Genomic DNA, 72,089 nt, shown 5'->3' with positions numbered 1-72,089 from the left:
GCCCTTCTTCTCCCTCTTAAAAACAAACATTCTCAAAAAGATATCTCTTGGACCTGTCGCATTTGGCCCTTTCCTGTTTCGTCCTTCGTATTTCAACCCTCCTCATTGGAGTTTGTTCTCGTTTAGCCCTTCTCACTTGGCCCTTTTCAAAACAACCATTCTCAAAAAGGATCTCTCTTGCACCTGTCGCATTTGGCCCTTTCCCGTTTCGCCCTTCGCATTTCAACCCTTCTCAATGGAGTCCGTTCTTGTTTAGCCCTTCTCACTTGGCCCATCTCCAAACAACCATTCTCAAAAAGATCTTCTCTCCTGGACCTCTCGCATTTGGCCCTTTCCCGTTTTGTCCTTTGTATTTCAGCCCTCCTCATTGCAGTCCGTTCTCCTTTAGCCCTTCTCACTTGGCCCTTTTCAAAACAACCATTCCCAAAAAGATCTTCTATCTTGGACCTGTCGCATTTGGCCCTTTCCCATTTCGTCCTTCGCATTTCAACCCTCCTCATTGAAGTCCGTACTCGTTTGGCCCTTCTCACTTGGCCCTTTTCAAAACAACCATTCTCAAAAAGATCTCTCTTGAACCTGTCGCATTTGGCCCTTTTCCGTTTCGTCCTTCGGATTTCAACCCTCCTCATTGGAGTCCGTTCTCGTTTAGCGCTTCTCACTTGGCCCTTCTCAAAACAACAATTCTCAAAAAGATCTTCTCTCTTGGACCTGTCGCATTTGGCCCTTTCCCATTTTGTCCTTCGCATTTCAACCCTCCTCATTGGAGTCCGTTCTCGTTTAGCCCTTCTCCACTTGGCCCTTCTCAAAACAACTATTCTCAAAAATATCTCTCTTGGACCTGTCTTCTTCGGCCTTTTCCCCTTTCGCCCTTCGCATTTCAACCCTGCTCATTGGAGTCTGTTCTCGTTTAGCCCTTCTCAAAACAACCATTCTCAATATCTTCTCTCTTGGACCTGTCGCATTTGGCCCTTTCCCGTTTCGTCCTTCGCATTTCAACCAACCTCGCTCGAGCCCGTTCTCGTTTCGCCCTTCTCACTTGGCGCTTCTCAAAACAAGTATTCTCAAAAAGATCTTCGCTCTTGGACCTGTCGCATTTGGCCCTTTCCCGTTTCGTCCTTCGCATTTCAACCCTCCTCAATGGAGTCCGTTCTGGTTTAGCCCTTCTCACTTGGCCCTTCTCAAAACAACTATACTCAAAAAGATCTTCTCTCTTGGACCTGTCGCATTTAGCCCTTTAGCGTTTCGTCCTTCGCATTTCAACCCTCCTCATTGTAGTCCGCCTTCGTTTAGCCCTTCTCACTTGGCCTTCCTCAAAACAACCATACTCAAAAAGATCTTCTCTCTTGAACCTGTCGCATTTGGCCCTTTCCCGTTTCGTCCTTCGAATTTGAACCCTCCTCAATGGAGTCCGTTCTGGTTTAGCCCTTCTCACTTGGCCCTTCTCAAAACAACCATTCTCAAAAAGAGCTTCTCTTTTGGACCTGTCGCATTTGAACCTTTCCCGTTTGGTCCTTCGCATTTCAACCCTCCTCATTGGAGTCTGTTCTCGTTTAGCCCTTCCCACTCGGCCCTTCTCCAAACCACCATTCTCAAAAAGATCTTCTCTCTTGGACCTGTCGCGTTTGACCCTTTACCGTTTCGTCCTTCGGATTTCAACCCTCCTCATTGGAGTACGTTCTCGTTTAGCCCTTCTCACTCGGCCCTTCTCGAACCAACCATTCTGAAAAAGATCTTCTCTCTTGGACCTGTCGCGTTTGACCCTTTACCGTTTCGTCCTTCGGATTTCAACCCTCCTCATTGGAGTACGTTCTCGTTTAGCCCTTCTCACTTGGCCCTTCTCAAAACAACCATTCTCAAAAAGATCTTCTCTCTTGGTCCTGTCGTGTTTCACCCTTTACCGTTCCGCCCTACGCATTTCAACCCTCCTTATTGGAGTCTGTTCTCGTTTAGCCCTTCTCACTTGGCCCTTCTCAAAACAACCATTCTCAAAAAGATCTTCTCTCTTGGACCTGTCGCGTTTGACCCTTTACCGTTTCGTTCTTCGGATTTAAACTCTCCTCATTGGAGTCTGTTCTCGTTTAGCCCTTCTCACTTGGCCCTTCTCAAACCAACCATTCTGAAAAAGATCTTCTCTCTTGGACCTGTCGCGTTTGACCCTTTACCGTTTCGTCCTTCGGATTTCAACCCTCCTCATTGGAGTACGTTCTCGTTTAGCCCTTCTCACTTGGCCCTTCTCAAAACAACCATTCTCAAAAAGATCTTCTCTCTTGGACCTGTCGCGTTTGACCCTTTAACGTTCCGCCCTACGCATTTCAACCCTCCTCATAGGAGTCTGTTCTCGTTTAGCCCTTCTCACTTGGCCCTTCTCAAAACAACCATTCTCAAAAAGATCTTCTCTCTTGGACCTATCGCGTTTGACCCTTTACCGTTCCGTCCTTCGCATTTCAAGCCTCCTCATTGGAGTCCGTTCTCGTTTAGCCCTTCTCACTTGGCCTTCCTCAAAACAACCATACTCAAAAAGATCTTCTCTCTTGAACCTGTCGCGTTTGACCCTTTACCGTTTCGTCCTTCGGATTTTAACCCTCCTCATTGGAGTACGTTCTCGTTTAGCCCTTCTCACTTGGCCCTACTCAAAACAACCATTCTCAAAAAGATCTTCTCTATTGAACCTGTCGCGTTTGACGCTTTACCGTTCCGTCCTACGTATTTCAACCCTCCTCATTACAGTCCGTTCTCGTTTAGCCCTTCTCACTTGGCCCTTCTCAAAACAACCATTCTCAAAACGATCTTCTCTCTTGGACCTGTCGCATTTGACCCTTTACCGTTTCGTCCTTCGCATTTAAACCCTCCTTTTTGGAGTCCGTTCTCGTTTAGCTCTTCTCACTTGGCCCTTCTCAAAACAACCATTCTCAAAAAGAACTTCTCTCTTGGACCTGTCACATTTGGCATTTTCCCGTTTCGTCCTTCGGATTTCAACCCTCCTCACTGGAGTCCGTTCTCGTTTAGCCCTTCTCACTTCGCCCTTCTCAAAACAACCATTCTCAAAAAGATCTTCTCTCTTGGACCTGTCGCGTTTGACCCTTTATCGTTCCGTCCTTCGCATTTCAAGCCTCCTCATTGGAGTCCGATATCGTTTAACCCTTCTCCACTTGGCCCTTCTCAAAACAACCATTCTCAAAAATACCTTCTCTCTTGGACCTGTCGCATTTGGCAATTTCCCGTTTCGTCCTTCGCATTTCAACCCTTATTTTAGTCCGGTCTCGTTTAGCCCTTCTTGGCCCTCTTAAAAACAAACATTCTCAAAAAGATATCTCTTGAACCTTTCGCATTTGGCCCTTTCCTGTTTCGTCCTTCGTATTTCAACCCTCCTCATTGGAGTTTGTTCTCGTTTAGCCCTTCTCACTTGGCCCTTTTCAAAACAACCATTCTCAAAAAGGATCTCTCTTGTACCTATCGCATTTGGCCCTTTCCCGTTTCGTCCTTCGCATTTCAACCCTTCTCAATGGAGTCCGTTCTTGTTTAGCCCTTCTCACTTGGCCCATCTCCAAACAACCATTCTCAAAAAGATCTTCTCTCTTGGACCTCTCGCATTTGGCCCTTTCCCGTTTCGTCCTTCACATTTCAACCCTCCCCATTGGAGTCCGTTCTCGTTTAGCCCTTCTCAATTGGCCCTTCTCAAAACAGTCATTCTCAAAAAGATCTTCTCTTTTGGACCTGTCGCACTTGGCCCTTTCCCGTTTTGTCCTTTGCATTTCAGCCCTCCTCATTGCAGTCCGTTCTCCTTTAGCCCTTCTCACTTGGCCCTTTTCAAAACAACCATTCCCAAAAAGATCTTCTATCTTGGACCTGTCGCATTTGGCCCTTTCCCATTTCGTCCTTCGCATTTCAACCCTCCTCATTGAAGTCCGTACTCGTTTGGCCCTTCTCACTTGGCCCTTTTCAAAACAACCATTCTCAAAAAGATCTCTCTTGAACCTGTCGCATTTGGCCCTTTTCCGTTTCGTCCTACGCATTTCAACCCTCCTCATTGGAGTCCGTTCTCGTTTAGCCCTTCTCACTTGGCCCTTCTCAAAACAACCATTCTCAAAACGATCTTCTCTCTTGGACCTGTCGCATTTGGCCCTTTCCCATTTTGTCCTTTGCATTTCAACCCTCCTCATTGGAGTCCGTTCTCGTTTAGCCCTTCTCCACTTGGCCCTTCTCAAAACAACTATTCTCAAAAAGATCTCTCTTGGACCTGTCTTCTTCGGCCTTTTCCCCTTTCGCCCTTCGCATTTCAGCCCTGCTCATTGGAGTCTGTTCTCGTTTAGCCCTTCTCAAAACAACCATTCTCTATATCTTCTCTCTTGGACCTGTCGCATTTGGCCCTTTCCCGTTTCGTCCTTCGCATTTCAACCAACCTCGCTCGAGCCCGTTCTCGTTTCGCCCTTCTCGCTTGGCGCTTCTCAAAACAAGTATTCTCAAAAAGATCTTCCCTCTTGGACCTGTCGCATTTGGCCCTTTCCCGTTTCGTCCTTCGCATTTCAACCCTCCTCAATGGAGTCCATTCTGGTTTAGCCCTTCTCACTTGGCCCTTCTCAAAACAACCATACTCAAAAAGATATTCTCTCTTGGACCTGTCGCATTTAGCCCTTTAGCGTTTCGTCCTTCGCATTTCAACCCTCCTCATTGTAGTCCGCCTTCGTTTAGCCCTTCTCACTTGGCCTTCCTCAAAACAACCATACTCAAAAAGATCTTCTCTCTTGAACCTCTCGCATTTGGCCCTTTCCCGTTTCGTCCTTCGCATTTGAACCCTCCTCAATGGAGTCCGTTCTGGTTTAGCCCTTCTCACTTGGCCCTTCTCAAAACAACCATTCTCAAAAAGAGCTCCTCTTTTGGACCTGTCACATTTGAACCTTTCCCGTTTCGTCCTTCGCATTTCAACCCTCTTCATTGGAGTCCGTTCTCGTTTAGCCCTTCCCACTTGGCCCTTCTCAAAACAACCATTCTCAAAAAGATGTTCTCTCTTGGACCTGTCGCGTTTGACCCTTTACCGTTTCGTCCTTCGGATTTCAACCCTCCTCATTGGAGTACGTTCTCGTTTAGCCCTTCTCACTCGGCCCTCCTCAAACCAACCATTCTGAAAAAGATTTCTCTTGGACCTGTTGCGTTTGACCCTTTACTGTTTCGTCCTTCGGATTTCAACCCTCCTCATTGGAGTAAGTTCTCGTTTAGCCCTTCTCACTTGGCCCTTCTCAAAACAACCATTCTCAAAAAAATCTTCTCTCTTGGACCTGTCGTGTTTCACCCTTTACCGTTCCGCCCTACGCATTTCAACCCTCCTTATTGGAGTCTGTTCTCGTTTAGCCCTTCTCACTTAGCCCTTCTCAAAACAACCATTCTCAAAAAGATCTTCTCTCTTGGACCTGTCGCGTTTGACCCTTTACCGTTTCGTCCTTCGGATTTAAACTCTCCTCATTGGAGTCTGTTCTCGTTTAGCCCTTCTCACTTGGCCCTTCTTAAACCAACCATTCTGAAAAAGATCTTCTCTCTTGGACCTGTCGCGTTTGACCCTTTACCGTTTCGTCCTTCGGATTTCAACCCTCCTCATTGGAGTACGTTCTCGTTTAGTCTTCTCACTTGGCCCTTCTCAAAACAACCATTCTCAAAAAGGTCTTCTCTCTTGGACCTGTCGCGTTTGACCCTTTACCGTTCCGTCCTACGCATTTCAACCCTCCTCATAGGAGTCCGTTCTCGTTTAGCCCTTCTCACTTGGCCCTTCTCAAAACAACCATTCTCAAAACGATCTTCTCTCTTGGACCTGTCGCATTTGACCCTTTACCGTTTCGTCCTTCGCATTTAAACCCTCCTCTTTGGAGTCCGTTCTCGTTTAGCTCTTCTCACTTGGCCCTTCTCAAAACAACCATTCTCAAAAAGAACTTCTCTTTGGACCTGTCACATTTGGCATTTTCCCGTTTCGTCCTTCGGATTTCAACCCTCCTCACTGGAGTCCGTTCTCGTTTAGCCCTTCTCACTTCGCCCTTCTCAAAACAACCATTCTCAAAAAGATCTTCTCTCTTGGACCTGTCGCGTTTGACTCTTTACCGTTCCGTCCTTCGCATTTCAAGCCTCCTCATTGGAGTCCGTTCTCGTTTAGCCCTTCTCAAGACAACCATTCTCAAAAAGATCTTCTCTCTTGTACCTGTCGCATTTGGCCCTTTCCCGTTTTGTCCTTCGCATTTCAACCCTCCTCATTGGAGTAATGTTTGGAGGTAGGCTAGTCGGTGATGCATTGTAAACATAGAAATAAAACAGCGCAAACGAACACAAGGACAAGTAGAAGATGGGACACAGACACAGCGCTGACTCACGACTTACTTTCTTTCTCATCTTTTTAAAACATATCAACATAAGAAAACAAGAAATGAAAAATAAATGAAGAAGAATCCAGCATGTAGGACATCCTCTCTGTCATACGACATCTGGGGAATTTTTTACAGAAAGTATACATTATACACCATTCCAAAAAAAAAAAATAAAATTAAAAAAAAGAAGGGAGAAAATAGTAGGAAAGGATATAACTATACATCATTCCACCTCAGGTCTGAGCAAAGCCAAAAACCACAGCGCGAGCCCTAAAGCTCTGTGCGTACTTGGCTTTGCTCATACCTGAGGTGGAATGATGTATAGTTATATCTTCGCGTTTCGTTTGCGCTGTTTTATTTCTATGTTTACAATGCATCACCGACTAGCCCACCTCTAAACATTACTGCAGTTCCTTTCTTTTACATCGGGCCCTTTTATGTGTTCCTTCAATCTTCCACATCAAGACATCTTCTATGTAAATGCCATCGCTGTTTCTACGTGCAAAGCAAGGCAATATGGGTACGCTGCAAAAAAAGGCAATTACCCCCCTGAGGTATTAAGCCCTTTTGGATTAACGTCTCCTTCATCTGGACATGCCAAACGCGTATGCAATATTCTCCGCTCGGAATATTGGAGGCAAGTCAGACTTCTGCGTGAGTGCTTAAAAGTGTGGTGTTATAACAAGTGTACTAGCGAACACAACGCCAGGAGAAAACTCCGTGCGTGTCAATTGGAGTCTTCACGTATTACTGAGTTCTTATGGCTGCATCTACGTTCCACGTTCCCTAAGAAACACAAAGACCCTCCTCGTGCAGGGAATAGCGTTGTGTTTTTAGGTGATGCAACTGCACCTGCTTCTATCACACACATATTGAATAAGGGCCCAAAGTATGCTACTAAGCCCCTACTGAAGCCTCCGGAAATGCTCTCCCTTGTGAGACGGATAGCTGAGAAGACTGTTGCTGAGAAAAAAGACATGTGTATCCTAGACTGTGTAGAAAGCTTACGTAGGGACACCAGGAAATCTTTACATCGATTTCATTTCGGCCCTATTGTTTCTTTTTTCAAAGACTCTAGGTTAAAGCTGCTGGTTTCAGATAAGGAGGGAGGATTTATAGTTGTGCCAGAACATATATTTAAGTAAAAGTCTACACAAGCCGTGTCGAAAAATTTCAAACCTGTTCCAGATGTGGTCCTGGGCAAGGTGAAGACGCGTGCTGAGCAACTTTGTAAGCAGCTTGGTTTAGAAAGGCTCTGGAAGTCTGTCCAGGTGGCTCGTGGTCTCAATCTGGAGGTTTTCTTCTCTGTGAAGACCCATAAGGACACTATGCCGTTCAGGTCGATCGTTACACAGAGAGAGTCATGGCAGCTGCATGTCTCGAAGTATCTCCAGCATCACCTATCTTCTTCGAAGTTAACTCATCCTTTTTTAATTCGAAACTCTGAAGAATTGGTAGATTATCTAAGCAATGACAACCCTGGAACTTGTGATTTGGTTTCGATTGACGTGGAAGACCTTTTCTACTCTATTCCTCGTGGAGGTTTCATTGAAGCGGTTCAACTTTGCATTGAGTTAAATGGTTCTGTTGCCTTGCAGAATTCGACTGGTACTGCTGTGGAAAAGGTTTTGGATCTTCTCCGCTTTTACTTAAATTCTACTTCTATTTCTTTTTACGGCAACACGTTTCTGCAACAATCCGGGATCTGCATTGGGTCTAGTGTTGCTCCCATATTGAGTGACATCTACCTAGCAGGTTGTGATTGTGCTATCGCAGAAAAGTTAGATGATCGTTTTTTGAAAGTCTTCAGGTATGTTGACAATTACCTGGTGATGTTTAAACCTAAGCAGGGCTCACGAAGTGCTGACTTGGTCTCAGAGTTATTAGACACCTTTCGGGAGTGCTCTGGAGGTCTGCGGTTTACGAATGAGGTTCCAACTAAAAAAGCTTTGCAATTTTTGAATCTCAACATTTGTCTTGAAACGAGTCACCTGTGCTGGGCTTATGAGCCTAGAACAAAAAAAAAAAGTCCCTCCTTAGCTATGAATCTACGCACTCAAAAGTTGTAAAAAGAGCTATTGCAAAATCATGTTTGAGAGCTTCTTTATTGAAATCCTGTGTTCACAGAAGTTTCAACAGTTTTCTGGCTCAAGTCGATAGGTTAACAAAAGCGGGTTTCCCGAAACTTGTCGTAGTGGGGGTAGCGGAGTCACTTTTTAAATTATTCAGGAATCCCCTTAACATACTTGACAATGTTAGACAAAAGCCTGCCTCTCGACCGGTGGTAATACCATATTTGCACAGTTTTTCCCACAGGATCAAAAAAGTGGCATTTAAATACGAGGTTCCCATAGTCTTTTCAGCACCTTCCAAGTTATGTCGTTTGTGTGCGTCCATTGAGAGAGCAGGACTTCAGCGTGTAGGGTGTGGAATAAACCATCGCATCAAATATGTAGCTTGTGTTGTGGGGGTCGTTTATAAAATACCCTTTTCATGTGGTAAAGTGTATATTAGGCAGACGAGCAGATGTATTAATGTTCGAGCTCGGGAGCATTTTCTGTCTTTGAGGTCTCCACCTTCGGGTCACCTAACCATTCATTGTGATAGGTGTGGTTGTTCCCCTCGGTTAAGTGACATTGAAATTTTGGCTAAACATTCACAAAAATGGCAAGGGAAATTCATAAAGCGTTTTACATTCGACAACACGGTCCCGATCTATGCATCAGTTCAGAGTCAGTGACGTTATACAGTGAAGAGTTCGAGTTTCTTCGAAGTTTGGGCACGTTTGTTTAATACTTTCCTTCTGCTTCCATGGGAGTGATCCTATAACCACAGGCGCGTGCCTACATGCAGCTAGAAAAGGGTGCCGACATACCAAGAGGCCGCGTGCAAGACAGATACGCACAGAGCATTAGGGCTCGCGCTGTGGTTTTTGGCTTTGCTCAGACCTGAGGTGGAATGATGTATAGTTATATCTTTTCCTACTATTTACTTCCTTCTTTTTTTAATTTGTTTTTTTAGTAATGGTATCTAATGTATAGTTTCTGTAAAAAATTCCTCAGATAGAATATGACAGAGAGGATGTCCTACATGCTGGATTCTTCTTCTTTTATTTTTCATTTCTTGTTTTCTTATGTTGATATGTTTTAAAAAGATGAGAAAGAAAGTAAGTCGTGAGTCAGCGCTGTGTCTGTGTCCCTTCTTCTACTTCTCCTTGTGTTCGTTTGCGCTGTTTTATTTCTATGTTTACAACTCCTCATTGGAGTCCGTTCCCGTCTAGCCCTTCTCACTTGGCCTTCTCAAAACAACCATTCTCAAAAAGATCTTCTCTCTTGGACCTGTCGAATTTGGCCCTTCCCCGTTTCGTCCTTCGCATTTCAACCCTCCTCTTTGGAGTCCGTTCTCGTTTAGCCCTTCTCACTTGGCCCTTCTCAAAACAATCATTCTCAAAAAGATCTTCCCTCTTTGACTCGTCGCATTTGCCCCTCTCCCGTTTTGTCTTTCGCATGCCAAATCTCGTTTGGGCCCGTTCTCGTTTCACCCTTCTCACTTGGCCCTTTTCAAAACAACAAGTCTCAAAAATATCTCGCTTTGACCCCTCGGACTTGACTTTTTTGGATACCAAAATCGTTTTTTAGGGTAATATTAATAAATACATTGATATATTTTGTATGTGTGTGTGTGTGTGTGCCACGCTACAGGCATACGTTCTCTGCTAAGGATTTCAGCAGTGCGTCGAGGTCGTCGCGAAAACCTACTAGCTGACAATAAAACACACCAATTATTTATCGCAGCCAGATCATATAACGAAATGTCACGTTGTTCGAGGTCTCTCGACTTGGGACAATGCCAGCACTTCTATAATGCAGCGGTTCTCAATGGGGGTCTGTGAAGGCATCCTAGGGAACCGCGAAGCCCTGTCTGCACAGTCAAGCACGGCAATATTAATTGTCTTTCTTCACTTTGAGAAGAAACGTTCAAATTTTCGGGTGAGTACACCCGTGTGTATGTAAATGAGATGTCTACGTCACACTTGCAATTAGTTATATTCATTAATTAAATCATTATCATGATAATCTATAACTTTCCATTACCCTCACCCCGAGCGGGGTCCTCCATCATCCCCACCTTTCTACAAGGGGTCCCCGAAACATCAATGGTTGAAAACCACTGCTCTTATGTATGCTATTTCTGTTCAAACAAAGTTTCCAGACTAAATGTTCATCGCATTTTTTTCGTTTGCTTAGAGGAAGGAAAACAGGCGTCATTGTACGATTCTCAGAGCGTCCCCCTACACATAACATATATCTGATGGTATGTTGGGGGCCCAAGAAAGGTAAGGCTCATCAACCAAGCCGCAAAGGCATAACGACGTTAGAAGAATGCAAAGCTAATGCCATTTGGTCGTAGCGCGAAGGGGCGAAATGCGAATGGGTCCAGTTGCGAAAAATACAATTTGGATCTTATGAGAAGGCTCAAGCAAGGCCGACCAAATGAGAATCGGACGAAAGGCGCAAGGTCAAAATGCGAATGGGACGTTTTCAGGTAACGGGCAAAAGGAAAATGGGCGCAGCTGCGAAAAACACGATTCGGATGCTATGAGAAGGTTCAAACGAGGAGGACCAAATGAGGATGGGACGAAATGGGCGAGGCTCAAATGCGAATGGGACGTTTTGAGATACACCCATTTCCGCGAGTACGCATCAATATTTATGGCGAACTCCTCCAATGCCATAACAATCGCCCGTCACGCTGACCCTGAAGCATAATTGCGGAAGTCGACAGCAGCGCTGATTCGCGCGCTGTTTGCTTCACGCCGAGCGAGTGCGCGTAATGATGTCGCTATGGAATGGCGGGCTCAAGGTTTTTCCTTGATCGGCGTCTCGAGCCGACGCGTAGTCGCCTTCAAGTCCAGAGCTTCGAGAGATCAACGTGCCCACCTCTGTCAATAGCAAAGAAGAAACAACCAAAACGCCGTTTGCGATCATGGTAGCCGTGGTACCACATGGTTAAGTATATTGGTTGTGTGACGTGATCTACAGAAATTATTTTTAATATCCAGCTAAAGCTTTCAATCTAGAAACGAAAAATTGCTGCCTCGTTCACACGCTGAAGCTGTGCACACTAGCGAGTTCAAGCGCGTTTGAATCCGCGTAGATTAAAATACATTTGGGAAGGTTGGAAGTGCAGTAAATTCCAGTAATAGGTGCCTCGATTTTATGATTAAACGTTTACTTAATAATTGCTCTTGTTTCACTCAGATGAACCATTGAAGTGGAGCCCTTAAAGAAAAAAATATCTTCGAGTTTCAATCGAGTTTCTAATGGATTCTATAGAATACATTAGAATCTCGATTGAAACTCATTGATAATATTTGCAAAGTCTAGCTGTATCGCGCTCCATGCGTGAAGTTTTAAAGGCAACTGGCGTCACGCAGTCGTCGTGGGATTAAAGTGCGCGATGTTTCTCATCGTGTCAACCAGTGAATTTTAAGAGTGCTTTCTACTTCTCGCGGCAAATCTAAGAGCAGTGCGAAGAAAGACATTTTTAACTGTATGCGAGCTAAAGTAGTACAAAAATGACTCGAGTTCATTTGGTTAGTCGAATGTAGCTGGTGAATAAACTATTTAAGGGAAGCGATGACAGTCAAAGTAACAGACGTTTTTTACCACTAGTCTTGAACGAAATGAAACAAACTTAAATAATGGCAAAACTTTCTTTCTAGACATTCGATCTTTGCCGCCAGTCGATTTATGTGCACCGTGTATTGCATCCCGCTACTGTTCTGTTAAGTGTTGCAGATACTCGCCGCAGAAGGCGAGGGGCAGAGAGACATGGTCAGTGCCTCGTTCAAAGTTCGACAAACAAGGTAAGGGAATAAAGTTTGATACGAGTAAACGAGCCTGTTCCTTTCTCTGAAATGAATAAAGCGTAAATTAATAATTTATGATATACATATTTTTAATTAACCCTGTTTTATATGTTTCGAGCTTCGTACCCTTTTGTGATCTGCTAATTATAAACGAGCAAGGAACTGCAATTAAAGTATAATTTTAGGCATCTCAAAGAAAACGCACTTGACAGCTCAATCAAGCTGTACAATTGCTTTTTCCCAATCACTTTATTCTCGCTGCTTGCAACAGACTATCGCCCGTTTTCAGCTAAAATGTTGGCAATCAGCAAAAACTGCTTCCATGCACGCTGAAGGACGCCTGATGGTTGACACGTAGATGCAAATGAAGGCAAATTAAGCCAGCCGAAATTTTATATTCTCGAAAGGATCTTGGCAATGCGACCATCGGCGTCTTTATTCAAACTGATTCTTTTATTTATTTATTTATTTGGGGGGAAAGGGGGGGGGGGGGTGTCGGGAGGTTTGAAAAACAAAAAATGCGGCGAAACCTACTTAAATGCGATCTGTGCAGGTGAGTTATTCGGCCATGGAGACATACGGTAGCGGGTAACCGTCACAATTAGTAAACAAATTAAGTAGAGTATGTTGCTTAACTTTTAGATGATTAAAAGTAAGGATTTCATTGCAACAAGAGACTTGGCAAGCGCCATCGAAAACCGCAAAATCAGACTTTTTGAAAGACATGGAACAGAAATGAACTACGGTGAAGTTATAATATTGCCGCGCGCGCAGTAGGCAGTGCGACCGTTGCCCAACGGTTATCGTGCCTGCCTCCCACGCGCAGTGCCCGGGTTCGATTCCTGGGAGCGGCGCGTTTTTTGGTTATCCTTGCAATTAAGTGTTCTAGTAAGTTCGAGAATCCCGTTACATGTCAGAGGTGCGAATGTTCTCGTCGACGAACCTTCTAGGCCGACTGTTCCAGAAACCAACGCGTGTACATAAGGGGCTCCCCATGGCGATCGTGAGCCAGGGGAGGAAGTGGCCGAGTAGGCTAACGCGTCTCAGCTGGGAGCGTGGAGCGAAAGCTTGCGCTGGGAACCTCCTGGGTTCCATACCCCGCCGCCCCCGCCCGTTTTGATCTGGATGAGTTTCGTACCGGCACGCGTTCGTGTGATCACTACTCCGTGATGCACGTTGAAAAACCCAGGTTAGCGGTTGTACTGCACTGGCTAAATTTCTCATCTACAGCTAAGAGACCGATTACCCGTTCTGGCGTATCTCCATCAAGGATGTACAAACATACAGAGCAAAGCAATTTTCGATCCTGAACCAGTCTCGCCGCAGCGTTCGACTCTGCTGTTACGCCGACTTCGACGCCCTTCAGTTTCCTTTTTATTGTTGGGCACAAGTTCGCACCATTAAATGTTTCAGTTTCCCCCAGTTATTCTTTGTTTTGTTGGCTGTTCCTTCGTGACATTTTTGGCGCCGGCCCGCCTGCTGCTCCAACCATCGCTGCTTCTCTCCTGAATGCCAGCGGTGTCGACAACCTTCGGGAGATCGACCGTGAAGTCGTGCGAGAACTCCGCAAGATACTCCCCGCTGCAGATCGCCCGTCCTCACCGCCGCATGCCGAGGTCGTCCAAAAGGAAGTTCACCGGGCCTTTCAACCTGAGGTTCTGATCACCGCGACGACGCCAGAGGAACCGACTTTAAACTACACCGCCATGGCCCGACGACCGCCGCAAGCTAACCGCCAGGCCACGGCACCACCCCGACGAGACCGTCCTATTCCGCAGTATCCTTGACGCCAGGAAGGACAAGTCCAGGACGTTCGCCCGGAGCGACCCTTGCCTAGGAAGACCGACGTGTGGCGAATGGCCGACCAACGCCCGCTTTGTTACCACTGCGGGGAAGCCAACAACATCTACCGCGGCTGCCCCTACCGTCGACTTGGGCTGCGCGGCTTCCACCCGAGCGACCCACACCCACGCTACGGTGAGCGACCGCAGGAGATTGAAGAGTATCTTCGACGACCTCGGTCTCCTGCGCCTGTACCTCGCCGCGGGTCCCGGTCGCCGTCGCCAGGACGTGCAGCCTCGCCCATACAAAAATGGTCTATGGTCGTCTATGGAAAATCATAAGGCAGGCTATCACCCCCTATGACCTCTATGGTCGGCCTTATAAATCCATAAAGACAGCTACAGCCAGCTATAGAAAAACCTATGGCCCTGTGCCTAAAGACTGGGAACCAATAAAGTTTCTTTGCCCGCCTATACAAAATTCAATGGCCACAAGTCTGAAGATTGAGAACCAATAAATTGTCTTTCACCGTCTACAGAAAATTTTATGGCCGCTAGTGTAAAGACTGGTTACCAATAAATGTTCTTTACCCGCCTATAGAAAATTCGTTGGCCCCGAATTTAAAGGCTGGAAATTAATAAATTGTATTTATTCGTCTACAGAAAAAATTATGGCCCCGAGTCTAAAAACTAAGAACCAATGAATTTTCTTTCCACGCCAATAGAAAATCACTACCGGCGCTTACTTTTTTAGTAAAAACACTCCACGTTAGAAAATTAAATCAATATTAAATTTCTGTAATGCTGGTGACGAACCATGACCCAAGATATGTTCTCTGCTGTTGCAAGGAGTCGTGAAAAGCAGTAATATTGTTTCTTTGAAAAATCTATTAAAATACTTGTGCAACAATTAAAATTGATTATTACCCCCCAAAAGTGAAAATAAATTACATTGGCGCCGAACACTGCAATCAAGCAATAGCTTGATTGCAATCTTCAGCACCAGTGTACTGCAAGTCACCACTGAATTGTCAACGTTATTCATCAAACTTATAAAAAAAAATTAATAAATTTTAGTTAATTAGCCTAATGATCTTCATTTGCTTTTTTCAGGGTGTTGAATTAAGAGACAATTCAAATAATGTATTAAGTATGAGTAATATTTGCTGCGCCTCACCGTGTTTTTGCGACAAATGATGGGTCACCGGCAAAGTCGGATTCAAAACTTAGACTGCCATATATACAGCTAGTGGGAACATAGCATGTGTAGAGAGGGGTCCGGTGTCGCCGCGGTCCGGCGTCGCTGCGTTGTTGCTGTTGTGTGGGGTAGTGTTCTGCTTGTATTCTGTGTGTTCAGAGATGTATGACATCTACCATGTAGCGTTCACAAGTTGGGGGAACTTGAATTAAAATATTTTTTTAGAGTTTGCTGGCTAAAGAGAGCCATAAGGTAAGCCATAGAGAAGTCTTTAGCCAACCATTAGACAAGCTAAAGAGGGCTATGGCTGGACAGCGATAGGGCCATAGACAAAGCTGGAGACGCCCATAAAGGCGACCATAAAAAATGCTGAAGACAGCCATAGGAGATTCTTTAGCTAATTGGGCCAAATAGATAAAGCCGACTTTACAAAGATTTTTTTTTGCCGACCATAGGACATTTTTGTAAGGGCGCCGATGCACTGACCTTATCGTGAGAGCCTGTCGCCCATTTCTCGTTAGAAAACTAAGTGCGGCAACACCTGGAGGTGGCGTTGCCGAAGAAGACCAATGTAAAGAGCCTCCAAGAACGACGGAGCGCTCCCACTCTTCAGACACCACGTATCGCAACGACGGTCCCGCAACGGTGCCCAACAACCTAAACGTTGTTATCGACGGCCACGACGCATCAGCACTCGTGGACACCGGAGCAGACTACTCAGTCTTGAGTGGTAGGCTTTCTCGCTGCCTTAGAAAAGTGACGACGCCTTGGGATGGGCCGCAGATACGAACCGCTGGGGGACACCTCATCGCGCCTGTCGGAAGGTGCACTGCCCGTGTCGAAATTCCCGGCGAAACGTGTCCTGTGAAATTTGCCGTTCTACAAGACTGCTCCAGTGACGTTATTCTCGGCATGGACTTCTTGTGCGAATACGACGCCGTCATCTACCTGGGAGCAAACAGATTGACGCTACAGAAACCTGCCCTACCACTGGAGGAACCCAGAGCGACATCACCCGCGGTCCGAGTTCTCACCGATCATGTACACCTGCCGCCGCGATCGTCTGTTTTTTTACCCGTCAGGACCGATGAAGCTTCCTGCGACAAAGTGCTGCTTGAGGGCAGCGTACAGTTGCTTTTAGGAAGAGGAATCGGCGTCGCAAGAGGGGTAACGAATTTTCAGGACGGGTGTACCATGGTCCTCGTTACAGACTTTCGACAAGAGCCGCAACACGTTACGAAAGGTACCGCCGTGGGCCACATCGAGGAACTCAAGAACTCCGCCAAAATCGACGCGATTACTGAAGGGTCCCTTCCACCTGAGCAAGAAAGTACGTCGCCATCGTAGCTCGACATTGACCCTAAGCTTCCAGGCCCAAAACGACGGCAGCTAATTAACCTCCTCACCAAATACCGCGACTGCTTTGCGACGTCGTCGAAAATGCGCCAAACTGCCGTTGCGAAGCACCGAATCGTTACCGAGGACGACGCGCCCTGTGCATCGATAGCCGTACAGAGTCTCCGTTTATTTATTTATTTATTTCAGATACCCTCAGGGCCAAAGGCATTAGAGAGGGGAGTGGGTACAATGTATAAGTATAAAGTTAAAAAATGCAGTGGTTATTAGTACAGTAAATTGACTCTTATTTATACAATGTTAGCTATGGCGTTCTTGAACTGCTGGGGATCTTTGATTGTTGCTGTCGGGGCGGGAAGGCCATTCCACTCCACTGATGTGCGAGGAAAGAATGACTGAAAAAAAGCATTAGTTCTACACGATGGAATCCCGACTTTATGAACATGATCTAATCTAGATGAGATGTATTGGGGGGGTAAAATATGTTCGGCGCGCAAGGAGGGATGAAGAAACAGTTTGTGAAAGAGACAAAGACGAGAGATTTTGCGGCGGGATGTTAGGGATGGCAGATCAAGGTTAGATTTCATTGTACTGATGCTTGCAGTTCTATTATAGTTAGACAATATGAAACGAACAGAATTATTTTGAACCATTTCAAGTGAGTGTATCAAGTTTTCGTGGCTTGGATCCCAAACCGAAACGGAATATTCGAGTTTAGAGCGAATGAGGACCTTGTAGAGCAGTAGTTTTAGGGATGAAGGTGCTTTAGCAAAGTTACGTCGAAGATAACCCAGCATGCGGTTAGCGTTATTAATGACGTACGAGGTGTGAACGCTCCAAGTTAGGTTAGATGAAATGTGGACACCAAGGTGTTTATAAGAAGATACGGCGTCCAAAGGCACATTATTAAGAGAGTAGACGGGCGAGTTAATATTTTTTCTAGAGACACGCATAAGTTTACATTTGTTAATGTTTAGTTCCATGCACCATGTTTTGCACCATACAGAGATGGCGTTAAGGTCAGATTGAAGAGTGGTTATATCGTTATCACATAACATTTCTCGGAAAATTACACAGTCATCTGCAAACAAATGAATATGGGAAGAAACACAAGAAGAGAGGTCATTAATGTAGATAAGAAAAAGGAGAGGGCCAAGCACAGAGCCTTGGGGCACGCCGGAGTGGACGCCACTTGGGGGAGATGTGAGGCTGTTAGCTGAAACGAACTGAGAACGGTTAATGAGGAAGTATTCGAGCCATATAAGAAGTTTGGGATAGAGATTAAGCTGACTTAACTTAAGAAGTAAAAGCTTATGACACACCTTATCAAATGCTTTCGAAAAGTCTAAAAATATGCAGTCGGCGAGTGATGATCGGTCAAGAATGGCGTTTAGTTTATGAGTGAAAGATACCAATTGAGTTTCGCACAAATAAGTTTTACGGAAGCCGTGTTGTGAAGGTGTGAAAAATGAGTTCGATTCAAGAAAGTTAGCGAGGTTAGAAAACAGAATGTGCTCAAAAATTTTACACGGGATGCTTGTGAGCGAAATGGGTCGATAATTAAGGGGAGAATTCTTGTTACCTGATTTGTGGAGTGGAACAACCTTTCCCACCTTCCACTCAGCAGGGAGATAACCATCGTCAAGGGACTGTTGGAAAACTTTTGATAAAATGATAGAAGAATAAACACTGGTACTTTTTAAAAATTTTGGGTCAATTAAATCGCAACCAGGGGCAGAAGATTGTTTCAGTGATCTAATTACGCTTTCAACACCACTGGGATCAGTAATAACAGGAAACATTGCAAGGTAATCACATGAGTTTACATTAGGCAATGGGACGTCTGTAGTTACGGAAAAATTGCGTGAAAATATATCATTAATAACGATGGCACATTGATTAGAGGGAATGACATTACCATCACTGTTGACGAGGGTGATATCGTTATTATCTTTTGGGTTAATAACACGCCAAAACTTTTTTGTGTCAGTTGTTAGCATGACTGGCAAAGTATTTTGAAGATACTCTGCTTTAGCTTCTCTTATCGCTGTTACGTATTCCTCGGAAGCAAGCTGATATGCGGCCCAGCGCGCATCGTTTGAAGAAAGTTTAGCTGACCTGAACAGTCGTTTTTTTTTGTTAGATAGACGTTTAATGCGAACGTTAAACCACGGTGCGTTACTGTTAGAGATAATAGTGCGAGTAGGGATGTACTTATTCGTTAGAGCATTAACCTTGGTTACAAACATATCCCAGTTATTTTGTACGCTACGTTTATCAAAATCCTTCAAAAAAATATCAAGAAACACGGATAATTCAGAATTAAAGGCTTCAAAGTTCGCATTCCTGTAGTTTCGAATAGTTTTCACTTTTTTAATGGTTTTAGGTCGCGACAGGTTTATGTGTAGTGATAGCAGGGAATGATCGCTCAAGCCGGGTAAATAACTGATGTCAGATACAAGATCGGGCTGAGGTGTTAGTATGAGATCTAGGACGTTTGCGACAGATGAGGTCGTTCTGGTAGGTTGTTTCACGAGTTGTGTGAATGAAAAGACAGAGCACATTTCTAAAAATTCATTAGCTAAGGTGGAAAAGGGGGCCATACTGGGTGTCTCGCCATCCCATGTTATATTTGGAATATTGAAATCCCCAAACAAAAATAAAGGTAACGTGGGATAGCGAGTTCTGACAAGGTTGATTACATCGTGTAGATCGTTTACAAAACTAGACGAAATAGTGGGGGGGCGATAGCAAACACCGATGACAATTCTTTTGTGGCCCACTTCCATGATAGCCCACACAATCTCTAAGTCACTGGGGACATATATACACTGAGATGGAAATTCTTTAGATATCGCCAAAAGAACACCGCCTCCCTGACGGGTTATGCGGTCACAGCGATAAACAGAAAAACGATGTGCGTCTGGGAAAATTTCATGATCACGGAACTGAGAGTGCAGCCAGGTTTCAGTTAGCACTATTACGTCAGCACTACAGCTATCTACTGCAGAAGTTAAGGAATCACGCTTGTTAATAACGCTCCGAATGTTAGAAAAAAGTACCGAAACATTAGATAAAATTCGTCCACTGCCCCTCGCGTTTTCTTATCTCAGACCACGTGTCGGCAGACTGGGCTGTTGGTTATCAGGGGTATGATCTGACGCAAATCGTATCACGCTTTCAGTTGCAGTGTCATACGTGTACTGTCTCCTATTTATGACTAGTTTGTTATAGCGAAGCTGAAACGGTGGTGCTTCTGGCTGATTTTTAGCAAACTCAATTAGTTTTTTCCGAACGTAACGCGTAGCAGGAGAGAAATCTTCGCTAACATTGATGTTCTTTTCTTTCAATTTGGAGCGTGCGGAAAGTATGCTGTCTTTTATTTTGTAGCTTGAAAATTTAACTATGAGGGGGCGACATTTATTTTCCGAGTAGAACCCTAAACGATGAGCACGCTCAATTGCACCGCCCGAAAGGGTGTCAACAGTTCCCGCAAGAAATTTCCGCAATTGTTCTTCCGATTGTTGCCATGATTCACGAGAATCAGGAATTCCGTGAAATATAAGGTTGTCGCGCCGTGACCTGTCCTCCAGTTCGTCTAGCCGCGACTGTAAAGAGTCATGCTGGGTGGTCAAGACTTTCACGGAACCCAACACACCGGCCAAATCTGGATCTAAACTGTCAAGTTTTTTTGTTTTTTCTTCTAAGGTATCCAACCTTTGCTGGATGTGACCGATTTTAGTTTCTATGTTTTTCTGACCAGCCTTTATTGACTTTACGTCGGCGACCAATTCAGCCTGACTTTTTGCCGAATGAATAGAGCGGGCCTGAAGGTCTTTCAGAAGGTTAAAAATAACAGGCATCTGCTCGGAGGGCTCATCAGGTAGAGATTCAACCTCAAGAGCAGCCTCCGAACGAGTAAGAGGGCCCGGATTCGTCTCGACGTCGCCGGAGCGCAACAACAATAACACCATCGAAAAACAATCACAAGCAATATCACTCAGCTCTCCTGGGCTCGGGAGCAAAAGAAGGCAGCGATTGTCGCATTTTTTAGCGGAGAGTGAAAATTGTTTACACACCTGCGAAATGCAGAAACGCGGCATGAGAGCCATGTCGTCGTCACTGCTCCCGAGCCCACTGGAGTAGTGTTCGCGTGGCATGCTGTTTAAGTAGGGGAGGGGAACTGATGTCGCTGTTGCTGACGCCGTTGTGCCGAAGGTTGGGAGTATCCGAGACGGCCGATCCAAGGTGATGCTGCTGAAGAGGCACACGTGGCTGCTGATCTCAGACGATGACATCAGCGGAACCGAGATCCCGGTCGAAGCAGAAGCCAAGGGTAAAAACCAGAGCAGGAAAAACGCCAGGATTTCCTGCGAAATGCAGAAACGCGGCATGAGAGCCATGTCGTCGTCACTGCTCCCGAGCCCACTGGAGTAGTGTTCGCGTGGCATGCTGTTTAAGTAGGGGAGGGGAACTGATGTCGCTGTTGCTGACGCCGTTGTGCCGAAGGTTGGGAGTATCCGAGACGGCCGATCCAAGGTGATGCTGCTGAAGAGGCACACGTGGCTGCTGATCTCAGACGATGACATCAGCGGAACCGAGATCCCGGTCGAAGCAGAAGCCAAGGGTAAAAACCAGAGCAGGAAAAACGCCAGGATTTCCTGCGAAATGCAGAAACGCGGCATAAGAGCCATGTCGTCGTCACTGCTCCCGAGCCCACCCGTTAAAGAAAGGGAGCTAGGTGATCCAGGAGCAAGTCCAAGAGATGCTGAACGACGACATAATCGAGCCCTCAAGCCGTCCTTGGGCCTCTCCGGTCGTACTGGTTAAGAAGAAGGGCGGAACACTTAGGTTCTGCGTGGACTCCCGGCAGCTGAACGCGGTGACGAAGAAAGACGTCTACCCACTCCCCCGCATCGACGACACATTAGACCGGCTGCGCCACTCTCGATACTTTTCATCGATGGACCTGAAGAGCGGGCACTGGCAGATTGAAGTCGACGAACGGGACCGAGAGAAGACAGCTTTCGTCATGCCGGATGGGCTGTACGAGTTCAAGGTGATGCCCATCGGACTGTGCACGGCGCCAGCAACTTTCCAGCGTGTCATGGACACCGTACTGGCAGGACTGAAGTGGCAGAGCTGTCTCGTCTACCTCGATGACGTCGTAGTGTTTTCCATCGACTTCGACGAGAACTTGCGACGACTCCGAGCTGTTCTTCAAGCAATGCGAACCGCCAGACTCACCCTCAAGCCGTCAAAGTGTCGGTTCGCCTATGACGAACAGAAGTTCCTAGGCCACGTGGTTAGTAACGAAGGCGTTCGCCCAGACCCAGAGAAGACTCGCGCCGTCGTGTCATTTCCAGCGCCGACAGACAAGAAGGCCGTGCGAAGATTTCTTGGGCTTTGTGCCTACTATCGTTGCTTCGTTTGGGATTTCGCAAGGATTTCCGCACCGCTCACAAACCTATCGAAGGACGCCGAGAGGTTCAAATGGGCCGAGGAACAGCAGCAGGCATTCGACGAGCTGAAGCGACGACTCCAGACACCTCCGGTTCTTGGACATTTCGCTCAGGATGCGGACATCGAGCTTTACACTAAAGCAAGTGACGCAGGACTTAGCGCGGTACTGCTTCAAGTACAAGAAGGCACCGAGCAAGTCACGGCCTACGCAAGTCGGACACTGTGCAAGGCAGAGAGAAATTACTCCACGACTGAGAAAGAATGCCTTGCGGTCGTCTAGGCAATCACGAAGTTTCGTCCGTACTTGTACGGAAGCCCGTTCCGGATAGTCACGGACCACCACTCGCTCTGCTGGCCTGCGAACCTTAAGGACCCGTCAGGTCGCCTATCTCGATGGAGCCTCCGCCGACAAGAGTTCAACATGACTGTGGTTTACAAGTGAGGACGCAAGAACAGCGACGCTGACTGCCTGTCCACGGCCCCTGTCGAAACACCTTCCGGCAGCAGCGACGACGATGACGACGAGTGCTTCCTAGGGGCAGTGAACACCGAGGACATCGCACGACGTCAACGAGACGATCCGGAGCTGCGCGCCTTAGTCGAACACCTCGAAGGGCGCGGGAGTACCGTGCCACCTGTTTTCTCACGAGCCCTGCCGACCTTCGCCATTCGACAAGGTGTACTCTACAAAGAGAACTTCGGGGACAACAACTCGCCATGGCTGCTGGTAATCCCGACCGACCTCCGAGAGGAGATCTTTCAAGCATGTCACGACGACCCAACGTCCGGACACCTTGGATACAACCGGACACTGGCCCGTATTCGTGAAAAGTATTACTGGCCCAAGCGCCCCAAAACCGTCCATACCTACACCCGATCCTGCCACGAGTGCCAGCGACGCAAGAAACCGCCGACGAACCCGGCAGGTCTCGTGTAGCCAAATCCTACGCCAACTGCACCGTTCCAGCAGATCGGAATGGATCTAGTTCGTCCTTTTCCGCCGTCGACCCTGGGAAACCGTTGGATAATCGTGGTCACAGATTACCTCACGCGGTACGCAAAAACGAAAGCCCTTCCTTCGGGGACTGCGGTTGAAGTCGCTAAGTTGTTCCTAGAGTCCATTGTCCTCCGGCACGGCTCCCCCGAAGTTCTGATTACAGATCCCGGATGATCGTTCACGACACAGCTGACCCAAGAAATTCCCCGGCTCAGTCACTTCAGCCATCGTCGTACCTCAGCATACCACACGCAGACCAACGGGCTGGCGGATCGACTCAACGAGACAATCGCCGACATGATCTCTATGTACGTCGACGTAGAGCACAAGACGTGGGACGAGGTGTGGCCCTACGTCACATTCGCCTACAATACGGCGGTTCAAGAGTCCACTGGATTCACACCTTTCCAGCTGGTACATGATCGGAAGGTAACGACCATGCTGGACGCGATGCTGCCCCATGAGCCGGCTGACAATGAGAGCGACGACGCCTAGGTGGTTGCTCAACGAGCCCAAGAAGTCCGCCAGCTCGCCCGACTCCTGACCAGCAATGCGTCAACGCCGGCCGCTGCAACCTTCGTCGCAGGGACGTCCACTTCCAGCCCGGAGACAGGGTGTGGGTGTGGACGCCCATCCGTCGCCGCGGCCTCAGTGAGAAACTGCTGAAATGGTACTTTGGGCACTACAAAGCGCTTCGTCGACTCGGGGAGCTGAACCACGAGGTGATGACCGACGGGACAAGAACATCATCACGCCGCTCACCACGACCTGAAGTCGCCTACGTCGCGCGCCTGAAGCCGTACTACGCTCGATAGGACTGTGGACCTTATGTGTTCCAAATGGCTCTTTAGTTTACCGTTATTTTTATTAATTTTTTTGTTTCTGGTTTGTTTTGTGCTGCATCAGGGCGATGCACTTCTTAAAGGGGGGAGTAATGCCGCGCGCGCAGTAGGCAGCGCGACCGTGGCCCAACGGTTATCGTGCCTGCCTCCCACGCGAAGTGCCCGGGTTCAATTCCTGGGAGCGAGGCGTCTTTTGTTTATCCTTGAAATTTAGTGTTCTAGTGATTTCGAGAATCCTGTTATTTGTTCGAGGTACGAGTGTTCTCGTCACCGAACCTTCTAGGCCGACTGTTGCAGAAATCAACGCGTGTAGTACATAAGGGGCTCCGCATGGCGATCTTGAGTCAGTCTCGCCCCAGTGCTCGACTATGCTGTTGCGCCAACTTCGACGCCCACGACGCTCTCCTCTTATCTTCAGTTTCCTTTTTCATAGCACTTGCGACGACTCCGAGCTGTTCTTCAAGCCATACGGACCGCCGGACTCACCCTCAAGCCGTCAAAGTTTCGGTTCGCCTATGACGAACTGAAGTTTCTAGTTCACGTAGTTAGTAACGAAGGCGTTCGCCCAGACCCAGAGAAGACTCGCGCCGTCGCGTCATACCCAGCACCTCCACCAAAATGTCACAAAGGAACAGCCAAGAAAACAAAGAATAACTGGGGGAAGCTGAAACGTTTAATGGGGCGAACTTGTGCCCAAAAATAAAAAGGAAACTGCAGATAACAGGAGAGCGTCGCGGGCGTCGAAGTCGGCGTAACAGCAGAGTCGAACGCTGTGGCGAGACTGACTCAGGATCGCCATGCGGAGCCCCTCATGCATACGCGAGGTCTCTGGAACAGTCGGCCTAGAAGGTTCGGCGACGAGAACATTCGCACCCCCAACAAGCAACAGTATTCTCGAATTTACTGGAACACAAAATTGCAAGGATAAACAAAAGACGCGTCGCTTCCAGGAATCGAACCCGGGCACTTCGCGAGGGAGGCAGGCACGATAACCGTTGGGCCACGGCCGCACTGCCTACTGCGCGCGCGGCAATATTGCCACCGGGGCAGCAGAATCCAGACTGCCGGTGTCATAAAACGCCCACAAAGTTCTTTCCGTCTGTTATCATACGCGTTTTCTCTCTGCCAGTGTTACACCTGTTGCACAAGCGCCAAGTTTTGCACACCACTGCGCTTCTCATGCGCTTTTAGTTTAGTGATTTAGTAATTTTGTATGCCACTGAGCAAAGTTCTAATTGGAACGACATGTTTAGCTTCACAAACTATAACGTTATTGAACAAATTGGAATGAATATTTTTACCTTTTGTCACGATTATCAATCTCTGTCCGCCTGGCCGCATAACTCACCTGAACAAACAAATCTGTAAAGCAAAAACAAAAACAACAAACACACATAAACACACACAAACACACACACACACACTATGATTTGAATACCAAAATACGCACAAAAAATAATATGAAATCACTGAAGCCACAACCTCATTTATAGATGTGGCCATGGAGCTGAGCGCGTACCTTTTGCCACCATAAATTTTGCACAACTGTATTTGTTTTTATTGGCAAGAACAAGTAAAACTGACCACCAGCATGGTGCCGCGGCATCAAGAGGACATCGTATAAATTACGCGCACTAACGCCTCAAGCCCATTTTGAGCGGCACTCGAAACTAAGTTTCTCATCGTATTGCGCGGCATTAATCTCGCAGTTTGGCTAGGGGGATGAAGTTTGTATTGACAATCTCGAAAGATGAACTAAACTCGTTAAAAACACAATAAAAAACAAGAACCTGTTCGGAGAAACGTACGGCGGCATTTTGCAGACGGCGCGTGACGTCTTTGAATCCGGAGCGTAAGTTCGTCTTCTTCTTTTGCAGGGGTTTTGTTGGCGTCAGAACGCCGAGCTCTGATTGGTCTGATTGAAAGATAGTGGGTAGACTTCAAGGCTGCTCGCTTCGAGGTCTACCCACTATCCTTCTTATGGGAATTTCTCTCGACAGGCGTCGAAGTGTTGATGACGCGCCATAGGTCGCCGGCGCCGAGCTTAGAAGACGATCTTGCAAAAGGGTGGACTACGCTTCCTTCAGCGCAGTGCTCGTCTCTCTAATGCTAGTTTTTCAAAGTGATATTTTATGTTAGTAAAGTAAAGAAATTACTCAGGTTTTCCCATATTTTGTAGGGAAATGGTGGCCCGCCGTAGTCTCTCGTCTCTCAGCTGCAAAGTTATGGGCGTTATCGAAAAAAACAGTAACAAAAACTGTCACTTGTTACTTGCAAAAAAAAAAAAAAAACGCATTACCAATCATAAAGCCCACACACACGCAAACAAAACGCGTTATCGTTACTGATAAAAAGTAAGGCACGCTAGTTTTGCGTTACCGTTAAATTTTTTCCGATATTATTAAACAAGTTATTAAAGAAAAATCAATTTGAATAATGACATGTTTAGCAATAATTATTAATATTAATAAACAAGTCTTCACCAAGAAAGTCGTGAACGTAGAAAAATGTTTGAACAGCAGTAGAGGCGTTATTACACGACGTTTCGGGAAGAGACTTCCCTTCTTCAAGTGTGCAGAAAATACAGTTGCGAAGCGTTTTTAGAGAAACAAAAAGAGAGGAGGAACATTGGAAAAAGCGAAAGGAAAAAGTCATATATATATCTAATAGTACAAGTAAAAACACTTGAGCATGAAAAAACTACATTCCAACAAAACACACACAAACAAAAAAGAGAAGTAGTAGTTTTAAGGGAAACACGGTCGCGGCACTCGTTATTGAAACCAAGAAAATATATCACAGGTAACGGCCTCCGTCACGTTAGAGTTAGAGTTCCAGATCCAGAAAAATGTATGTTGTTATTTTTCTGTATGTTGTTATTTTTCTGGATCTAGATCTTTGTTTTTCCCTTTTCTTTTTTCCCACTCAACCGAGGTCGAGAGAAAGTAAGAAACGATAGAACCGACGCGCGGTGTGTGGGGTTGGTTTCGGTAGGTCCACTTGCTACGGAGGGAGCGCTTTGTGACCGGCATGTTTTGGGGTTTATTGGTTGCCATACGGTACTCGATGTAATAAAACACTATTTAAATACAAATACTCGTCGCTGCCATTTCGTCGGCTGTGTCAAGTTCCTCGGCAATCGCATGGACAGCAATCGTGTTTATGATACCAAGACTGGAAGGTAAGTATCAGTTGTCTAATTTTCAGTTTTTATTTGAAAATTATTTAAAATATGGGATTAAAATAGTCATAATATTCTCGGAGTTGCGAAAATCACCCAGCGTTCCGCATTTCTGCAGTAGCCGAGTTGTATGAACGAGATCTGAAATGGTTTAATGTCGTTATCGTCGCGTTCATGTCACTTCACGACAAAACTTGTCACAATCAAGGCATATCGCAATATTTATTTTTATAAACGTATTCAGAGGGTAAACTTCATGCGACCACTAACTCATCATAGCGTGTGGCGCGGACTCGGCTCCCATTCAGTGGTTTTTATATTTCATCCTTTTTCTTTTTATTGATAGCGGTAGAAAATGAACAATACGCTTAAAAAACCTCGCTTTCCACGCCGAGTGTTTAATTCCTGATTGTTCCCTGTGGTCATTTATAATGCCATGCCACAATTCTTATAATAATCCCACCCAACCGTGAATTTTATTTACCTTGTAGTGAACTATTTGTGAGAAAGCAAAGAACATATGTTAAGCTAGCTAACTATCTCTGCTAGCTTCCTATTTATTAGCTCAGTGAAACATGCAATGGGTGACAATCATGCATTTATTTTATGTTTTATTTTCTGATATAGCTAGCGAAACATTTTATTTTTTAATAGCGTTGAATTGTAATGTAATATCGGGTCTTTCTTGCAACATTTTTATGAGAGAGTTCATAAATTGGCTGGCCCGTTGATACTGACTCAATTTACCGGTTCCACCTTTATTGCGAGAGCGCATAATGACTATTGTCGGTGATTGGCATCCTGAAAAAGTTTATAAAGACAGCAACTCTGCTCAACCGAGCCTCAAAATAAAGCGACTTTGCTTAACCAAGTTCAGCGCAATTCACAAGCCGAGACCAGGCTGACCGTAAACTGGATGATTATTGCGTGAGGCTGTACCAACATCCTTTTCGTAAAAGAGGCGCAAATTGACAAGTATTGCATACTTTATAGCGCGCTCCAGTCATGCGTGCGAGGAAACGGGAAGAGGAACTGCCAGGAGCCTGGAAATCCTAGAACCACTTCATGTGGGATGTTTAGCTGCCACATAGAGTGGCTCTAGGCAATCCGAGCAACGAGTGAAACCGGCGAAATGGGACCTATTCAATATAGGGGCGCCCTATGCACCAAACACAGGGCATGCCTAAGCCCGATGGCGCCCGCTGCCTTATGATTTAGGTGCACAGCCATCTTGAAATCTTCATTTTAGTACTACAAACTACACATTGACGCCCCTGAGGGTGAAAATGGCTTGTCCCATAACCAACACCCTTGTTGGTGTAGGAAAACGCCCTGAGAGAAGGGCGTTATTCCTAACGCCCTTAAAGGAGGGCGTAATTCCGAACACTCTTAAGCTAGGGCGTGATTCCCCAGTGCACCTTTTTATTAGGGTGTTATGAATGCGCAGTACGCCCTCTAAATTAGGTGTGCCACCACCAGAAAGGAAAGCAAAATAGTGCATAAAGAAATGACTGCAAATGAGTCTAAACATGCTTGGTTCACTTCTTATTTTTCGATCAAGGTTCTACCAGGTTCTACTAAATTCTCTATAGACGATTGCAAGCAGGTCATCTGGCCGGAGTCATGTCTTCTTAGCTTATGCGGGAAAGTGCGTGCAATTACAAGCTTGCCAAAGTTCAAAGCTACGTTCAAGCGCACGTCATCAAATTGGCGAAGGCAAGACTGAAAGAAATAGTTCTCTTTTATCCTCGGAATTTCACCACGACCAAGACACTTCCCAACCAGTGGTGGTCTGTGTGCGTAAGGTCACGAACATTCCAACCGGATATTGTTTCATAGCCTCTTTATATTGCACACCCAAAAGCCCTAGTTAAATCTCCAATTTTACTTTTCTTGCGGCATTTATGGTTTCTAGCACTGGTGACGAAAGCAAAACTGACAGGCTTGCAAGGACGGAACGACCGGGAGTTGCTTGGGACGTAAGCGGCAGTTCCTGCTTGTAAACAGTAAAACGGTATATTGAGACGGAAACAGGACTACTATCAGAAACATACTTGCAGAGTACTTACGAATAAAAAAGCGATCTTATGTAATCCATGATAGATGCATAATCCGATTTGGGCAGCACAGAACAATCCACAAAGAGAATGTCGCGGATGAAGGTGGTCACTCACATTCAACGGAAGTGTCGCGGTCGTCGATGAGGAGCTCTCCGTCGTGATAGATGCGTATTCCGATTCGGGCAGCACAAAACAACGCAAACACAATGTCGAGGTTGAAGGCGATCGATCACATTCAACGGAAGTCTCGCGGCCGCCGATGAGCAGCTCTTTGTCGAAATGCGTCCAACAAACAGAGCACAATAATTCCATGGACTCCGACGAAATAAAGGACCATTACCGAAAAGTTGGTATGGATGCATTCCGGCCGTTCAGGACGAAAAATTACGGCTGCGACTGCAACGCACGAAAAACAGGAAAACACTGACGGTAGCCCTTTTTGGAAACTGGACTTACGTGGACCCTACAATTCACCATAACTTGGCATACGGCAAAAACTACGGCCCCAGTAGCCCATCACCGCGTCAGAGCGAGTCACGTGGCAAATTTTTGTCCAAGCGTTTTTGTCCTACGGAGAGCGATCACGTATTTCGCGCCACCCCTCTGATATGCTAGAAGTCGCCTTCGCACTTGCTCACAGCCACACGAAGACACAAAAGAAGGTGTGGAGGCTTATCAGAAGACGAGGTCAAAGGGTGTTGGACAAAGCAGCTAGTCTCCCTCCGCTGCTTTGTATTGCCACCTGCACTGCCCAGGGAAGGTCGCGAAATTGGACTCGTCTGGATTTGCTTTGCGTAGTACAACCTTGAGCGTCTCAAACTGCCACTCATGTTGAACCGCATGCTCTTGTGCGGACCGCGAGATCACAAAATGAATACAAAAAACAAATTTGAACGCCGTCGAAGCACAGCTCAAAGCTAAGACGCTGAGAATATGAAACAATAAGAGACTCGGCTTTACGTGTACCAAAAAAAAAACCGAAAAAAAGCGTCGGGACGCTAGATATTTTGGTGTCACCACGCAGATATAAAAGTCGCGTACCGTAGCGGGGGTGTCACGAATCCGGCATTTTCGATTGTCTTGTGACACTGTTTCTTCAGAACTACACGTAAAAATAAAATCTCATTATAGGTGCGAAATACCCGAAATGAGGGCGCCACAGTTTGTTCAAGTCTTCAGCGCATGAGGTCTTTCTCAGGATAAAAGTAAGCCGATTCCGTTTTGCTTATCCTTGTTTTGTTTTTTAGCGTCGGATTTTCGGTAGTCAAGAAATAGAAATACCTCGCCGGCACAGCCGATTCACCCAGGACACTCTTGACACTTAACCAAAAACGGCGCCCCGTACGGTGACAGGATGGCGTCGGCGCGACCCATCCCATTTTTCACAAACATTGCCTAGACCAAAGCGTATCGGCGCAGTCTATCCGATTTAATTCCATAACGGTGCAGTACTGTGTGCTGCCTGGGTTGTATATTTACGCGTCCTCGTTCACTTTTAGCGAGCGGAGATGATTTTGTTTTTTTAGAGCGCAGCTCTTAGGAGCCCGTTTCCGGCTTGAGCGGCGTCGCCGTCGCCGTAACCAAGGTCACCCCAAGGTCACGTGACCTCTCCCAGGGTCACGTGACCCCCGGAGGTCACGTGACCCCCCGAGGTCACGTGACTCCCCCCGAGGTCACGTGACCCCCCCTCCAGGAGGTCACGTGACCCCCCCTCCCCGAGGTCACATGACCCCCCGCCGAGGTCACGTGACCCCCCCCCCCCCCCCCGATGACGTCATCGTCACTGATGACGTCACCGGCATCCGCATCGTCATCATCACTCATGACGTCACCGACCTGCGCATCGTCATCGTCATCATCACTGATGACGTCATTAGTGACGTCACTGATGTCGTCACCGGCATCCGCATCGTCATCGTCACTGATGACGTCACCGGAATCCGCATCGTCATCGTCATCATTACTGGTGACGTCATCAGTGACGTCACTTATGACGTCACCGGTATCCGTATCGTCATCGTCACTGATGTCGTCATCAGTGACGTCACTGATGACATCATCGGCATTGTCATCGTCACGTGACGCCATGTCACGTGACCCCCCTCCGGTCAGTTGACCCCCCCAGTACTCTTCCCTCCTCCTCCTCAAGAGCTGCGCTCTAATTCGGCGCTACAGGGAGTTGTAAACGGCTTTCACTTTTTTAAATCAAAGTTGAAGTTCTATTACTGATGCACGCGCGACACGTAATTTTCGGCTCGTGTCGGAAGGAGAGTTCAATCGGAGTTGAAAAACTATTGTTTAGCACTTCCTAATCATACGTGATTTCGTGTGGCGATTATACTCGATGTTTGTACAGCCGTACATCAGCAACGTTTTTACCAAAGCAGTAAATATGAACGGCTATCAAATCATGGGTGTATTTGACAGCATCACCATTACACCCCTTTCACACAGTGTGAATGAAGGGCTTAAAATTCGCCCATACACTCCTTTACGCGATTTGAGGCACAATCGCTACAAGTGGGGCGTAAAAATGGCGTGTAAGGGGTGTAAAACGTCAGTACACCCTTTTTTACACCCACCGATATTCAGAAATCGTGTAAAAAGGGTCTAAAAAATGAGAGCCGTTTACAAATCCCTGTAATGCCGAATTGGAGCACAGCTCTTGAGGATGAGTAGGGAAGGGTACTAGGGGGGTCACGTGACCTCGGAGTGGTCACGTGACCTCGGGGTGGTCACGTGACCTCGGGGGGGGGGGTCACGTGACCTCGGGGGGTCACGTGACTTGGGGAGTTACGTGACTTGGGGAGTCACTTGACTTTGGGTGTCACGTGACCTTGGGGGTCACGAGACCCTGGGGGAGGGGTCACGTGACCTCGGGAGGTCACCTGACCTCGGGGGGTCACGTGACTTGGGGAGTCACGTGACTTTGGGTGTCACGTGACCCTGGGGGAGAAGTCACGTGACCTTGGGGGTCACGTGACCTTGTGGTAATCTTGGGATTCAGGTGACCTTGGGATGACCTTGGGGGTCACGTGACCTTGGGATGACCTTGGGATGACCTTGGTTACGCCGACGGCGACGGCGACGCCGCTCAAGCCGGGAATGGGCCCCTAAGAGCTGCACTCTAAAAGGTGATTTGCTTTACTTACAGCCTTTTTACGCCCTTTTTACACGATTATGGGTGTTACAATGTTTAGTGTGTACAGTCAAGCGGCAGGGGATTCGATTGGCGCTGAGGATGCCCATTTCACATCCTATAGACGGTATAGAAACATTCAAACCTCGGTTGGCGTCTGACATTCTACCTAAGTTCTTGGTAAACACGTACGTGGCTTCACACTAAACATGTTTACACTGATATTTGTGTAAGAAGGGTGTATTTTTTCCAACGAACACCCTTTGCACACCCATATAACATGATATAGGTTTCTGTAGGTGGTATGAAGGTTGCAACTTGCTTCTAGATGAACACGACGCTTTTCGTATCCACTTAAGGAATCGGAACCGTGTTAAAAGGGTGTATGGTCTCCTTTTTACACCCTGAACTTGAACCGTGTAAAAAGGGGTGTGGTGGTGACAATACCAAATACACCCATAATTTAAACGTTTATCGGGTAGACCGAACGCAGCGTGAGAAACATCCCCGTCTATTGGCTGGCACGGTTAGGTTCCAGCACGTGCATCGCCGGACACTGTTAGAGCAAACAACGCTATCGTAAAGACCATCAGGAAAATCCTGATGGTCTGATGGTCTGATGGAGTCGTATTTTGGGACGTCTGATGGTTCGATGGTCTGTTGGCCTGGTGGTCTGTTGGCCTGGCGGTCTGTTGGCCTGATGGTCTGTTGGCCTGATGGTTTGATGGCCTGTTAGCCTGATGGTTTGATGGTCTGTTGGTTTGGTCTGATGGTCAAATGGCCTGTCGTATTTTGAGACGTCGATTTTTTACGGTTTGATTATTCTGGTTTCATGGCTAATTTAAACAGTTCGAGTTGGCCACAACTTAAAAACACAATATGTGAATGCATAATGTGAAAACTTAATTATGCTATGTCTGGAGCATGACGAGGTGCATATCGCACTTGGAATTTAATTATATTGAACACTGAACACTGGTAATGGCCAGCCTGACATTTAAGTACGGCACATGCAGCTACTAATAAGAATAAAGTCAAACAAGCTGCATTGCTTTGATATTTTTATTATGAAATTATGAAATCATACATTGTTTCGCTGGGCGGAATGGCTAGGTGGTACAGAAAAACCAGAAACATTTGAGGAAGTACTATTGTAACCAATATTTGTTGAAGCGCCATGACGCATGGCGTGTGGTACTATCAGAGCCACCTGTCGGATTTTCAGTGAACCTCTGTCTTTGCTGAGGTTTAGGCAGGTTGCTTCTTGCACTCATTGCGCCACTATCAGCTGGAAATTGACATGGAACGGCATAGTAGTGCAACGAGCACAAGAAGTGATTTGTTTCTACCTCAGCGCATGCCAAGGTTTGCTGAACAATCTGAGGATTGATTGGCGTCCTATTGTGCCTGCCAACGTGTGGGCTTTCCTGCTCTTGTGCGGCGCGGCGCCTAACTCGGAATCGGGCCCGTGGTACCACTTCGGAGATAGCGCTTACTGGCATGGCACCTATAAGGCAAGAAGTCAGGGCAGCTCAACTAAGCGATAAGCTGGACTGGTTATAAAGCAAGGTGCGCTGACACGGCGAAATGCGGCGCAATGCCCCAGGCGGTATCTCGAGTTTCGGAATGTATAACAGACGCTCGTCAGTCGCCAGCGCTATCTCCGAGGCGGTCACACGTGCCCGATTCTTAGTTAGGTGCTGTGCCGCAGGAGAGCGGGAAAGGCACACGTTTGCAGGCAGAGTAGGGCGCGCATGCGCTGTTGTGTGATCTCGAAACCAGGCGACCCGGCGGCAGGTGGCAGAGCAATGGGTTTCAGCCGCAGCTCGCACGTCCTGGGGACTTTTGTCCCCGACTGTACATTCGTGATCATGAATAAATAAATTGGTTAGGAAGCAGTGGCAGCTGATGCAACATCAATGCAAGCCACGTATATTATGACTCGCATGAATTGACGTCGAATCAGCCACGATTGTGCGCCTAAGTTTGTGCTGCGGAGCGCAAGAGTTTGGCGCTCTGTTCATTAAATGGACAGAAGCGCCACCAGAGGACTGACACTCGAGCGCGCTCTTCTTGCACCGATTATTTCTCGAAGTGCAAGTGACTCCTTCGCGCTGACTGAAACGTCGCCCAGACGAGGAGTGCTGTGGATCGCTGCCTCTTTTCAGTTGAAGAATGCTTAACCGAGCGAGTAAATGATTTGATTTGAAAGCCAGGACAGCAATTATCATTACGGAAGAGGTTTGTTCCTGAATCTCACCTGAAAACGAATTACCTATTGAACAGTAGCGTTATGATGGTACAGCGACAGAAAAGTTGTCGGGATGAGAGGACAGTTCGATCGCTGCCCTTTGAAGAATGCACAGCCCTGCGAATAAAGATACTTCGATTGGAAAGCGAAAACGTTGCGGAAAACGTTTGCCATGCATCTCGTCTGAAAACTAATTAATATGCTATTTATTGAACGGTGGTGCGCCAGTATTGGAGTAGAACATCGACAGGTTCCGTCTCGCGCTGGAAGACGGAAACCCAAGATATCTGACAAGTTTGAGAGTTTCTTGTTTTGACAAGCGAGTTCAAGAATGTTGTCTTTCGTCTGAATCGAAACAGCATGCATGGTCAATAAATACATCGGTCAAAGTAACATTCAGCATATGTGGTCGAAGCGAGTCTTCAAACCCTTCAGAAATATTAAAACATTCATGAAAATTTCCTAACGTCACCGCGCATTTTTTTTTAGTTTACCGTTTTACAAAGCCCTTAATTAATTTATCTTCAAAATAATTTTGGCACCCGCGAGATGCTGGGTTCGTCATAAACATGCGGTCGGAAGTGGCTTATACAGCTCGCCAACAGTTTCGGTGTGTTGCGCTACTGTACGCTATGCTTCGTTTAGTTGCTGCGCTCGGAGTGTGAAGCTCGGAACGGTGGAGTACGAATAAAATAGCGCGGACTAAAGGCGCAGGAGCAATGGCGGCTTGTAGGGCGCCATATGATGTCACGTGCAAAGAACTTCAGTCCACACGTTCAATTGAAGTATTTGTCAGCCCATGCATTCATCTGCCTAGCTTGGTGCCCCATATAAGCACTTATATAAGCACTTAATTACAGCCGCAATAAAGAAGAAAGAAATCGGCGATTGCTTGTGGCTACGTCGCACTTTGGGATGGTAAAAAAAACACACTCACCCGTCAGTTTGAGGATCTCGGCGTCGTAATGCGCAGGGAAAGTTTGTCTGCTTCTTGCGCAGGGGGTAGCGGTGACGTCAGAACGCCGAGCCCTGATTGGCTGATCGCGACCCCCTATCTGAGCGTCGTCTGCTCCTTTGCAACGTCGTCTGCTCGCGACGTCGTCTGCGTCTGTCTTACCTTTCCTGCGACTTTCGGAAGTGCAGAGGCCAGATTCACAAAACGATCTTACGCCAAAAATGTGCGTAAGACAAAACTTAAGAACAAATTCGTATTCACGAAACGAAAGTTTCGTACATTTTGTGCAGGTTACGACGAAATCCTACGACAGTTCTGAAGCTGTCTTACGCACTTCTTACGATCAAATCATCATGGCCGACAGCGTCGCGGTCGCGACGACCAACGGACGTTTATTTTTCTACGGGCGCTTCTCACGCGTCCCGACTTCAAGCAGCACGAAAAAAATAAAAAAATACTTGAAACAGACCACGACGAACAAGAACGCTGGATCCACACACTCCCGAGAAAAGCTCCAACGGCCACGATTCCACCGACATCGATCACGACAGATAAGCCTAGCAGGCACTCCGACTCGGCGACCGTCTGCCCATGACCGGCTGGCGTGCTGAATGGAATATGCCCGCGCGACCCTTGTGAACCCGTCCCGTCTTATACTTTGATCGCTGACCTCAATTTTAGATTAAGAGGTCAATCTCTTCCTCTTGTCATCTCCTTGTTTTCCGAGGCAACGGTGACTCTCGCCGGTAGAAAAGCAGTGAATCTCCGACAGACGCACGAAAGGTAAAGCAGCTATAGCTTTGACTAGCAGACGTAAAGCAGACGACGTTAACTGCGCCAACCCGCCGACGCCGTTAAAGAGTGAGGAGTCTCGCAGCACACGAAAGGAGGAAAAAAGTATTTGGGAGGGAACTTGCGGACGCTAACCACCCTCACCTCTCGGTTCTTATCAAACAAACCTCGGCGCCTCGGGACACCTCGCCAGTGAGTCCTTTGACTTCCCTCCTTGATGCGCGTCTGCTAGTTGTTAGACAAAAACAACGTACCGCTCGAGTTATTTCGTCTGCCCTCTCTGAAAGGCGAAGTCGAGCTCGCTCGACTTCCGAAAGTCGCAGGAAAGGTAAGACAGACGCAGACGACGTTGCGAGCAGACGACGTTGCAAAGGAGCATACGACGCTCAGATAGGGGGTCGCGATCAGCCAATCAGGGCTCGGCGTTCTGACGTCACCGCTACTTCCTTTCTCATGCGCAGAAGACGAAAATGAACCCACTTGCGAGGCGTGTAGCTTCCTCGAGTGGTCGCGTCACCGTGCCAAGACGCCTTGTACGCCGTCCTACGGTCGAAGTCGCCCATATTCGAAGGAGTGTAGTTTTTAAATAAAGCACTGTGGACGCCGCTTATTTTTCCGTTCTCGGAAAATCGAGTGAAACCTACCTAAATATTTAAAACTTCGAAAACACTCCACGAGGAAGGGTGAGACTGCCGAGGCAACAAAGCGCACGAAACAACTGGATTTGGATTTGGATTCGAAGCTTTTGAAGGACGCAATTGCTCGAACGGATATAAGCGGGGAACGTTTTTCAAAATACATTAAAATTAACGGATCGTCGAGTGTCGAACACTGCGTATAAACTTGAATAAGAACATTTTTGACAGAAATCTGTCAAATGTCAAGACTGAGTGTAAAGAAACTGGCGCCGGCAGTAGCCGATGCGTCGGCAGTAGCCGATGCATTAAAGACTAAATCATGATTTACGCGACCCTCGGCAGTCTTCCGCCCGTGGCGGAGGGGTACCGCGTCGCCCTGCGGAACGATAGGTAGCTTGTTCGACGCCCCCCGGAGACGGCTTCTTTTGTGTTTTTTTTTAAATTTTTATTATACCTATGATGGCGGTGATGGTGTTGAAAAATTTAATTCAGTCTAAAACCCCTGCGACGCTCCTTCGTTTTCGTGTTGCCGGTTTTAGTAGCTTTCGTGACTCGACGTGTTTTTGCTCAAGAACTTTGAAGGTCGTCTGAACGACGAGACATATAAGGCTTTTAATTAATAAAAAAAATCACATCAACCCATTGACCACGCGCTGCGGCCCATCATATATCATACGCGAGATTCAACGACAGCTTTTTTTTTTTTTATAGCGACATAGCCTCCGATCGCCTATTTTGTAGCGTGCAAAGTGGCGGAGCCTCCTCGACTTTGGGCCGCTCATTCAGCGAGGCGGTAGCGCATTCCCCCGACTATTTAACCTTCGAGCAAAGTAAAGCAAAGCAATGGCCGCGCGGTCTGCTTGGAAGCTGAACTTAATTGCCGCCGCGACCGCCCGATGCGCACAACGGTCGCGGGACTCGGAAGTGCCGTGTCTATAAAAAAATATGTGTCGACGAAAAGTCTGTCGACCTTCCGTTGGTAATGAACGGCGTAGATGAAGCATATGCGAAACGATGGACCCTACCGTAAGTACGGGTTTCCACGGTGCGTGATTGCAGACGAACGCACAGTTGCCGGTGATTCGGGGACTCAGTGAGTAAAGACAAATCGCGTGACATAGTTGTGTCCGCACCTCGCGAGCCCACGACTCATCACATGCTGGCAAATCTGTCGCGACCCATATACCAATTGTTATTAAACGCGTCTGACGGCGCCGTCAGAATACAGCGAGCAACATTTATTCAAGCACTTTTGATAAAAATTGTGCGCAAAAAAAGTCCCTACGGCCGGGAAATAAGACGCTTTTGATGGACCCGGAGTGAAACCTAAATCCTCTGACGACCATTCGACCACCTCTGACGGCCGATCAAGAGTGTCCAACAGACCATTAGGCGCCGTCAGGAACTTCTGACGGACCATCTAAACGCATCTGATGGTCCATCAGGACAGTCGGATGGTCCGTCAGGAATGGGCTGATGGTCTATGAGACTTCCTTGATGGTCCATCAGGAAGCCTGATTGGCCATCAAAGAAGTCTAATGGTCCATCAGGAAAGTCAGATGGCCCGTCATGAATGGGCTGATGGTCCATCAGGAATTCTGATGGACCGTCAGAAAAGTCTGATGGACCATCAAGAAACTCTGAATGGTCCATCAGGAAAACCTGACGGTCTTTTCGATCGGTAAGGTATCGACGTTTTTTCCATCGTTCTTCTTTTCCGTAAAAATGACGTTGCTTAAACTACCGCGCTTGTGCAAAATGCTAATTGGGAACATCAACGGAAGTGGATAAATATTGCGCCGCCCATTCTCCTTGGAAATAAAAAAAAACGAAAAGAGCCCCGACATCATCTTCGCACTACTAATGTCGCACGGCTAGTGCACGACACTGTTAGTGCAAATATGACATCAATGATTTTTTGCTTTAGTGCTCTCATGATCTCTATTCACAAAGCTACTGTTTCGATTAGAAATTAAAAAAAGAGTTCATGTTACAAACATTACTATAATCCCTGAGAGAATTAAAAGAGCAGGGGGTGTCTTTCAGAAACCATGCCTCCAGGACGCGCTCCATGCCTTCCGCCGTGCTTTGGCTGCTAGGGCACACTTGAGGTGTACGATACGCCATTGCCTTGTCGAAGGCATGACACTCGCGCGAGAGGCAGGAAGACTGAAGCTCCTCCTTGCCGCTTTCACCTTTTCAGTGACTTCAACGGTTCGCATTAAAAGTGTCGCGGTATAGACATATAGCATTGTCATTAGTTTACAACGAAGAGCATTTGTGTTGCGCAGAGTATTTACGGCATGATGAGGTCAGCGTGGTAATTTCACGCATTAATCAAGTTCACATTACAACGCAGCAAAGGTAATGAGTGTGCAAAGAATGCCGCTTCTTAGGCCGCACCACTTGGACAGGCTTTGTCATAATGCGCTCTAAAAACTTTAAAAAAGACACAAATCTCTAAGATCAAACGATAAGGGGACAGTTGATTCGTTTAGAGCGAGTGTAAAGAACGCAGTAATAATGACCAGAAATGTATCACTCTCTTAAGGTTACATCACCATATTCATGTCTCAAAACGACAATCCCTATTGAAAATAACCCACCAGCCTTGATGTGTTATGGAACCCTGTTAGACCTTCAAACCCTTTAGACCCGTCAACCCTGTAGACCCGTCAACCCTTTAGACCCATCAACCCTTTAAACCCATCAACCCTTTAGACCCGTCAACCCTTTAGACCCATCAACCCTTTAGACCCGTCAACCCTTTAGACCCGCTAACCCTTTAGACCCGTTAACCCTTTAGACCTATCAACCCTTTAGACCCGTCAACCCTTTAGACCCGTTAACCCTTTAGACCCGTTAACTCTTTAGACCTATCAACCCTTTAGACCCATTAGCCCCTCAGAAATTGAATTCTCTATACTCCGTTTCATAATTAGTGTACAACACTGTCAAGGAAACTGACACGCGCATGAGGCTTCATCAAGTGCAAACGCGTGCACAAAGCTCATGATAAAGTCACATGCTCGTGCCAGTAGCCTCGACAGCATTGCGTACGAAGTATGAAATGGAGTACAGGTGTTCACAAACTTACAGCTTTAAAAAAGCTGCATGGCAGGCCCAGATGGATGCAAACAATTGACCAAGACACGATTTCAGCGTAGGATGAAAGCAAATTTTTATTTAAATGTTATACACAGAACAAACATTTGTACTTAAGTTGTAGGTCACAGTATACATAAAACGTGATCTATGCATGCTGCAATGGCAAAGCATTATTTAGCACTGTAGAGTTTACTAGAATAATGGACATCACACTGTCCACTTTTTACGATGGCACTATCTCTTTAAAAACCATAAAAAAATAGTTTGTCATTCTGGAATCTCACTAAAAAACAAGTTCACATACAAAGTACAAAACACTAAATTATCCTCAATCAATAAATTATTTCCAATCAATCAATAACAACCAAGCTTTGTTAAAATATTCATGACTGCTTTATCACATAAATTACTTACTATTAAAGGGACACTGAAGTGATTATCACAGAAGTTTGGGCTATTTGGTATACAGATATAATTAAAAACAAAACAGTGCAAAGACAAGGACAAAGTGAAAATAGTCACCGACAGGACACAACACTGACTCTCATCTAAAGATTTATGTTAGCATTCAGTATAAATAGCATACATGCAATACCAAATAAATGAAGGAAAAAAATAAATACATATCACGTGTTCAATACAAGATTGTTACTGGTTTGCCCTCCTCGCTCCAAGTACTGCCGCTCTTTATAAAGAAAGCACGAGCGACGGGGCGCTAGCACAATCTGGTCCCAGTTTCACGATATCACGAGCTTCTATTATTTCACGCATGACACTGTCTTTATTTTTAAAAACCACTTGGTATTTGTCGAAGACAGGGACGCAACTGCAATCTCTGCAGTGCACCCCTAGGTGACCCGACACCACTTTAAAATGTTATACTGGTGTTCTCCGAGTCAATCGTTGACACATCTTCCTGTTTGACCAAAATAACGACGCCGCAAGATAATGGAATGGAATAGGCCACTTCCTGACACAAGCCGCGAATTGATTTTGGTGTTTTTAGTGCATCCAATCTTACTTGTAACATCTGAATTAACATTTCTGCAGAGACCAGCCGGCTTATTTGGTGCTGTTGGTGTCAAAGTTGTGTTCTCAGCACCAAAAGAGCAGCCCGGCTCTGCAGAAAAGTCAATTCAGATGTTAAAAATAAGATTGGATGCACTAAAAAAACACAAAATCAATTTGTAACTTGTGTGCAGGGAGTGGTCTATTCTATTATCTTGTGACCCCTGTTAAGTCGGTCAAACAAGATGTGTCAAATATAACATATTACAGTTGTGTCGGGTAACCTAGGGGTGCACTCCAGAGACGGCAGTTGCACCGTCTTTGACAAATACCAAGTGCTTCCTAAAATCAAGACAAGCGAAGTGGTCGACGAAGGGTGCTTGTTACCGAATCGCAAGCGATGCCTTCGCCCACAATGAAAAAGCCTAGTCTTATCCGAACGTGTGCCATAAGACTTTTTTCAAAACAAGTAATTATAAAATTGTTTGGAATCTATACGTATTGTAGGACCTTCATTGATCAACTAGACCATGTAGTCCGAGAGAAATATCAGTCCACATGTTCTATTGCCACAAGAGAAATAGGCAGTTTTGTAATCTAGAAATTAATATATGTATTAACACCTTTTAAACAATGTAACATACAAAAAAATATTTTTCTAAAAACCACTTCGGTGCCCCTTTAAGTATATTGATTGCACTCTTCACTAAAATACTGGCAGGCTTTGTTACTTAATTGGCAGGCCGTGTCCACATCACAGCTCCCGCTCTTGTTTGCAAATCACATGTCCCAACCTGTGACCCTGGGTGAACAGATGAAATTAATACAGTGAAAAAGATTGACTATAAAAATATTGCAAAAGGTCCGAGCTCACACTGAGCACAAACATCACCACTCGAAATGTGCAGACCTTTTTGAGTCCAAGCCCGACTACTTTCTTCCGAGCAATCACAATAGTTTTTTTAAAGAAAAAAAAACACTTGTCACTTTTTGATCACCAACACTAATTAAAACAACAGTAGTAGAAACCAGCCAGTTTGCCGGCCATTGTGAGAACCCGAAAATTCCCCACCCCCTGGGTGCAGCCCTTGCTCTGAGGAGTCGTAGCAATACGTCTCGCGGCTCAGACAGAGCAGTACACCATGCCGTCTCAGACCTGGCAGAGCATAGCTTTTACTGCAGATTATTATAGGTGAGGGGAAAAGTATTGAGTATTCAGCCCCTGGAAAGTCGATGATAAGGTCATCAAATAATGAACGAGAAAGGGTTTGCGCCAAAACTGGCACTGACTGCGAGCCGATTGGCCACCCAAGAGAGGGACGAAAACAACTTACAAAACCTTGTCACAGCTTTATTAGTAGTACTGAATTGCTTCGAAGCAAAGTGCTCACGTGGCACACATTATATTTTTCGCCACGGTATAAGCAAACCTCTCATCTTGAAGGACCCCAGACACCAGCTAGGAGACAAAAACGGGACAATACAACACAGTCTTAAAGGCGAGGTTGTGTTGTCCCGTTTGTCTCCTAGTCTCTGGGGTCCTTCAAGATGATTACCCCCAACTCGCCTGGGAGTTAACCCTTATATCAGTATAACCAAACATTGACTTCTCGGTAAGTGGCGTTAAAAATTACTTTGTTCATCCTCATGGACAAGTACAAGTGCCCTAGTACCAAGAGTTATAATTGTTTAAACTCGCAGATAACACTGCGAGGTGAACATAATAGGCCTGTTTGATTCGCCTGAACTTGCGGAACTGGTTCAGTCAAAGTAGAAACTGGCACATTTGATTTCACCGGCAATGCCTGCACAAATCCTGCACTCTCTGAACTGGGACTGAACTGGTGCAGAACGTTCCGGCAAATCAAACAGACCTAATGCAAATCTTGCAGTTCTCTTACCTCCCCCGTTACCTTCTCGCGTCCGTGCATTTCTCGCTCAGAAACTTGCGAATTAGCTTTGCGCGTTTGACAGCCTGCTCCATAGGGATACCATTGTCTGTAAGACGGCTAATGAAGAAGCCTAAAAAGAAAGAATCACATTAAAAGGATGCCAATTATATACAACAAAGCTAGTTTGTCCAGGTATGCTTCATGTGCTTTGCAGTTCAAATGTGTAGACACCCATTGCGAAGTGTGACTGCTTTCTGTTGCCTGTCACTCCAATCGTTAGCAGTAGGATGCCGTGCATAAGAAAAGAGCACTTCTTTTTCTTCGGCAAGTTTATATTTTAGATTTTTATAGAACAAGATACACCATTTATGGACACCTTCAAATAAATTTGTATTGTACTGTTAGCATAGGCTTGCTGGGAAAATTAATTGTTTAAATGCTCATAAATCATAAGCATGAATGTTACTCACTGCGCAGTGCGTCCACCTTCTCTGGTGTTAAAGGGGGGAAGGCCTCTGTGTGCCCCAGGGCCTTTGCCTTGTTCGATAGTCTCCCCGTGGGGCTCTTCCCCTTCAAAACGCCCGCGCCCCAGATTGAGGTGGCTGCCTCTTTGGTAAAACGACTGTCCACAATTAGGCCAGGCAAATCCTCCCACTTCTTGCTGGGAATGAGAATATGGCAACCAATGACAACCTAGAAAAAAAATTACATTTCCAAATGAAACACGCGAAGAAAATATATAGCATGACGGCTTTTTGAGGAGGATTTAAGGGTAAGGCACTGTCTGCACGCAAAGATGAGCATAAGAAATGCAAGTGTTTTCAAGAAAGCATAGAAAAAGATGATGACAAAAAAAGTAGCACAGCGAGATCTCAGGTGCATGGCCTTGTTGGGCTATATTTACTTTGCTATAGGTAGGATTTCTTGTTTTCGGAGATTATTTTTAGTGAAAATCGAAGGGTGGTTAGAAGATACAATTCAATGAACGAGATATCCACTAACCCTTTGTCCCGAACGAACCAGGCGATTTAACCCCCTTTTTTAAATGTCCCAAGCTTGAAAGGAAACTAAATTGTCCTCTCTGACCGCTCACCCCGTTTCCTGACTAAACCAAAAGTCTCAAACGAACGCAGTGCAGTGCGTTGAGTCCCAGACGAATGGGATATTAGAATGCAGTGCAGATGTCGGCCAAGAAAAGACTGGAAACACCGAACGTTTAAGGTGGAAAGTGTTGGCTGGCAGCTAACACGTGTATGTACAGTTTGCAGCAAAAGTGTGCAGGGCACGGGAGCGCGTGACGTAAGCATCCATACGCCACTGCATTAAAGAGCCGCGCTTCTTGCATGCACGGTCTTTCTGCTTGCTGTCATAACTCTTTCGCTCGTTTGTCCGAATCACTCTTGATAAGCGAAGTCGGCGCCAGGGGTGCAATTTGCTGCTTCACCGGCTGTTCTGCCGTACATCTGGGTTCAGCTGCCTCGACCCCCCCTCACTCGGAGCGCGGGTCACTTGCCAGACAACATTTAGCGTCGGGCTCGGCTGCGAGTTGAGCAACCACTGATATTTATATTTTGCTTTTTACGCTTGTCAGGGGCATGTTATGCCATTTGTACTAATACACCCTTCTTTTCTTTGTTTGACACCTATGATCTCAGGTTGTCTATTGGTAAGTATATGCAATAAAATGCATATTAGGCACAAAATATTGCTTATTTTAAGATGGCTGCTCGATGGATACTCTCATTATATCCCTAGGCTTTCAGTTGAGTCCTAAATAGTGCTTTACACATACTATGTGAATCCTATTTTCTCCTCAATGATTTCTCCAATCATTTAGACTGCAGTACAATGTTAAGTAAAATGAAACTTACCATTGTAGCACCTGACTCGCCGTCCCCACTTGCTGGGGCTGGTGGATGAGTTGGTTGGGACGCAGGCGCCTGGGATGCGTTCACCTGAGGATTTGAAACACCGGCTAGTTAGGCTCGACAACTCATTTGATGCTTGTGTTCCACTCACGGCTAGCACCGCTAGGACATACAGATCCACCTTCTGGCGGGTTTGAATCCTGACAGTGGTGCTCAGAATACAATTGGGGCTTATGTATACCAACAGGCTACATGATTCTATGAAACCGATCCTATTAGGGACAAAAGATTGCTTATTTTAGAATGTCTGCTCGATGGCCACTCTCTTTATACTATCCTTGAACTTTTAGTTGAGTACTAAATAGTGCTTTGCACATACTGTGTGAATCCTATTTTCTCCTCAATGATTTCTCCAATCATTTAGACTGCAGTACAATGTTAAGTAAAATGAAACTTACCATTGTAGCACCCGACTCGCCTTCCTCACTTGCTGGTGCTTGTGGATAAGTTGGTTGAGACACAGGCGCCTGGGATGCGTTCACCTGAGGATTTGAAACACAGGCTAGTTAGGCTGGACAACTCATTTGATGCTCGTGCCCCACTCACGACTAGCACTGCTAGGACATACAGATCCAGCTTTTGGCGGGTTTGAATCCTGACAGTGGTGCTCAGAATACAATTCAGGCTTATGTATTAGACCGTTTTACTGAAAGACAGCGAGAGAGAAAAGGGCAATAAGCTAGCGGCGCTTTCCCCCTCTCTGGGTGTGTAGAAAGAGTGAAAGTCCCGGATGAGAGGCTTCGCCAGTGTTGGGTGTCTGCAGTGCCGGAACTTCGTTCGCGCTTTCTTCTCCGTTTTAAACTCTCAAACTTAATTAGAGCCACGGGCTTCGATGGCGACAGTCCCCCAGTCATCAGGACATCATTGCACGGTAATAGGGTGCACGAATAACAACGGAAAGTGTTGAATACTGTCTGAGGACTTATGTACCTAGCAAGGAATCTGGCAAGGCGAGAGCGGCTGAAATGTCTTTAAGCTCCATCGCTACGTTTCCACATGACCCCGGTCTCTGGTGGCAGTGGATTGCGTCCATAAACCGGAGGAAAGACGTTTCCTCAACGTCATCCTTTGGACTGTGCTCGGAACACTTTGTGAATAGAGCGCGCACCGAAAGCTGTACCGCCGATGAACATGGGGTACACTCGAAAGGTGCGTGCGAGTTTTCTTGTGATAATTGCTGTTTCAGCTTGTAAAATTTTGTAAATGAATTTATCTTAATATTGACATTTTGCAGTGGTGACATTGGCTCGATTTTATTATCTACAACACTTAGTTGAAGGTTTATTTCCGCCGCCGGGTGTGGCTGGAAATTGTTGAAAAGTTAGTTCTATCGGTTTTCCTGAATCGCAATCTCCTGCGCGATACCAGAGTGCCGGCAAAGGTGCTCCTTGGAATGCCCCTGGTGGGTTGTTTCCGTTGATTGGGCACTTTGAAGCACTGGATATTCGCTGCAGGGTACGTCTTGTGTGTTACGATCTCCATTTTCGAATAACTGGTTTGAGTTGAGCTGGTAGGTACAAGTCTGTAAGAAACACCTTGAACACTAAACACTTACACATAGACAGGTCAGGACATACACAGAGACGACTATCAACTATTTAATACTTATTCTTCCTCCACCTCTTCCTCTACTTAGCCCCTTCGAGCATTCCCCGATTGCCATCCGTCCGTCCATCACAATGCACAGCAAAGAAAAACAATAGCTACGGTGTGTTACGGCTTTGGGCCAGTGACTCGTGAGGACAGTCATGGGAAGAAGTTCTCAAAACATCCACGGGATACTGATGTCAGTGTCTGGAAGTGGAAATGTATGGGGTTAGCTTGGGCATTTCCGGATAGTTTTTCAATTTTCGTTCATGTAGTATAGTCTTTTCTTTTCGTCTATGGTTTATTTTTTATATATATGCTCCCTATTATGCCTTGCTCGTTTTAAAAAATTCTAAAAAGTGCATCTTATCTCGCAATCGTGGAATTCTCGAAGGGACTAAGAAGAGGAGGAGGTGGAGAAAGAAGTATTAAATATTTGATAGTCAGCTCTGTGTATGTCATGTCCTGTCTGTGTCTAAGTCTTTAGTATTCAATCCGTTTTCGAGCCTAGTGTGCACATTTCTTTTTTTTTGAGTCATGGCATCGACCAGTGTGGCGACGGGGGGAACAGCGGCAGCGAACGTGCCAGCAATAGAAATTGGAGGCGAGTACTCAAAATATCGCATCAAATAATAAAATAATTCGTGGCCGCTTTGAGGCTTTCCGCGGTTCGATATAAGTACATCTAGAACGTCTTGGTCGTTCATCCACAGGGAAATATAAAAAAACTGACACGCAAGATAAAAGCAGCGCAGCAAAACGATCTGTAGCAGCTCCGGGTGTTTACAAAAGTTAATAGAGCTTCCCGTGTCATGTATCGCTTGTTGATTACTAAACACGGCTACGTTGAAATAGGTACATTGCGAGAAAAAATTGATAAACGGTTCATCAGTTCCACTCATGCGGAAAGCGATGGAGCTTAAACACATTGCAGCCGATCTCGCCCTGCCAGATTCCATGCAAGCTGCATAGGTCCTCGGACAGCATTCGACGCTTTCTGTCGTTATTCGCACACTCTACCACCGAGCAATGGTGTCCCGATGACCGGGGGTTTGTCGCCATTGAAGCCCGTGACTAATTAAGTTATAAAATTTAAAAGCGCTAACAAAGACGAGGACGAAAAAGAAAGGTCTTGTTCGTCCTCGTCTTTGTTAGCGCTTTTAAATTTTACAAGTCATGAACCAACTCGCCCGCTTCGCCACTTTAGTTAAAACAAAGAAGCCCGAACAAAGTTGCGGCAATGCAGACACCCAGCACCGGCCAAGCTTCTCAGCCGGGACTCTCACTCTTTCTACACACCCAGAGAGGAGGAAAGCGCCAGCAGCCCTTTCCCTTTTTCTCTCTCGCTCTCAAAACGGCACTACTCACGATAAAACGGTTTATACCAGGAGTGGCCAAGCTGCGGCTCTTCGCGTGCTATAGTGCGGCTCGCGGCTCCCTCCCCTACAAACCCCCCCCCCCCCCCCCCCACTCCGCCACCTTCCCAGTCACACGAGCACTTCCCCAAATAGAGAAATTGAACGCGTTTTTCAACGAAAGACAGGTTGAGGCTTGGTAGTCTTGTGCTACTGCTGCCTTACGTACAGTTGGACTGCTTTTGACTCGGGTGGGTTGTACGTAGTTCGAGCTTCGTTTAATGCTTTAAACAAAAGCCCCCCCGCGGCCCTTGGAAATTTTGTGGTTTCGTTTGTGGCTCTTAGGCCGAGTCAGCCTGGCCACCCCTGGTCTACACCAACAAGCTACACGATTCTATAAAAACGATCCCATTAGGCACAAAAGATCGCGTATTTTAGAATGTCTGCTCGATGACTAATCTCATTACATCCTTGGACCTTCAAGTGAGTACTAAATAGTGCTTTAACATACTGTGTGAATCTTATTTTCTTCTCAATGATTTCTCCAATAGTATGCAGTACAACGTTAGCTGAAAAGAAATTTACGATCATAGCACGCGGCTCGCCTTCCCCACTTGTTGGTGCTGGTGGACGGTTTGGTTGGGACGCAGGAGCCTGGGATGCATTCACCTGCCGATTGGAAACACAGGCCAGTTGGGCTTGACAACTCATTTGATGCTCGTGCCCCACTCAAAGCTAGCTCTGCTAGGACTTACAAACCTGCCTTTTGGCGGGTTTCAATCCTGACAGTGGGGCTCGGAATACAATTGAAGTTTACGTATACCAACAGGATATGTGATCCTACGAAAATGATCCTATTAGACACAAAAGATTCATATTTTGGAATGCCTGCTCGATGGCTACTTCTGATCATATCCTTGGACTTTTATTTTAGTAACAATCAGTGCTTTACTCATACAGTAAAATTAGAATCATTACACTGCGGTAAACTTTTTGTTTGAATTACCCGGACGACTCAAATGAAAGAAACGAAAAACGAAAAAAAGAGCCCAATCCAATTCACTTTAAAGGGCAACTCCGGTTCATACCTTCGATTTTGGGATTATGACTGTTTTAAGTGCAGTCAGGGCGTCCCTGAATTGCAAGGTTTAATTTTTTTCTCGTTATTGTGCATAGTTTTAAAGGTATCGAAGCCTTGAAGTTTTATTTGGGGCGCGGCCAACAAAACTGAAACTAGCCGCTCGAGGTTCCGGCAACACTGGAAATCAGCCGCTATGTGAACGTGAGATCAGGATCGTTCTCGTTCAACTAGTGCGAAGTCCGAATGGCACCTACCTCTGTTGCGCTAGTCGTCTTAAGATATTAGGTAAGCTGATGTCGTTTTAATTCTGTATACGTGGTAGTCATCCAGCATATGCAGCAAGAGTTAGTGCATATACCTAAAAGCTAGCGACTGGAAAACACGTGAACCCGTACGGTGCCGTACTCGGCGGCCACCGCCGTGCGTGCGCTATGCCGTATTCGTCGCTTGTATACCGAAAAGCTAGCGACTGGAAAACGAGTGAACTCGTCCGCTGCCGCAGTCAGAGGCTGTGGCCGTGTGTGCGGTCTTCCGTACTCGTCGCTAGGCCTAAATTGTCATCGGGGCTCCGTGGATGGTGCGGCGTTGCTCCATCCACGGAGCCGCGCTGCCAGTGATGCACAGTACTGGGGGCCCCCCCGCTTTTGCGCTGCGGGTCAGTTCCAGACGCGAAGCTTTGAGGCTCTCCGGCGCGGGCCGCGGCGCCCGAACATACGTGTGCTGGGCTGTACACGTCTGTTTCTTTGTTCTTTTTTCCTCGGGCGCATAAAAGCCGAAGTCCAAAGTCCACTCGTCGAAAAGCGTTCACCCACACCTTCTGCAGTTTCCGGTCCGTTGGAAACTTGTGAAAAAGCACCCCCGTGTTGCGCAGCGGGTTGTTTGAGCAGCCCACAGCGCTACAAGTTGCACTCGGCATCTTTCGAGGAACAGCTGGGCAGTCTTGGGCACTCCGAGTTGCTCGCTAAAACGAGTCTTGGAGTCCTCACAAGCAAATAAACAAAAGCTACACGGGCTACAGATAAAAGCAACGGCTAAACACGCCAATCATAAGCCGAAGAAGCGGTGGTAGCGGCTCAAAGAAGCGCGTTCCGCGCAACGCCCGGACCGGAGGAAAAAAAAGAGAACGATACTGACGTCACGGCCCAATGTTGCTTTAGCGATCGGCAACCCGCTGGCCGCCCGCTAAGGAGCAGCGGCTGGCGGCGGGTCGCATTTTTATTATCGGCATTAGTTGAGAATGCGGCGTCCCACGGATGTAATATTTTGGCTGGGGTCGTATTTTTTGTCACTACAGCGATACCGGTAATTTATTTCATTTTGAGTTTTGGCCGGAGTTGCCCTTTAATGTCTACGGTATGCCCAAAACATGCGTGTCCGACTGGTCTGTCTACCACATCCTAATTTTTGGTCCCCCGATTTCTGCCTTGTGATGTCAAAACTACATCATTTTATTGCTGGTTGCGATACTTATTATGGCACAATCGTGTAGGGGGAAACGACACGCCTGCCAAACTGTATATAGCGCCGCATGTGTCCCGTGAACGACAATGTACGAAGTGATGGTTTGCAACATCCAGTAACTGTGAAGGCAGCAACGCTTGTGTACACTCAATTTCTCTGACTGCACTTCCATTTCCGACCACCAAGACCGTGACAAGCAAAACGATTAAGGTTGTACCGTAGGTAGCAGAGTTGCTTGTTTATTTTCCGAAGTACTTTTATGTGCCGCCATGCCATACTGGCCGAAATTGAGCACGTTAGCATTCAAAGCTTCAGTGCTATGCAGAAAAGCCTCCCCTATAGCTATAAAGGTTTTCTTTTTTTTAAGTTACATGTGCGAGCCTCATGTACTATGACCTCAGATATGTGAATTCTCAAGGAGCCCAAGCAACTACCGGCAAAGCAATCATGCGAGGTGTAAAGTTCAATACTCTGGAGGAGACCCACTCTGGCTGCCTACGGTAGCTATGTACAAGAACTCAGAAAGACATAACACGGCAGCCCCTTTGTTACCACATTAAGCACGTGAAGGATAAGTAAACACACGTCTGAGACGCGTTCCAGGCACCACATTTAAAGACATCCGATCATGGGCCGCTAAATTGCGTGAAAGAGGATGGTGAACAGCAGCCGACATCTCATTTCCGACTTGAAGAACAGTGGAAATTGAAGCAGCAAAAGCAGCTGCAACAACCACGGATATAATAAAAAAATGAGGGTGGTGTTGCCATTGTTTCATGACTGTCGTAGCTTTCTCCTTTTCTCAGTTCATATGATGGGAGTCAACTTTTTATAATGGAATTTGAAGAACACAGTTAAGCCCATTCGGCTTTGTGGTGCGCAGTCGCGGAACCGAGATCTCTTTTTTTCTTTCCTGATTTATAACTGTAATTACACATGCATGCATTCGCTCGGGTCTAATTATGCGATGCGGTGCCCTTGCACGTTCAATCTAAAGAGCTTCCTTCCTTCCAAAGAAATGTAAGCGCGCTCATTGAGAATGCTGACAACTGATCAAATTAAATGAAAACTCGAAATAGCTACGGATGAATTAACAAAATTTTTCTCTACTGTATGAATCCTACTTTCTGATCAATTATTTCTCCGATCGTTTATAGATTGCTATGTAACATTAACTGAAAAGCATCTAAAAGCATCTTACCATCACCGCACCAAGTTCGGCTTCGCCACTTTCCCGTGCTGGTAGAGGAGCTGCTGGCTGGGACACAGCAGCCTGGGAAGCACTGTCGTATGATGCATTCACCTGGGGATTTGAAACACAAAGCATTTGGGCTTGACAACTCATTTGATGCTGGTCTCCGAACTACAACTAGCCATATACGTTGCTCCGAGGCAAAAGCGCTGAATACACATCCCTAGTTAGCTGGTTCGGATCCCGTCCAAAGTGAGCGCAATATGACTAAGGCTTAATGTGGAGAATTCAAGTGTAGCTAAGATTTCGGTTACATACCAAAAGATCTCAAGGCAGTCTAAAGCAATTACTGGTCCTTTAGTGTGGCATGCTGCATGCTTTTTAAATGCAAAGCATTTCTGAGCTAACCCTTTTCACTTTGCGCGTCGGTCGCCGGGTCGCTGTGGGTTCTGTCTGAAACCACTAATTAGCAAAAGGCACCAAAAGGCGTCTTTTGACATTAAACGTCCGCACAGGCTCTTGAGAAAATAAAATATAGACAGACATCCTGTTTACAAACAAGCCTGCATCTACCCGCACCGGGTGTGGGCACTGCGCAAGCGCAGAAACCGGATTCGAGCGAGCTGAAGCTCCGGCGCATGCGCCGTGGCGACAACAGCACCACCACAGAGGCATGACGTCAGAGCCGCGTGTTGGTCTATCAGAAAGGGAAAGCTAATTAACGGGTAGCACAGGAATCTGAAAAAAATTCAAGCATTTTCTGCGCCTTCCTCGTGCTGTGCAAGCGTCGTCTGCTCGCCGTAGAGGCAAGCAGGCGAGTGTCAAGTAAGAGCGTTAACAGAGAGCCACTCACATAATCTGATCACCTAACACTAAATCACATGATCTAAACTCACGTGATTATGTGACACAGATGATTATATGATCATTTAATCTTAGGTATTTAGCCAAACGTTGGGCCTAATCTTATGTGAGAACGTGTCCCGCGCTCACGCACAATAAGCACTGAGTCACGTGATCATGTAAGATTAGTCCTAATATGAGGACTAATCTGTGATTACAGGACACAAAGTCACATAACCACAAACATCATAATTAGACATAGAATTTTATATTAGTTTTACATCAGTTACGGAGAAACAATAACGGAATAGAAGACACTGTAAATTGCTGCACATTTTGACAGGAATCAGCGCAGCAATTTTGGCTGCAAATTTAATGGTTTGGTACGTAAATTTCCCAAATTACCTTTCTTATATTGCACTCGACCGTCATTGCACTTAGGCTTGACCAGGCGGTGTCTAGTCCTGGTTTGTTGGCCTCCCCCTGCCCTTCAAAGTCCACATAATAGAGAGGAGCATTCTCCTCTGCTCCACTCTTCTGGCACTGGAAGCAATCTAGAGAAACCATTGTAGGAAAACAGCATTGAAGAGAATGTAAGTAGTTGAAACATGAAAAATTATATTATAACCTTTCATGGCAGTAAATACAAAAAATGCTTTGAAAAACATGATGCCTGGGGCTTGGAACTCAAAATGATTATTTATTTGCGAATGAACTAGATGCAATAACTTACCTGCTTTCTTTATGTTTGTGCAGAGTGCCTCCTGGAGCTGCTCATTTAGTTTCTGGCACTGCTCCAGAGCTTTTGTTTTTTCGTGCAGCTTGCGTAGTACCTCCATGTACTTTTTGCGGGGCACGAGGTCATGGTTCTCAAGCTCTATCTTTTGGAGCGGATCCAAATCTCTTTGGCGCTTGTTGACATCTTTGTCATTTGTCGCTTTCTTTTTTTTCTGTGCCGAGAAAGATATTAGAGAATGTTTTCAATGGTAACTTCCGTTTCTAGATTCGAAGTAACCCGGAAAGCTTCATGCTCACGGCTTTAAAGTAGTACATGGTAGCTCGCACTTGCACGAACAGAAAAATTAGAGGTCTAAAAGCGCTTAAAATTTACGGGCGAAATTTACCATAAGAAATACCACATTGAGGGATAAGGAGCCTCTATTGCTGTTGTGCTAGGAAGGTCACAGATACAAAACAAAACTGCAAGTTACAGAAATACCTTGAACAAAAAGTTAGTGCAAACAGGAGCTGGTGCTGTTTAACATTATCTGACAAAAAACCCAGAGACTAGGACGAGACAATTTTTTTAAGCTACATGTGCGAGCTTCATGTACTACGACTTCAGCTGCGCCAATTCTCGCACACTGGCAAATCAATCATGCGAGGAGTAAATTTCAATGCTGTGAAGGAGAGCACAGCTATGGCTGTGAATGCGGTATTCTGGCTGCCCACACGTTTTTGTACAGAAACTCATAAAGATTTAACACAGCAGCCCCTTCGTTACCACTTCGGGACCGCTATAAACAGGGTGTCGAACCGGAACCGAACCGAACCGAAAACCGGAACCGAACCGTTATTTTTAGCCGAACCGGAACTGAACCGAACCGAAATCGTCGCCGCCATTTTGGAACTGAACCGGAACCGAACCGTAAAAAAATATAACGGTAACCGGTTCAAAACGGTTCAAGGCAATTTTTTGGTTATTATCACAAAATGAATAGATAGGAATAAAAAAATGGCAGCTGTATGTCTATCTATTAATAAAATTGTCTTACACAGAATTTAAATGTATGATAAATTGTGGGTTTTCATGGCGCTTTTGTATTGGAACTATTAATAACTATTTGTCACGTTGTCACGTGACGTCATGGTGTCAATACATGATGTCAAGTAATGTCACGTGACCCCGTGACGTCACGTGACTCACTGCGTCCAATCGATTTAATTTGAGGAAGTCATTAGATGTATTAACCTTGTTGACAGCGTGACGTAACATGACATCGCGATTTTGCACCCAGAGTTACGTGACACCGTGATGTACGTGGTTTTCATAACCCCGAGTCGAGTGCTCGGGTTCATGATAATCAGTATTGTCAGACATTCGGGTAACTACTCGCGTTTAATTAAATATGATAATAGCCCAACTCTAACAATATCTGAAGCTCAGCCCAAGCTTTGGCTTTCCAAACCCTAGCTCGCGACTACGAAGCGTCAGATCACGTGGCCACTTGTTCGAATTGCGAGTTGAGGAGGGGATCGACAACTGTCTCTTTTCTGTATTTTTTCTGCATCTGCCATAACGCGGAGAGGAAATCTAATGAGTGCCTTCAGTAGCTATAATCATCAGGGATTACGTCTTAACACTGGTTACTGAAAGTACAAAAAAAAATGTTGCACGACCAATTTTGCATCATTGAGGCACCCAAACGTTTTTTAGTTGTTGCTGAACTGCATCCGAAAGATGTCCCCGAGAATGAAAGTGTTAAAAGTATTAAATGCGACTTATTATTTAGGACGTTCCATAAAACTACATGTGTGTACAGAAAAGATACCTGAAAAAAAAAAAATATCCTATACTTCGTTTCAGCTTCGGTCCGAGCGCGGCCGATGTTATGAGCCGAAGGGCCAATCAAACAGCGAAAGAGGCGCAACGTCATGGCGTGCTTTCTGCAGTTGATAGGGCCAGCCGGTATTCGCAGTTTCTCTGTGCGTGCTCGTCCGCCGGCTAGTTGTATAAAGCGAGGAGAGCACACCATGACTCTGCGCTTTTCGCGCTGTATGATTGGCCCTTCGGCTCATAACATCGGCCGCGCTCGGACGTCAGCTGAAACGAAGTACAGTGGTCTTAGAGGGGGACAGCCGAACGTTGCCATCCGCTCTAAGTCTCACACGAACTTCGTTCTCAAGTTATTGCCCAAGTTTTGACCACCTTTTCATTTTGCTTAGAGGAACCATAAAAAAGATTCCTATACATTCAATAGATACTACTTGGAATCACTCCCTAACGTTAATAACTGAATAAACTTGCTTTAGTTCTTCTTTCTAGGGAATGACTGTCGCCAAAAAAATTCGAGAAATATGAGCATCATTCATCCCTTCGTCTCGGAGCCAGATGCGGCCACGTGACTTGGTGCCCATCCTATGCCGCCAACGTTAATCATACCCCCGCGCTGGGGTTGGAACGGAAGAAAACGCGTGCTGGGGAGTTCGAGGCATTTTTAGAGTTCGACTACTCTCATCACCGCAGGGATTGGAGACGAGCCACGAGCCAAGTGTCCGCCGAGGCATTGATTGTTACGAGCCGATGTACGGTGCTCACGCAGTTCTCGTGTCCAGTCCATGAGCCGCGCGCGACTGTCGTCAGGCGGGTGGGTTTGATCCCAGAATCGTCATCAATCTTTGCGAAGGCAAGACTAAAAGAAATGTATAATCTTATCCTCGCAATTTCACCGCGACAAAGAAGCTTCTGTATCAGTGGCAGTCTGTGCGACTATACTTTGTCCAGTATGGGACCAGTACGCCTCTGAAAAGTTATGAACATTTCAACTTGATATCGTTTTATGACCCCCTTTAAACTTCACGTTCTAAAAAAAAAGCAATGGACGGTTACTGCTAACAAGCGACAAATATAATTTTCGAATTAACACACCCAAACGGAGGAGGCAATTCCTCAGGAATACAAAATATTCTTTGGAGGAGCAACGGAGAAAGAAAAAGAACTGTGTGTGTTTGTGTGTGTGTGTGTGGGGGGGGGGGGGGGGGAGGGTTCATTTTAAAAACGTACTGTGATGAAAAGGTTCGTCTTCCCCGTATTTTCGGCGCAGACTAAAAAGCGTGGCCCCGGAAACTACTTTTTGTGCAAAAACGCTCTTGCCAAAAAGCACGTTTTTGTCGTGCCAGACGCTCGCGCTGTTCCTCACGACGATGCACCAAAAATAATAATACGTGCCTTTCAAGTACTTGACTTTTACCGAGCTTGAACCTCCTGCAGCGTACATTTTTCACCTTTGAATTTGGTTTTCTCAGCGAGAAGAAATCACAATGACCACCAGCATATAGTGTGATGACGTCATGTGCATACCACGTTTAGCAGTTCAGCTTTCTGGTAAAATGCGATGTTCGCAACACTAGCAATAGATATCCTAATTGTAAAGTTGTAATGTATTTATAGCAGTCTCGCGGTGAAAAACGGTAACCTAGAGAAATATTAGAGCGCATGACTATTGAAGCATGATATTGTAAACTAAGGGCCCGAAACAAGCGCAGGTAAAACCGAATATAACATTAGCCTCCTGAGGCAGTATTTCACGAAGTTTCGAGCTCATGCAAGCTGATGAAATGTTATTTATATTAAGATTTTAAGAATCTTTGTCTGTCCTCCGCGCTATTTATTTAAAATTAGGAATTTCATTGCACACTACTTTATGCATCTCCGTTTGTAGTAAGGCGTTCTGTAAAGAATTATTTAGAAAAATACCATTAATTATCTTTTTTTTAATGTTTCGAGTATTTGCCTTCAGATCTGTCATGTAAACACAGAGTCCTTTTTGGTGTACCCTGGAGTCTGACGTTTCACACTGCCAATCAGCGAACAAAAAACACGTATACGCAGTCTTAACAGCTCGCGTAGTTTCGAGTATCGTGCTTCCGAATCGGTCTCAAGCGGTTATAAAGTAAAATTTATTGATCATAAAAATGTATTTCATTACTAACAGAATATTTGACAACATAAATAAAGGGCCGACCACCCAAAAGCAATGCCCCCCCCCCCCCCCTCCACCAGATTATCTTATATGTGTTCTGACAATCGTTTCCGGCGTTTTTATCCTCGACAGACACATTATAAGTGATCTCGGACAGCCATATACATATTTATGATTTTGAAGCTAATTTAAATAACTATCTGTTACTCACACATATAACTTTTCAAACATATAGAAGTCTGTTATTGCCTATTTTATGTGGTGAACATTACTTTTATGTGTCTGTGGGCTAGACAAAAACAAAGTAAACAGGAACGCGCGGCGAAACTATGACTATTACGCACGGGAACCGTCAGAAAGTGTCCAATTAAGTAGCTGTCATGTCGAGTAGAACATGAAATACTACTTCGTTTTACCTAACAAAAAAGAATCTTAGAGAACGCTTAAGCTTCGTTTTTAAAAGTGGAAAGCGCCTCGTTCGCATCGCCTTCTCATTTGCCGCGCAAGCGTGCCTCGCGTGGCCTAGTCAGGAGCGTGTCTGACTCGCAACCAAAGTGGTCGTGGGGTCGTGAATTCGAATCCCACGTAGAAGTATTAAGTTAAAATTAACGTGGGATTCGAATTCACGACCCCACGACCCCTTTTGGTTGCGAGTCAGATATATATATATATATATATATATATATATATATATGAACGAATATGTGCAGATGAATGAACCGTACTTAATCCAATGAATCAAAGAATCAAAGTTTCCAGGAACCCGCCGAAAGCCAAAAATTGCCGGAGCCAGGATTTGAACTCTGTGCCTCCCAATGTCCGGTTGGGTGTGCTAACCACTACACCACTCCACCTTGGCTTTCTGGCGTTTCCTACCTGTCTTATTAATGCACAAGAAACGAAATGTATCCAATCGGAGGTGTTCTGGAAACACACGCCGCCGCGTGGAACGCGGTACGACGCTTAGTGTCACGTGATACGTGCTCGTTTGTGCTCCAGAAATCCTCCCACTGTTTGTTTCGCCAACTGTACATGTGGTATTTTTTGTTTATGAGCTTTTAGAGACACGGTATCATCATCATCTGCGAGAATCAAGAGCCACGTTATTGAGTACACAACACGGGCACTTCACACCATCGTACGTGGTCTCCGAGGAGGATATGAACGAATATGTGCAGATGAATGAACCGTACTTAATCCAATGAATCAAAGAATCAAAGTTTCCAGGAATCCGCCGAAAGCCAAAAATTGGCGGAGCCAGGATTTGAACTCTGTGCCTCCCAATGTCCGGTCGGGTGTGCTAACCACTACACCACTCCGCCTTGGCTTTCTGGCGTTTCCTACCTGTCTTATTAATGCGCAAGAAACGAAATGTATCCAATCGGAGGTGTTCTGGAAACACAAGCCGCCGCGTGGAACGCGGTACGACGCTTAGTGTCACGTGATACGTGCTCCTTTGTGCTCCAGAAATCCTCCCACTGTTTGTTTCGCCCCCTGTACATGTGGTATTTTTTGTTTATGAGCTTTTAGAGACACGGTATCATCATCATCTGCGAGAATCAAGAGCCACGTTATTGAGTACACAACACGGGCACTTCACACCATCGTACGTGGTCTCCGAGGAGGATATGAACGAATATGTGCAGATGAATGAACCGTACTTAATCCAATGAATCAAAGAATCAAAGTTTCCAGGAACCCGCCGAAAGCCAAAAATTGGCGGAGCCAGGATTTGAACTCTGGGCCTCCCAATGTCCGGTCGGGTGTGCTAACCACTACACCACTCCACCTTGGCTTTCTGGCGTTTCCTACCTGTCTTATTAATGCACAAGAAACGAAATGTATCCAATCGGAGGTGTTCTGGAAACACAAGCCGCCGCGTGGAACGCGGTACGACGCTTAGTGTCACGTGATACGTGCTCGTTTGTGCTCCAGAAATCCTCCCACTGTTTGTTTCGCCCCCTGTACATGTGGTATTTTTTGTTTATGAGCTTTTAGAGACACGGTATCATCATCATCTGCGAGAATCAAGAGCCACGTTATTGAGTACACAACACGGGCACTTCACACCATCGTACGTGGTCTCCGAGGAGCATATGAACGAATATGTGCAGATGAATGAACCGTACTTAATCCAATGAATCAAAGAATCAAAGTTTCCAGGAACCCGCCGAAAGCCAAAAATTGGCGGAGCCAGGATTTGAACTCTGGGCCTCCCAATGTCCGGTCGGGTGTGCTAACCACTACACCACTCCACCTTGGCAAGAGCGCGTCTATCGTTTGAACCAATCGCCAGACGAGGAGCCCGTTGTCGTCACGCTTCGCCGCACTTTAGTTCACCTTTCTGCCGCCGCCTCGGTGGGGTCTCAGGCATCGTTCCCGGCGTTGTTATTACCGCGCCTGTTTGCTCGATTGGTGCGGCACCCAAACTTCTGTTCGGGCTAGAACTTGGTCAACAGTATCTGAGACGTGCCTAACAATCGTCAGGCTTTGCCTTCATGGTGCCTTTATACACGAACAAAGGACAGGAAATGAAACTATAGTTCTAAATTTCAAGCTGATCTATTCGCAATTATACTTGTACTTAGATCAGCTTGAAATTTAGAATTATTTTGTCATTTCCTGTCCTTTCTTCGTGCTTAAGTAAAATTCTTAAGTTCAAGCTGATCTTTTTACACGGTCTAAAATGTTGTCGCGAAGTGTGGTATGTCGCATAAATATATGTACAAACAAGCTCAACTCTTTACTGTTGTACTTACACATTTGGATTCAGGTAAAATAGATGTGACTGATAAACAAAGCGATGTTGAGTCGTATGAACACGACGTTATGTACGTTGATGTAGACTTTCTTCTACTCTTGCGTCGAAATTAAATAACTTGAATCTCATATCTTTGGTACCTGAAAACAAAAGTTAATTGCACGGACGATAGAAGAATTTATATAGTTATTCGTTTCACGGCGTAAATAATGTCGATTGCAATAACAACGCAAAACTATGTTCTCAATTTAGAGGTTCAAACCGGTTCGAACCGGTTTGAACCGGTTTTAACCGTTATTTTTTGCTCCCCGGAACTGAACCGGAACCGAACCGAAAGCCGTGAACCCGAACCGGAACCGAACCGATAAAAATTTCGGTTCGACACTCTGGCTATAAACACGGGGGTATAGGAGTAAACACACGTCCGAGGCGCGTCCCGGGCACTATATTTAAAGAAGTCCGGTTACGGGCTGCTAAAGTGTGTGAAAGACGATGGCGAACAGCCGCCGACTTCTCATGTTTTACTCAAAGAACAGTGGAAATTGAAGCAGGAAAAGCAGCTGCAACAAACACGGTCACAATAAAAAAAAAAAAAGGCTGTGTTGTCAGTGTTTCACGACTGTCATAGCTTTTGATGCTACTCTCAGTACATAAGATGGGAGTCAACTTGATATAATTTTAAGAACACAGTTCAGCCCACTCGGTCTGGTGGCGTGCAGCCGTGGAGCCGTACTTCATTTCCTGCATTGATACTGTGCAACTACGCCGGCATGCATTCGCTGGAGTCTAATTATGCGATGCGGTGCCCTTGCATGTTCGAACTAAGAAGCTCTTTTTCCCCATAGAAATGTACGGGCGCTCACCGAGACCGTTGAATATTGATCAAACTAAATGAAAACTCAAAATGGCTGAGGTCGAGCTAACAAAAGTTTACTGTATTGTATTAATCCTATTTTCTTCTGAATAATTTCCCGAACGTTTAAACTGCAATGTAAAACAATAATAAAAAAAAACAAAAAAAACTTACCATTATTGAACGAAGCTTTCTGCGCGCCTCGGAGAAGTCTGCTGGCATTGCGCTAGAGAGCGGCCTTTTCCGTGTTCGTTTCGCTACATCACGCAGTTCTTCTTCGGATTATGCAATCGGTGAATCAAGGTATATTTGGTTTTGATGTGCACCCCAATCAATTAGCTACTTGTAAAAAGAGGAGTCGGGGAAATCCTTCCACATACCTGCCATGTTGACAATCTGCGCGTGGTAGTAGCCGCCCTTCGTTGTCATGCTGCCGCTCCAGAACACGTCATACAACAAGTCTGGATTCATATCCTCGCAGGTTACGGGGCAGAAGTCTTTTATATTTCGTGCGGAGACAACCGCTGTCGTGTTGTCGATCTCACAGGGCACCAACGCGAACAGTTTACACATAGCTTTAGTATTCGTGCGATGCCCTGACCCCTTACCTGCTTCAGTAAGGCTAGTTCTTGCATAAGTATTTTCTTGATTTTGGCAGGGGGCGCTAGTTGTCTGCAAATACTTAAACTAAAAAAATATTGTAAAGTGACGTTTTTTTTGTTTTTTTTACTTTTATCAATACCTATTTCCTAATCAAATGAGTATTAATGATGTTATATTACCGACAGGATCGCGACCAGTGTATTAATGACTTGGTGTTGCATAATAAACTGGAAACCGAAACCAAGAGAAAAAAAGAGAAAAAGACCAGGTTGATAAGAAAAGACGTCTTGGACTGTTATTAATGTTTAATTGTCGCTTCCATACAAGAACTAGCTTCATTTATTTTCCAGCCTTTCCACCATTTATTGTGAGCGAAATTGCGCGTCGGCAGACGCCTGGTTTCGGTTTCCGGAAATGACTATACAATCAGATTCGGCAAAGAGACTGGCCGAAGTTCAGCATCCGGTTTAGTCTAGAGAAAACGAAACCTTCCGCTGTCTTCCCTGGTCTTCTTCTTCCTTTATTCGTTTCGGGTATCGGCTGTCGCTACTGTTACCGCTAGCGAAGTCATTAAGCGCGACTTGTTATAGTAACGTTCAGCGCGATGCCGCCAAGAGCGAAGAAAAGAAGGAAGGTATACATGGGGCCGGATCAGGCTTATGTGATACCTAAGCAAACAAAATCGAACCGAGCGGCGAGGGCCAAGCGTGCAGCAGAGCTCATCAACCTTTCACAAACGTCAGGGGACGGAGATAATTCGAGCCGGTGCTACGAGCTCGACGACTCTAACCAGAGCTCCGACTCCAACGAGGATGAAATCACGTCGGGCGTCACCAGCGATGACCAAGCCACTTCTGATGGCGACAATGAATCCGACGACCCGAGCGAACATGAAGCGCTTTTTCACGACTCATGCACCAGCGAAGATAGGCTGGCATCAGGTGACACGAGTGGAAGCAGCGAAACTGGCGAAACGGCGTCGAGTGGCGGTGGCGAATCTGAGCAAGGGGATCCCGACTTGACTACCAGCGGCGAAGATGAGTCTGACTTCAAAATGTTTGAAGAGCTGTGTAGTGGGCCCCCTATTCCTGGCCAAGACTCGACCCGAGGGCACGTTCTGTTGCTGATTTTGGCATACGTTGTGTCCGCCGGCCTCTCATGGACGCAGACTGAGGGCCTGTTGAGGCTCGTAAACACTCTGTTCGGCGTTTTCGTGGCTCCAAAGTCAAAGTTTCTATTCCGGAAGGTGTGGAAGCAAAGTCAGCAAGGCATGGTGGATTTTCATTTTTTTTGCGACAGGTGCTCAAAACCGCTCATGGTTTGCCAGACGCCCCTTCAAGACAAGAAGGCGAGGTGCTCATAGTGTAAAACCTTGTATGGAGCAGAAGAAATGGTATCAAACGGCACATTTTTTATCAATTTCAACTTGCGCAAACAATGTCATGACCTGGTTAAGAACTGCAGGAAGGCTCTGTGGGACAACCTCGAAAAGATCGCCAGAGATCACGGGACATTTTCACTGACCTGGCTGACGGAGACCTTGTGAACCAAGCACGACAACAGTTTGGCTGCGCAATGGAAGATCTCACTGCTAGTTTCAGTACTGACGGATCTCCAGTATTCAAGTCCAGCAAAAATTCCATGTGGCCCATTCATGTAATGCTCAATGAATTGCCCCCTATCCTCCGGTGGAAAATCCTCTTGCTTGGTGGAATCTGGCTTGGTAAGAAAAAGCCAGACATGTCACTCTTTCTTGACGGGTTAGTGGAACAATTTCGCAGAATCGGCGCAATCAAATGGGTTTGCCACAAGAACGGACGGGCTCTTGAATCCAAAGTCTATGCGGTGTGTTGCATCGCGGATGCTCCTGCCAGAGCAGCAGTGCTAAACCGCAAGCAATTCAATGGCTACTACGGCTGTCCGTGGTGCTACCACAAGGGAACTCTGGTTGATGGTGAGTATAATATTCACAGCAATTGTTCCTTGTCCTTCAAATCATAGACCGTTATCTCCGGACACCATAGTTCAGTTTAAATCTGCTGCGAGACAATATATAGTGCTGCCCAGCTCAGAAAGCTTTATATCACTGGCAAAATAATTACAGTAGTTTCAAATTAAATGGATGTTGCTCGTTGCTCCGGCGTACCTCTAATCTGTTGATGCTCGGTATGAGGTCAAAGTCGGTGAATTGTTGAACTTGGCAAACAGCGAAAGCTATGGACCTGAATCAAACTAATTGGAGCATTGGAGCAAGGCTTAATTGTGACAATGTACCATAACAGTGTTCTTGAGCTTTTCAAAGCTGCTTTTTTTATAGACGCTTTCAGCACGCGCCGGATTGAACCGCCATAGCCGACCTTTTCTTGTCTTACCGAGATGCCGAGCCACTGAGGCGGGCCTTGACGAGCCTCCACAAAGGCGTATTCTACGGAGAAGGACACAGTTACGTCTAAAATGGCAATAACCTCTCCTGCTGCAGCAATGATGAAGTGGAGCGAACGGAATAAGAGGGAACAAAAACTGAAGGTTGGTTATGGCGGCGCTCATGCACAGCTGCCTGAAAGCGTCTATATCTCAGTGAGATGGGGAAATAAATGTCATTTTAATTGAATGTCATTTCACCGCTTGTTAAATCACCTTGTGATCCTGGTCCTGCATGTCGCGTGTGCATGCGCAGCGTGCCATATTAAAGATGCGGATTGGCCTAGCTGTAATATGTCATTTTGCCTAAATGTCATTTAACGTGCCGTCTGAAAGGGGAATTAGCTTTCTTTTGTTTAGCAACTTGGCTTGGGTCGTTCTGTCGTGGAACTCAGCCATGGGACGAGCTGTAAGAGCATCGTCCAGTAATGCCGCAAACGCACATGTCAAAGCAAGTCGTTTTAGCTCTACTGCTAAAATTCCCATTGATTTGCCATCTTGCTGGAAACAAGGGTTACATTTTAATCTTTCTGGGATGATTGTCATCATTTCAGGGGCCTAGCTCCCAAAATGGTTGCTCTATATTCATCCGTGTTGGTGTTTTTACCACCTTCATGCCCAATTACAGAAACCAAAAAAAAAGTGAAGTTATGTACGACATAATGCAGAGGTAGTCTGCATGGTGTTTATTTGTGCTTAATGCAAAATAGGACGGCAGATCTATCTAACGAGGCAGAATATCACTTTCCACGAGACTGCGACCACGGCTCTGCTATTGAGTGACACCTCCCGCGAAGCATCGAAGCCGCCCAGCATAACAAAAACGAAGGGAATGACGATGAATCAAAAATGGCCCTATAATCTCAGATTGTCATCGAGTACTGGTTGTGATAGTGTGTAATCATTCATTGTCTCACAACATTTGCATCTTTCTTCTTTCTAGGCACTCTGAAGTACCCCCACAGTTCCAGTGTGACGGAAAGGACGCGCAGAGGTGTGCTCCAGGACGTGAAAGCGGCTGTGATGACAGGCACCACGAAGCACGGCATGTACGGACCGAGCCCCATTGCAAGACTTCAAGGTTTTGATTTGGTTTGGGGCATAGTGCCCGATTACATGCATTGTTTACTTGAAGATGTTACGAAACAACTGACAGAGTTGTGATTTACAAGCACAGGCGCACCTTTTTACATCGGAAACCAGATGGCTGCTGTAGACCGTAGACTGGCAATGATCCGTCCCCCAAATCTTTTCGCTAGGGCCACACGATGGGTTAGAGAAAGAGATCTATGGAAGGCCAAAGAGTGGAGGTGCGGGATGGTGTATTACGCTATGCCTTGCCTTCATAGCATACTTCCACTCCACTACCTTGCACACTTCACACATTTGTGTCAGGCAGTGTTTCTGCTGTCACAGAAAAGCGTCCACAGGGATGACATCCAAGCTGCTGAAGGGCTTTTGGCACGTTTCCTCCAACAAGTGTCTGCCCTTTATGGTCAAGGTGCAGAAACCTCTAACATACGTCTACTTATGCATTTGCCCAAAACTGTTATGCAGCTTGGCCCTCTGTGGGCTTCATCCATGTTCCCATTCGAAAGTGCAAATGGGACACTTCTGCGCCTTGTAACCGCTGCTAAAGGCGTTCCTCTTCAGGTTGCTGAAAGGTGGGCTGTGAAGCACGCACTGGCACGATTTGGTGAAATGACCAATCTCCCAGCTAACTTTGACCAACTCTTTCGCATGTTTCTCAACATTCAGAATGATTCCGAGGACGGTGTCCTGGGCGTTCCGCAGGAAGTGTCGTTGACAGCTGCTGTGCATAGCCTTCTTGAATGCCATTTTGGCCAGGTACCTACTCTTGAAAGACATCTAAGAACAAGAGTAGTGGGGTTCGAAATCCACAGTCGTGAGAACACGCTCCCTAAGAAGACATGCACAAAATTTGTAAAAATGCGAGATGGTACGCATTTTGAAATTCAGGCTATCTACAAGACTGTAAGGACTGGTGAAATTTGTTTAGTCTGTAAGAGCCTGATTCTTGAAGATTTTGGAACTGGTAGCGTGAAGTACCTACATAAGTGCATTGTGCCCCCTAATGAGGAGAATTTAGTTCTCTTCTCCTCTGACCAGCTTGAGTGCATCTTTGTTTTCAGTGAACTTGAAGATGAATCTTATTTGTGCGACATGCCCAACTTTTATGAGAAAGAATAATTTTTGGGGAAAGGGGGAAGGGCTTGGAATTCGTTTGTGCTTGCTACTGTAAAGGCTGGAAGCCTCAGAGGGACAGCCGGCATTTCACTGAGACTTGGCTTCATCACAAGCCGTGCACGTGCCAGACGGGCAACTCGAACGCCATTTACAACGAATGACGTTTGAGCGGACGGCCAATCAGCGCGCGACACTCCGGGCATGGCACATTCCACGCGCAACAGATTCCGAGCTGATTCGCCGATCACACAAATGTCATTCGTTGTGAATGGCATTCGAGTTGCCCGTGTGGCACGGGTATAAGCCTGTCCGTGAAATGGGGGCCACTCTAAAGCTTTCAGGTGGTTGCTTTCTGAATTCTTGCTACTGACTTTGACCATGCTCATGCTCTGTGTGAACTCCATGCTGCACTTTAATAAGTGAGCAGCGTTCAGTGTTTCTGCTAGCATTGTACCTGCTACCTGCTAGCATTGTACCGGCGTGCTCTTATATTGCTACGGTTATTGAGTTTCCTTGAAGTTTTTCAGTGAATGTGTCGGTGCATTTCATGTACCTTGATTTTGTTTAACTTGTTAAATAAAACTGACTGACATATGCACACACACTGATTCAGTCTTGTGCCTATTACTTCAAATATATAGTGAATTACTAATTTACATTAAAAGTAAATTGTTACAATTTCTGGTTGTAAACAATAATTGATTACTTACATTGTTACTTGACTGGATCAGTTTTTGTTACTTTAAAATAGACACACAAAGCCATAATTTTTGCTTAGTATTTTAAGCACTAAAGATGTCGAATTAGAAGTTGCATACACATACAACTGGCAGGGTACAGTTTGTCTTACTTTAACAAACTTCTGTGAGTTGCTTGTAGTTGTTTGACGGGTGTGTTTGAAGGCCCCACAGACATTTAAAGAAACCTCTTAGAACTTTCTAAAGGGCATTTCAAACCCTTTAAGAAAGATTCTGACGTGGCCCAGAACCTATCAAGAAATGTTAAAGGGTCCTTCAAACCTTTTAAGAAATCTTTGTGGTCCCCCTTAGACCTTTCAAAAGCTTTTGACGGGCCCCTTAGACTCTTAAAGGGTACGTCAAACCCATCAAAACGATTTGATGGGCCCTTTAGACTCCCTTAAAGGGTACTTCAAACCTGTTAAAAATTCTTGAAGGTCCCCTCAAACCCTTTAAAAAGTTTTGAAGGGCCCTTTAGACTTATTTTCAATAGGGATGTTACGAGCATCAGAGGGAAAAATTACACGCGAGATTTTTTTTCTCTCCCTCTCTCTTTCAGAAAGCCCATCCCCAGAAATATGTGCTATCATATGCTTGTGCCATCTTTTAGCGGGCTAGGCTCCCCCACGGAAGCCCATGTATTTAATATACAAATGTGACCGAGTACAGAAACGTTATGTTCGGAAAAGTTTGCCATGCTATTGCTCCATTCTATTATTTACCGATATTTTTGTGCCAAAGTGTTAAGATGTTTACATGTAAATTGAAGGTTCCTCATTCGAACGAACTTCCTGATATATTTTCACTACGGATATTATACAAGTTAATCAGAGTATACAGTTAATTCCTGGATAATAAAAACTCATTGTGATTTTGTAAATTTCGTAGAATCTTTCCCGTACATGGCATGTTTTGTAGTGTCTAAGATGTGTATTACATCGGTAGAAAAATATATTTCGGGCTCACCTTACGCACAATTTTGAGAAACGATGGTCAAAAGAGCATAATTCAAAAATACATCAAAGTGCAAGATTTGCCATATGACTGCAATAAACAAGAAGAATCGAACATCTTGTTTCATTTTAAAAAAGCATTTCCTGGGCTCCCGAGACCAATTTGCCAGAATAAGGTGGATTCGTTTTCGTTTATAAGTTTACGATCATTTCCAGTATTCTGTTACTGAGACAAAAATCTAGCAAACAAAAAAAAAGAACTGTATCATACTTCAACAATCCTGGATTATAAAAAAAAGTTGTACGAAATATTTTCGCAAAATATAATATATGTGATTTTAACAATGTGCTTTTTATTGGAAGGAGCGGGAGCGCTGCGGTAAGTAGAAAATTCATGAGATGATGATTGTACTTGTGAAATTAAAAATTTACATGTGAAACGTAATATTCTATTACGTACTAAATGTTCACATGAAATTAATTATCCAATCTCAATGTATACAAGCAGTAAAATAAAATAAAAATTCGGGAGAGGAGCGTATTGAAATGTTCGATTTGATATCACATTCCTCAAAGAGGGCTGTGGCGAAATATTTTAAAGTAGCACGGGCTTGTAGTAGGCGGCCATTAATATTACATATCGTCGCCAGTTGAGAACTTGGTCGATCTCAAAACGTGCCCGGAAAAGGCGTGTTTGCCCAAAATTAAAATGATAAAAGATTGCTTGAAAACAGTTAAATCATGACCACCTTGAGGCAGGTTTTCTTGAAGACGACTCATTGGAGAAAATTTACAAAGAAGCAGCTCAAGGTCGAGGGCTTCAAAGTTTGCACTTCGTCACCAGTTATGAACTCTGCCGATCTTAAAAAGTTCCTGGATAAGACGCGGGTCCCGAATGTGAAATGATGAATCAACACCCTGAAATAGTCGAACCATGTCCATTTAGAGATAAGTTTACTCAAAGATGGCTCATTGGAGATGTACACCGCCAGTACACCGCAGACGAACTAAGGAAGCGGAAGAATAACATTAATTCATTGGCATTCCCAACTCGCAAGGAGTGCTTTGTCATCAGAATTTTATTGATAAATTTATGTAAACGGGATGAAGGGTGTACATCTCGGTGCGTGCGTAGCCTAGGTGACGATAGCTGCATTAACTTATGTATATATATAAATATACTTCTATCTTATTCTTTAATATACAGAAGTGAGTGGCGCCCGTGTTTGTCTTTTTTTTGTGTACATCTTTTTAGCGCTTTTAGTCATGGTTCAGAACAGTCATCACCAACAACACGCACTTTTTCATTTCAGGCGGTTTCCCGTATCAGCAGCTTATAGACGAGGGTACAAAATTTTATATTTCATAATCAATTAAGTTCTCGGTCGACTTCAAAAAGTTCCTCGATGAGGCGCGGAGCCAGAATTAAAAAGGAAGGATGTAGGAATGCGTCCAAACAGCCAAACCATCCCCAATTTGGGACCGGTTTTCTCAAGAATGACTAATTTAAACGTATTTTTCATTGTACCAAGAAATACTCGAGGCCTTTACATTGTACATTCTGCATTTAGTTGGGTGCTGCGTCATCCTCAAAATGTTCCCTCGCGAGGCGCGGGTACCCAAATTTCAAAAAGCGAATGCGTAAAAAAGGCACGACATGGCTTTGAAGCCGGTTTTCTCAAAAAACGATTAAATGTCGAGCAATTTCTATAGCACCCGGATAGTTTCGAATAGTAAATATTTTATATTTCAAATTTAGCTGGGAACTGGGCAGTCCTTAAAATGTTTCCTGCAAGGAGCGTGTGCCCCAAATTTCAAAAGATGAACGAATGCGTAAAAACAGCCGAAGCATTACCGATTTGAGACCGCTTTTCTCACAAAAGGATTTATTTTGGAGTATTTTCCATACTAGCATAACGGGCTCGGGGTTCTACATTTTATGTTCGACTTCTTGTTTGAAATTTGGACGTCCTCAAAAAGATTCCAGGCGAGGCGTGGGTGCCAACATTTCAAAGGATGACCGAATGCGTAAAACCGGCTGAACCATCCCCACTCTGAGACGATGCTTCTCGGTATGCGTTGATTTTTGTTGATTTTGTATGATAGACGCGGATGATGAAATTATCATCTGCATTTTTGCGTTGTGAGCATTGTGACTGTTGCAGGAGTGGTAACTGTAGCGCACGACCGCGTGCCCCATGCGCTGCGATTATTTCGAATGTTTATTGATATAGTCACGGATGGAAAAGGGCTCGACAATCGTAAACTGAAAATAAAGGTTGTCGGTTGTCGAGTAATTTTTCTCTGCCTTGGAGAGTGCCCGGCTTGCTTAAGCGATCACCCTCTCTGCTCCCTCTTCTCTTTGGACGAGCACCGCACCTAGCCCGGCGTTGCTGGCGTCTGTGTGAACTTCCGTTTCCGCTGATGGATCGAAATGTCCGAGGATAGGGGGCGACTGGAGTCTTCCCTTCAGTCCGTTGAACGCTTGTTCTTGCTCCTCCCCCCCACTGGAAGTTCACATCGTCCTTCGTCAGATGCGTGAGCGGTGCATAAATCTTGACAAAATCGCGAACGAAACGTCTGTATTATGCGCACAGCCCGAGAAATCTCCGTACGGTTTTCCTGTCTGATGGCTTCGGAAATTCGGCGACAGCGGATGTCTTTGCAGGGTCAGGACTTACACCTTGAGCACTCACGACATGGCCCAGGAATTTGAGCTCACCGTAAGCGAACCGACATTTTGACGGCTTCAGTGTCAGTCCGGCATTCTGGATAGCCTGTAGCACGACTCGCAAACGTCTCAGGTGCTAGCCAAAGTCGCTGGCAAATACCACAACGTCGTCGAGATAGACGAGACAACTTTGCCATTTCAAGCGGGAAAGAACGATGTCCATTACGCGCTGGAACGTCGCCGGTGCTGTGCATAGTCCAAACGGCATCACTTTAAATTCGTACAGCCCGTCCGGCGTGACGAAGGCAGTCTTTTCACGATCTCGTTCGTCGACCTCGATCTGCCAGTACCCGTTCTTCAGGTCCATCGACGAAAAGTATCGGCCGTGGCGCAGTCGGTCCAGGGTGTCGTCGATGCGTGGCAGCGGGTAGACGTCCTTTTTTTACAGCGTTCGGTCGGCGATAGTCCACACAGAATCGAAGAGTCCCACCTTTCTTTTTCACAAGGACTACCGGTGAAGCCCACGGGCTGCTTGAGGGCTGGACAATGTCGTCGTCGAGGATTTCTTGGACCTTATTCTGGATGACTTCTCTCTCTCTCACAGAGACACGGTACGGCGACCGATGAACAGGAAGCGCGTTGTCTTCAGTGACACTTCGATGTTTCGCAACGGTCGTTTGGCGCAGCTTTGACGACCTGGAGAAGCACTCATTGAACTCGGCGAGAAGGTCACTGAGTTGTCGTCGTTGTGGGGTAGGCAGGGTTGGGTCGATGTCAAACTGCGAAGGCGGCGTTGTCTTCGGTGGCAACGAAGAGAGGTCTTCTGATATTTCGGCGATTGCGGCTGAGTCCGGGAGTTCCTTGGCGTGACCTACGGCGGTGCCTTTCGTAAGGTGCTGGGCCTCCTGTGGGAAGTTCGTTACGAGTGCGACAGTGTGTCCGTCTTGGAGCTCCGCGATGCCTCTTGCGATGCCGATCCCTCTTCCTAGAAGCAACTGGAGGCTTCCTTCGAGCCAAACGTCGCCGCAGAAAGTCTCATCAACCCCGACGGGTACGAAAACACTTGACCGCGGTGGTAGGTTCACGTGGTTTGCGAGGACTCGTACCGCGGATGACGTCTCTTTGGGTTCCTCCGGTGGTGGAGCAGGTTTTCGTAGCGTCAGCCTGTTTGCTCCGAGGTCGATGACGACGCCATACCCGCAGAGAAAGCCCATTCCGAGGATAACGTCCCTCGAACAATCTTGCAGAACGACGAACTTGACAGGGCACGTCTCACCATGGATTTCGATGCGAGCAGTGCATCTCCCAACCGCCATGATGAGGTGCCCTCTGGCGGTTCGTATTTGAGGTCCATCCCACGGCGTCGTGACTTTTCGAAGGCGGCGGGAGAGCCTCCCACTCACGACTGAGTAGTCTGCTCCGGTGTCCACGAGTGCTGATGCGTCTTGGCTGTCGATGACGACGTTTAGGTTATTAGACACCGCTGCAGGGGCGTCATTTTGGCCTCTGGTAGCATCCGAGTGGGGGCTCTCCGACGTTCGTGGAGGATATTGGCGTCGGTCGTCTTCGGCAACTCCACCTCCAGAGGTTGCCGCGCCTAGTTTTCCCGGCGAGGAGCGAGGGGTGACAGGCTTTCACGTCGGGTTCGGTGCATCGGTGAAGCTGGACGTCGTGGCGACGGCGACCGGAACTATCGGCGGGACGCAGGCTCGGGGGACTGAGGTCGTCGTAGGTACTCGTCGATCTCCCGAGGGCGTTCACCATAACGGGGGCGTGCGTCATTCGGGTGGAACCCCCGCAGCCCGAGTCGTCGGTATGGGCATTGGTGGTAGGTGTGGTTTGCTTCCCCGAAGTG

At 46.0% G+C, this 72,089-nt stretch overlaps 1 protein-coding gene and 2 pseudogenes across 1 annotated transcript; 2 read left to right on the top strand and 1 right to left on the bottom strand.

The window, feature by feature from the left end:
* Positions 1 to 42,894: 42,894 nt before the first annotated feature.
* Positions 42,895 to 61,214, bottom strand: LOC115327754. Its single transcript, XM_029988788.2, has 9 exons — positions 61,026 to 61,214; positions 53,058 to 53,274; positions 52,730 to 52,878; positions 51,491 to 51,592; positions 48,333 to 48,416; positions 45,204 to 45,287; positions 44,749 to 44,832; positions 43,348 to 43,570; positions 42,895 to 43,007 (listed from the first exon to the last, which is right to left on the bottom strand). Exons 1-9 carry the CDS (start codon positions 61,212 to 61,214, stop codon positions 42,895 to 42,897), a joined length of 1,245 nt encoding a protein of 414 aa, XP_029844648.1.
* Positions 61,215 to 61,825: 611 nt separating this feature from the next.
* Positions 61,826 to 63,245, top strand: LOC115327755 (annotated as a pseudogene).
* Positions 63,246 to 64,673: 1,428 nt separating this feature from the next.
* Positions 64,674 to 65,876, top strand: LOC115327750 (annotated as a pseudogene).
* Positions 65,877 to 72,089: the final 6,213 nt, after the last annotated feature.

Source organism: Ixodes scapularis, unplaced genomic scaffold (genome assembly GCF_016920785.2).
Source record: "Ixodes scapularis isolate PalLabHiFi unplaced genomic scaffold, ASM1692078v2 PGA_scaffold3__209_contigs__length_174095766, whole genome shotgun sequence".
Classification (NCBI taxonomy): Eukaryota; Metazoa; Arthropoda; class Arachnida; order Ixodida; family Ixodidae; genus Ixodes; species Ixodes scapularis.
This window is presented reverse-complemented; position numbering and strand designations above follow the sequence as displayed.

What these genes read in the sequence shown, in the direction of transcription:
- LOC115327754 (XM_029988788.2), bottom strand. Translation starts at nt 61,214, where the DNA reads ATGTGTAAACTGTTCGCGTTGGTGCCCTGTGAGATCGACAACACGACA. An exon ending in CACAAACATAAAGAAAGCAG is followed by an intron (nt 52,879 to 53,057) that starts GTAAGTTATTGC and finishes TGGTTTCTCTAG; the next exon opens with ATTGCTTCCAGTGCCAGAAG. An exon ending in GCGAGTCAGGTGCTACAATG is followed by an intron (nt 43,571 to 44,748) that starts GTAAGTTTCATT and finishes TTTTTTTTCTAG; the next exon opens with GTTGTCATTGGTTGCCATAT.